A 72,089-nucleotide genomic window follows, 5' to 3' on the forward strand; every position below is an offset into this window, starting at 1 on the left:
AGGATAGAAAGACCTGGATGTGACAGGAGTGCCACCAGAAGAACAATATAGCCAACTAACCTGAACCCAGACTATCCTAAAGACACTGTAGCACCCACCAAGGACCATGTATAGACTGGACCTAGACCCCACACACAGATGTAGCTGATAGGCAACTCAGGCTTCATGTGGATTCCCTAGTAAGGAAAGCAGAGGCTGTCTCTCACATGCACTCTGTTGCCTGTTTTTTGATCACTCCCTTGTAGCAAGGTTGCCTTGCCAGGCAGTAGAGGAAGAGGACGGACTTAGTCCTGGTATGACTTGATGAGATGGGGTTGGGAGTGGGGGGTTCCCCTTTTCTGAGGAATAGAAGAAGGAGGATGGGGCAAGAGGGAGGGAGGAAGAATAATATAAGAAGAAGAGGGAAGGGGTTCTATTGAGTTGTAAAATGAATAAATTAAATAATTTAGAAAAAAATTACTATTTGGAGCAACTATATAAATTTTAGCCAATTTCTCACTGTATGTTTTCTTCTAATAACTACATACATATGTATAAACATGCATACATACATACACATTTATAACAAAATTAAAACTTTTATAATGAAATATTTCATAAAATGAATAATACAAGAAAGGTATTCATATATTTGAAATTAAACACACATGAAGGGATTAAACCAGCTAGGTTTTTAAAGCTATGGAAATAAAAAGAAATAAAGGTACAATACATTCATATGCAGGTATTCCTTTTCTCTGACTTTTCAATTTCTCATATATGTGAATATATATTTATTTACAAATATTTAATTTCAAAATGTATGTAACATTGCTTATTCAATGTATTTTCCTGATATTCTATATAAAAGTTTATTCAGTTTAAATTTGAAATTTAATAAGCTATAACAAGTCCATGTAGTAATCATACTAGTCTAGATATAAAAAACTTCTGTTGTGATTTTAGCCAATTTTAGTCTGTTCCCTCTTATTAAACACATGTAGTATTTTTGTGTTGTTGTAACACTCTGTAAAGAACAACCCTGGGAATCTGCCATTTCACTTGTCTTTTGGCCACTAAGCACACACTCAGATGGCCTACTCTGCTTCTCATTTCATATGCTGCTCAAGCTCTCTCCTCTCTCACCTGCTCTTTGCAAATGCATTTAAGACTTCAGGAAGCCTTCACTCTTCTAATGCAGCAAAGAGATTTGTATTGTCCATGTAGCAGTTTTAATATTGAGATTTAACTAGACACAACAATATCTCCCCCCCCCCCCGAAAAATACAGCTGTGCTATTCTGAATGGAAGAAACCACTAGACCGCTAACGTTTTTGAAAATTAGATAAATGCAAGCATCTTCCATGTAAGCACATGAGTGACAGCAAGAGCTCTTTATGGCTTGCACTATGCTGAGGCTTTGCAGCCATTGTTGGCCTAACAAAGCCTTGCCTAGGGGCCATGTCCTTTCTGAGAGGCCCAGCTTTTAGTCTTTAGTAATTGTGGGTCTATTTAAAAAAAATAGAAAACCCCCTTTTTCCTTAGAAGCTTCAAATTTTAGTATAAGTGATCATCTGTGCTTTTACTGCTACTATTATAATCAAATATATTTTTAAAAAGTTTATCTTCAATGGCTCAGCATAGTGGTATATGCTTGTAATGACAGCACTCAGGATGCTGTAACAGAATTATAGCAAAGCCACCCCATGTTACAGAGCTAGACCCTGTACCAAAAAAAAAAAAAAGTTTAAAAACTAAAGAAAGAACGAATGAAAGATTAATCTTCAAACAAGTGGGTGTGTTTCACCTATTCAGTGGAAATTTATGAATTTTTGTGAAAAAAGGCGGTGAGAATTCTGAGTTGTTTCTTGTTGCCATACCTAAAAAGCCTTGAAAAGTCCTATAACAATGATTATGGGTTGGGCATCTATCTTACTTGTAGAGGTTGGAGTATGATCAAAGCAATTGTATTACTGCACCTATTACAGTATTTTATGTCAGGAAGATAGTAAGATAAGTCTTCCATAATAGCACGTGACTTTGTATTCTAGCCTACTGGTAATGGAGTCTGTGTGCTTCAGGAGGCAAGAGAAGAAATCTGTGTCCTATTACTCCAGATTGTGAGTCCCCCCCCCCTTTTCAAAGGTAAATATATTCTGTCTGCATAAATAAAACTCTCTCTTTTTTGTTTTTCTTTTTTTAATACAGAGTTTCTCTGTGTAGCCCTGAATGTCTGGAAACTCATTCTGTAGATCAACTGGCCTCAAAATCAGAGATCTGCCAGCCTCTGCCTCCTCAGTGCTGGGATTAAAGTTTTGGGCCTCTACCACCAGCTAAAACTCTTTTTTTATTAGTTACATTTTATTAACTCTCTATTCCAACTGTATCCTTCTCCCCCATTCCCTCTCAAACCCTCCCTCCCTTCCTCATCTCCTCCCTGCCCCTTTCCAAGTACACTGATTGGGGAGGACCTCCTCCTCTTTCATCTGACCCTAGCTTATCAGGTCTCTTCAGGACTGGCTTCAAAGTCCTCCTCTGTGGCCTAGCAGGACTGCTCCTCCCTTGGGGGGTGGGGAGTCAAAGCAGATACTAAGACTCATAACCAAAGCTTCAGCAGAGTGCAAGGAATTAGATGAAAGAAGGAGTTTGTATGATGTGGAAAGGATAGCTTCATAAGGACCAAATATATATGCGCACAGGGGTCTTTTCTGAGATTGACACTCCATCAAGGACCGTGTATGGATATAACCTAGAACCTCTGCTGGGATGAAGCCTGTGGTAGCTCAGTAACCAATTGGTTTCCCATAGTAAGGGAAAATACTATAGTAATGTCCTTTCATTTTAATCCCAGGTGTAGTGATATGGGGCTGCATTGGTCTGTCTATAGGAGGCGACTATGTTTAGCCTCATGCTCCAAGCGTGTGGTTTTGCCAGCTGCAGATAATTTCTGTGGCTGTGTAATGTTTAGAATTCTGAGACCTTTTCAGAGGATGTATAGATGTTGGATCCATGAGGCCTGGGTGGGTGGTTCTTGGTCATGTGGGGTGGGTGGTTGTGGTTTATTGGTAGCCATGGTCAAAGAAGAAACAAAAGGAAAGAAGTTAGATTCAGAGATCCCTTTTTTTCTTTCTCTCCTTTTCTCTCTTTCTTTTCCCTTCTATTCTTAGTTCTCTCCTACCTACTGCTAGGAATGCAACTGGGAGAATAGAAGGTGGGGGAAGGCCCCACAAAATAGCAAAAACCAGCTACAGTACACTTCAGCCACTTCCCCTACATTTATGGTGAAAGTTCATTCTTAGTTACTTACTACAAATGTTTCTGAAGCAGTTTCCATCTTGGATTTCGACAGCATGTGTCTAGCATTATTCTTGGAGCTTGACAAAATAGTTAGATTCTTATATATCTGTTTTCTCAATGGGGTATTTGTTTCTGAGGTCATTGATAGTAACTTACTGATGGTTGTTATATAGCCCAAACAATGGATATATATCCTGGTATGGAGCACTTACTAGCAGTCTGCACAATTGATTTAAATTAAGTGGATTATAAATAATACCAAGGTATCTCACTAAGATATTAGGCAACTGTATCAGTATTTCCCTTCCAAGATTCAGAAAACATCAATAAATAGGAGACAGAATGTAAGGGCCAGAGGCCCTACCAGAGTCCCATAAAAGGTTCTATTCTAAACAAGACACACTGATCACTTTCTTGAAATACAGCATCTGTGGTTCCCTGCACAAGATCAAGGAAGACCCAGTTCCAATATAGATGAGAGATAATACCTCCAAAGCCCACTTTTTACACAGAAAATATTGTCAGTCAATTGTTACTTAGGAGGGAGGGTCATTCATTTTGGTGGATGTGATCACTGGTAGGATTTTCATGTTCTACTGGATGCTCATAAACCCCTGTATATATGAACAGCAATAACTTAGCTATAACACAATTTTCTGGGAAAGGCATAAAATTGGAAGGAAGATATGTGGAGGGGGGAATTGAGGAAAGTTAGAGGGCAGAGAATCGAGATTAGGTATGATCATATATTATATACATATATATAGCATTCATAAGAATAAAGAAAAACAAACTATCATTCCTTTGAGATAGCCACTCTGCATCTCTCACCAGTTTTTCCATGTGTCTACTCTTCAAATGGGATCTGACATTTCCTTACTTCTCCTGCCATTTACCTATCTCCAGACCTATTTTATACTACCTGTTTCTAAAGTGGTTTTCAAGTAGTCTTCATATAAACATTGAAATTATGATTCTACTCAGGCACTGAGCCCCAAATAGGACTCGGCTGCAACCTGCTTCCCAAGGCTCTCTTGCAGCTTCCTCACTCAAGCTGCTTCATGAAAGTGAATAAATTGCATGGTATATCTACTAGCCAGAATTTCTGCTCTCTCACCTTTTTTTCTGATAGAACTAAGGGTGATGACTGTCCTCTGGCTGACACTGAAGATTATATACATATATGGATTCAACAAATAAGCCATAGAAACAACAGGAAGACCATTACTGTTCAAGGGATGCCTGATGATAATGAAGAAAAGAAACTAGGGAAAGTGTTTAAGAAGAAACTACCTGCGGTGTACTGTAACCGAACATCAAAACTCCAGAGAAATAATTGAGCTGTGGAGTGAAAAACACAGGAACAAATGCCAGCAACTGACATAGACTGGACTGGGTAGGAACAGTCAGCTGGATGTTCATGGATCATTAGTTCTTATAGATCCCTGGCGTTTAACTAAGGGTTTCCTGGGAGTGAGCAGAATTTCCCTTCAGTTCTGTAGCACACGTTTGAAAACCTCCTAGTTAAATACTTAGGGGCGGTCCTCCTTTTAACTTCCGACTAGTGTAATTATTTCTTCTTCTACTACTACTTCTTCTTTTCTTCTTCTCCTTTTCCCCTCCTTCTACTCCTCCCCTTCCTCCTCCTCCTCCTTCTTTGTCTTCTGGAAAATAGAGACCACTCTTTTTGTTTGTCAGGGTGTCTGGGGCTGAAAGGACAGATGGACTGTCCAGAATGATAAAAGTGCCTTCATGAGATGTGAGCCTTGTTGAGTGCCTCATGCTTCAGGGGTGTGCGGTGCAGGTAGAAAGTGAAGTCTACACAGTGGTTAAGCAAACAGCTGAGTGAGGCCATGTAGAGGTAGGAGAAGCACATGGGGAGCCTGGAGAAGTAGGTAGGGTTGTGGAAGATGCTCCCTAACTGAGCATCTGTTAGGGAGGGCCTTTGTGATCTATCTCAGTTCTTGCTGCTCCTTCATCCCAGGAACCAGCACCTGCCATGACTCTGCATCCTGACAAGTCTGCATGCTCTCTAGCAGCCCAGTGAGAGCCTGCTGCCGGGCCAATGAGTGCATGTGCTGTCCTGTGTTGATGATGCATAGCCCATGCTCCAACTCAGGGATGATGCACCAGCCATGCCCCAGCAAGACATTGCTTAGGTCACTGTAGAGGTGGTCACCAAAGCAGAGAATGTGTGGCCCTCACCATTCTGTGAGAAGAAGGGAATCAAATGGGCTTCCCTGATGATAGATCTTGCCCTTTTTCTAGGTAAGTTGTATGGTACCAATGGAGGGAACCCTTTTGAAGCTTTTGAAAAGGTTTGTGCCAGTTGTTGAAAATGTGGGGCTTGTTTGCCTGGACGATGAGTACATCGAAGAGTTGCTACCAATCCAGAGCCTACCATGTTCTTCTTGCCTTTGTCCACTAGCAGAAAGGACTTTTGGTGTTAAGACATAGTTGTTTTCCATAAGCCTCCAAGTGACTCAGGATGGCAAATATTTCATCCTCTCTCAGAATTTACTTACCCATGTCTTGTTCAACCCACTAGTACATGAGGACCTTCACATGCACATCTCAGATGGCATCTGTCATATCCTTGCAGAGGTGTACTTGCTCAGACTTTAGACTATGGCCCAAAAAGTAGTCCACCACACTGAACAGCACTGTCATCTCTGGGAGCAAGATGTCCATTAAATGTGTGATAGAAATCTCTCATCTGGTGTAGTGGGATGTGCTGGGTACCACCATATAGGTCAGTCATTTTATCATCTTACAGAGGGTGGAGCCACTGTAGGCTGTTTCCATTTTTTTATTAATTACAGTTTATTCAAGTTGTAGCCCTCCTGTAGCTCCCTCTCTCTTCCCCGCTCAGTCTCACCCTCCCTCCCCCTTCTCCATCCATGCCACTCCCTCAGTCCACTGGTAGCGGAAGTCCTCCACCCTTTCCCTCTGACACCAGCCTATCAATCTCATCAGGAATGTCTCCATTGTCTTCTTCTGTGGTCTGGTAAGGCTGTTCCCCACTCAGGGCTTGGTGATCAAAGAGCCAGCTACTGAGTTCGTGTCAGAGACAGTCCCTACTGCTATTACTAGGGAACCCACTTGGACACTGAGCTGCCATAGGCTACATCTGTGCAGGGGTTTTAGGTTTTAGGTCCTTTGTTGGAGTATCAGTCTCAGAAAAGACCCCTGGGTTTAAATTTTTGAATTTGTTGCTCTCCTTGTGGAGCTCCTGTCCCCTCCACATCTTTCTATCTTCCCCTTATTTCATAAGATTCCCTGCACTCTGCCCAATGTTTGGCTATGAGTCTCAGCATCTACTTTGCTACCCTATTGGGTACAGACTTTCAGCATCCTTCTGTGGTTGGCTCCTGTCCTGTTCCCTGTTTTCTCTCTATTCCTATGTCCATCCCATTTGGATTTCTGAATGAGTATTGAGCATCTTACCCAGTGTCCTCCTTGTAGCTTAGCTTCTTTAGGGGGACAGATTTTAGTATGATTATTCTATATTCTAATATCTACTTATAAATGAGTATATACCATGTGTGTCTTTCTTCTTCTGGGATACTCACTCAGGATGATCTTTTCTAATTCCCACCATTTTCCTGCAAGTGTCATTATTTTCTTGTTTTTAATTGCTGAGTAGTATTCCATTGTGTAAGTGTACCACATTTTCTGTATCCAATCCTCGGCTGAGGGACATCTGGATTTTATCCAGCTTCTGGCTATTACAAATAAAGCTGCTAGGAACATGGTTGAGTAATGGAACAGGAGACAACTTCCTAAACAGAACACCAACAACAGAAGCTCAAAGATCAACATTCAATATACGGGTCCTCATGAAACTGAAATGCTTCTATAAAGCAAAGTACACTGTCATCAGAACAAAACAACAGCCTACAGATTGGGAAAGGATCTTCTCTAACCCTGTATCTGACAGAGGGCTAATATCCAGAATATATAAAAAAACTCAAGAAGTTAAACAGCAACAAATCAAGTAATCCAATTAAAAAATGCTGTACATAAGATTCCCTGCACTCTGCCCAAAATTTGGTTATGAGTTTCACCATCTGCTTTGATACACTATTGGGCAGAATCAGATAGTAAGACCTGGAGAGGACAAGAGCTCCCTAATGAGAGCAACAGAACCAAAATATATGGGCACAGGGGTATTTTCTGAGACTGATACTACAACCAAGGACCATTCATGGAAAAAAACCTAGAACCCCGGCTCAGATATAGCCTATGGCAGCTCAGTATCCAAGTGGATTTCCTACTAAGGGGAACAGGGACTGTCTCTGACAAGAACTCAGTGGCTAGCTCTTTGATCACCTTCCCCTGATGGGGTAACAGCATTTCCAGGTCAAGGAGGAAGATAATGCAGGCAGTCCGAATGAGAACTGAAAGGCTAGGATCAGATGGAAGGGGAGGAAGACCTCTCCTACCAGTGGTCTTGGAGATTGGAATGGGAGGAAATGAGGGAGGGAGGGTAGGATTGGGAGGGAATGAGGGAGGGTGCTACACCTGAGATACAAAGTGAATAAAGTGTAATTAATGTAAAAAAATAAAAATTTAACAAAAAAATGAGGTACAGAGCTAAACAGAATTCTCAATAGAGGAATAAAGAATGGCAGAAAAACACTTAAAGAAATGCTCAACATTCTTAGCTATCAGGGAAATGCAAATCAAAATGACCCTGAGATTTCACCTTACACCTATCAGAATGGCTATGATTAAAAACTCGTGACAACACATGCTGGAGAAGATGTGGAAAAATGGGAAACCTCCTTTATTGCTGGTGGGAATTAAACTTGTACAATCACTTTGGAACTCAATCTGGCCCTTTCTCTGACAATTAGGAGCAGCCCTGCTAGGCCACACAGGAGGACTTTGCGGCCAAGCCTGAAGATACCTGATAAGCTAGGATCAGATGAAAAGGGAGGATGTCTTCCCCTATCAGTGGACTTGAAAGGGGCAGGGAAAGAGGGTGGGATAGGGCGGGAATGAGGGAGCAGAATACAGCTGGGATACAAAGTTAGTAAAATGTAACTATTATTAAAAAAAAAAAAAAAAAAGAAAGAAATAGTGCTACTCCAAGATCTTACTATACCTCTCCTAGGCATATATCCAAAAGATGCTCACGTAGACCAGTGTTTTTTTAACCTGTGGGCTACAACCCCTTTGGGGGTCAAAGAACCCTTTAACAGGGGTTGCTTAAGACCATAAGCAGATCTGATATTTACATTATGATGTATAAAAGTAGCAAAATAACAGTTATGAAGTAGGAAACAACTTTTTTTTTTTCCTGGAGTGTGTACCATACCTTGAGAGACTCTATGAAAGGGTCACAGCATTTGAATGGTTAAGAACCACTATTATGCATCAATATGGATTCATAATAGGCTGCATCCATATTTGTTGACTATTTGAGTAAAATACTCTTTACTTTGTAAAAAAACAAAAAACAAAAAACAAAAAACAAAAAAAACCTTCTTTTCTTTCTTTCTTAAACGTTCAATATGTTTTGTGGTTTTCCATAGAGTCCTAATCTCCTTTTTTTTTCATGCCTCTGAAATTTTAATGACAATATTTACATATTCTTTAAAATGATTCTTTTCTGAGACCTGTTATTATCATATGTGTGTGTGTGTGTGTGATATATATATATATCATAAGATTGAGTTTTGAAAAATATTGAGTCCTAATCTCTTAAGGTACTATTCACTACTTTTTCCTGTTTCCTTGGTCTTGTAGCCCCCTACTACTTACTATGCATTATTTATTAGGATAAACAATACCAACATAGCTTACACAGCAGTGTTTTTTTTTTTCCTCTTAGTTCTGAAGGCTGTATATGTGAAAGCCAGATGTGGGGAATTTTCAGATTTGTTGAGGCTTTTTCTCATGGTTTATAGGTGTAAAGCTTGGTTTTTCTTTTTCTCTTTTCAAAAGCATCTTGGTGTCCTTTCATGTACTCAGTTTTCCTCTTTTAGAGGGAACAACCTAAATGGAGCAGTGCATAATCTCATGGCCTCATTTTATCTGACTATTGTCCTTTAAAGAATCTATCTGTAAGTGCATTCACATTTTGGAGTTCCATTTTGCTATCTAATCTACACATTTTGGAGAATTACAATTAAAGTCCTTAACAGTGACTTTAACATTAATTTTCTGTCAGAGTTGGCACAATGCTGGTCACTGGGGGCTTAACTGTGGGAAAGCACTGATTCCCTAAAGGAATGTGACCTAGTTTGTTGGTATGATAATTACTTAATCATTTCTATCTCATTGTGATAGAAATGAAGCAAATATAGTGAAAGAGGTTGGATTGCACCTGCAAAATTAAACTATATGGAAAGAAATTCTTTCATATTATTTTTTAATTGTTAGGTTATCTCAGGTGGAAATTCTCCTTATCGGAAGTATCACTGGATGTTTTAGTTTCATTGATTTTTTTAGTAACATATTTCCTACTTTTAGACAAATTTCTAAGTGGAGTTTTTAAAATTAAGTACATACAAGTTTTTCATGTTCTCCTTTGACGTGTTTGGTATAATTTGTAATCACTGTGGATATAAGTGGACAATTTAGAAGCAGCTGAGGTCTGGGGCAATTACAAATCAACTATAGTCATTTTGACAAAATTAGCTATAAGAAGAGTCATAGAGGCACGTCTTTTCCTTATAATCATTAGATGGAGATTCAAACCTATGTTTTACATCTCAATGTCAATTATCATTTGAGGACAATTAACAAAAGTTATTAATTGTCTTTTCAGGTAAAGAAAACAGAATCGCCCTAGCATTCCAAGCTATCCAAAACATAATAATCTATCCAGATGACCCTGCCAATCACATGTATAAGGGCCAACCACTCAAAAGGGGGAGCAAGTTTTCTACCTTGTGTGCTGAGCTATCTTCTCAGAGAGCTTAAACAGCCTGTGACAAGTTGCCATTATCATGCAAATTACAATTATCATCTTCCCTCTTCACCAAGGTTGTGCATTTTATTGTTATAATAAGCCATAGGTCACTCTTTGAACTCTAATGTGTTCTTGATCCTATGTCTTCAGCTTCTGCTCTTTTTTTTCCCCCAACTGTTTTTTTCACAATAATTTTGCAAGGCTTTGTGTACGGTATGCCTGACCTTACTCTGCTTTGCCTCCTTGTCTCAGCACCATTCTGAAGAGTAATGTGAAATTATGTGCTCTTTCTGTTCCATCCTATGTGAGGCAGATCATCCCATTTTCTAGAACATCCATGTTGTGTTTTCTACTGGCCTACAAGTTACTTAACAGCCGTTTGCATTCTTAGATTGACAGCTATAACACTGTAGTGTTTTGCAAAATTCTCTTGCTTTGTAGCCCAAAGGTATAGCATAAAACATACCTTATTCACTCTGCTTGATCTCTTCTTAAAAGGCTCCATCTTCTCCTTTCTTCACAAAATGTGAGTACAATACAATAAAATAAGGTGCTTAAAAATGTTATATTTTATACTATGCCTAATTTACAAATTAAACGTAATTGTTAGTATGTGCATATACAGACATCCACCTAGTACAGAGAAAGGGATTCTAAAGTGTCCATTGTGCACTTGAACCACTCAGGCAAAAATATTATTTTTGGAAGTAATGTAATTTAATTTTTGTTTTCTTAAAAGAAATATGATTACACTCTGGAGGCAAACACAGGCGGATCTCTGAGTTTGAGCCCAGCCTGGTCTATCTAAAGAATAACTTGATGCCTGCCTGGTCTACAGAGTGCATTCCAGGACAGCCAAGGCTAGGCAGAGAAACCTGTCTTGAAAATTTTAAGCAAAACAAAACAGAAAACAAAGAAGAGAAAGAAAAATAATATAGCTATTGAGATTTTGATCTTAAATAAGTTTGACAGGAAACATTTATCAAGAAATCCATTTGTATCATTTCAACTCTAAAATTTATTATTATGAACTTGTTCATAATATCTTGTTAAAATTATTTAAGCTTTAGTTTGAAGAATATGACAAGTAAATTACAAGGAAATTATATCACATTATGTTCACAGATCTAGACTTCTTATAAAAATATGAATTATTCCTAAAATATACTGGTGGATTAAATCTAATGACATTTAAAATTGATACTATATCACTATAAAGTGTGGTTTGTTCCAGGAGTACATTATATGAAGGGAATTTGTACTTTTGACTATCGTAGTTAGAAAGAAAATGGTGAACAATTAATGATCTAAGTCAGAGATGTTGACGAGCTATGGTGTCCTCAAATAAATGTCAACAAGCAGTTCTGAGGCAAGAGAGAAGACTCAGCCTAGAGACTGGTTAAACATGGAGGTTATTTGAGAAACTGCAGATATCCTTCTTTTCTGGATTACAGGGTTATTTGCTTCATGAAAACGTTTATAAGAAACAACTCACTTTGTGTGTCTTGTGAAATAAGTCACGTCTCAAAAATATATGATTATTTTTAGGACTTAATTTTAATTATTTTATTAATGTCCACATGTGTCTGGGTGTATGTCTCCAGTGTGTGGATGTTCAAAGAGAGCAGAAGAGGGCACCAGATCCCCTGGAGCTGGAGTTGTAGGTAATTGTGGGTGGAACTTTCACCCACCTTGACCTTAGAATGATAGAGAGGATCTACTGATTAATAAAAGAAAAAAGAAATTAAAACTAGAAAAGACAAAATAAAGTTAAAATTTGTATCAGAATTAATACCTTAAGAACTAAATACAGTGTGACTCTTTTATAACTTAATTATATTTTAAAAGATGAATTATTAATATATGTCCCTATACTATTTACAAAAACAAAAGATAGTTGAAAGTACTTTGAGAAACATGCAAACTTACTAGAGTTTAATTTAGTACAATCTTTAATTGCTCATATTGTCTTTTATTATCATTTAATTATAAAGTAGTGAAAGTAGGCTAAATCAGATTGACTTATATTTATCTATCTTATTTCCTATAGGAGTGATTGAACTAATAATTCCTTTTCATTTTTAATGGACTGAGGAACACATTAGTTCTTTTTTTAAATTATGTTATAAATAGTGCCTAACACATGAATTGGCAAAGTCAGCAGTAAATGAAAAGTTTATATTTTTTTTGAGACAGGTTCTCATATATACTTAACATTGAGCTCACTATTAGTCAAGTATAACCTTGAACTCCTAACTCTCGTTCCTCCATCTCCTTTAGGTTGGGGTTACAGGTATCTACCACCATATTTGGCGTATGTGTTGCTGGAGATCAAACCCAGGGCTCTATGGATGCTGGTCAAGCTCCCTGTCAACTGATCTACATCTCTACCCAAAAGCCACACATTTGTGTTTGTACTTGATGATCATCTTTATCTTTGAAACTGATAGTAATAAACATATAGTGGTAGTAGAATTAATGATACTATAAACGTAAGGAAGCAGGGAGAAAATTGTGTCCCTACAAATTCACTACTTCCAATCCTGCTCTTAGAGACTATACAAGCCAAACATGTTGAAGGTAAGATTATCATTAGCATTCCTACCTGATCTTCCTAACCCTTCCGCAGAGTTTGCTCATTTTAAACAGTTGTATTTGCAGTGTAGTCTGTACTGAGACAGGCAGTAACCACAGTAAATCAGGAGAATGATTCTCTCATTTTCCAACCTCAGGCTCTGTGCAATCAAAGAAACTATGAACATCTGCCTGCATTCTGATTGCCATGTTCGCTGATTCAGTACACCCAAATAAGCAACAATTAGTCTGTTCAGCATGTGTCGGAAGACCCGTCAAGTTAATTCAAATTAAGACAGAATAAATTGAATCCAGTTGGCATTGTGCATATTTGTATGCAAAGTTTAAGCAACCATCAACTGTGCTATGCTATCTCATGTTTACGAGGAAAACAAGAACATATTGTTACCCAATTCCAGAAATAACTATTCTCCATCCTGACCTTACTGATGTCATTGCCTAGATATATTTTTGGTGGGCTTACAATCCTTTAAGCATAATTGTCTTCTTTCTATCAATTAGCTCCTAGAAGCACAAATAAATTTCATATCTTGTGACTTAAGACTCTTAATAAATTATATTTCTCAAAAGTGAAACAATTTAGGTCAGTGATTGGCATTTAGTTTTTAAATGTTCAAAAAGTGGAAATGCCTTGAGCATCAACAGCTACATTTCCACAGCTACAATTGGATATAGTCTTGCTCTGTTAAAAAACTTTCTGGGCCTCTAAGCTTAGTAGGAAAATTAATTTTTAAAGAGATATTGACGCTATCAGGAATATGGCTTGCTCTTAGAAGAAGAATGGTTGAGTAGAGTGACATTAATTATACGTTCAGTATTCCACTTGTCATATGTAAACAAGGCCTCATGTTACATATCTATTGATGTCCACTTTGAGTCATGGGTGCAGATGAGGACAAAAACATGCTAAATGCTGGTGAATTTCTAAGAAAATGCTCCATAGTGCTCCTCTATTGCTTAGAAACAGCCCTAAGTAGTCACATACAGTCCCTATATATAAATTATTTACAACACATATAGGTATTTTACTATAGATTTTAGCTATAAAATTGGCATTTCTAATGGAAAAAAAACCATAAGGAAAAATAAGTAATATGAACTTCAAATGGTTAAATAAGTTCTCGGAGTGATTCTTTTGGAGGCTGATTTGTGATGATTTGCAGTAGGCATAATCTGAAGCAGAGCTCTCTGCCATTAGAGGCCTGGCGCAGAAGTTGGGCTACCAGAGCTGCAATGGACAGAGCTCTGCATTCCTTTGCAGAGTGGCCCCCATGCTACGGTTGTACCTGTGCCTCAGTATGTACACATGCTCATGTCCCCCTTTCAAGCGCAGCAATAAAACTTTAAAAACACTAAAACTCAGCTATTGTGAAATCTATCAGATACTCAGCCTAAAAAAAAAAAAAAATCTGTAATCGCTGTCATTTTTCAAGCTATAGGATCGCTTGTAAGTCACATCTATCTACTTTACAGAGGTTATAAAAAGTCATATTTGGATTGAACTCTCTGATAAAAAAAAATCACATTTCCAAGATGAAAAACATGTAATGCATTTATTTGCATAAAATCAGGTAAGTTTCAGCAGCTTCAGAGGTGACAGTAATTAAGATCCACACAAGGTTCTAATTAATGTTCCTATTGCTTAGGTAAAATTTTGATGTTAAAGAGTAGGGTCCCATAACCATATGTGTCTGAAAATAAGCTTCTGAATACAGCTACCACTCTTCTTTGAAGGCCACATTTAGAAAAATCTTTCTCTCTGTGAGAAAAAAAAAAAAAAAAAAAAAAAAAAACAAAACTTATGCAGAACAGATAGGCTGCACCTTTTATAGGGAAGGTGACAGGGATATTTTGCTTCCTGGTCATCCAAGTATTCTGGCTGACAGCTGAGTTTGTTCATTATTATTTCTCAAACTATTATCTAGCAGACACCGGATGCTTTCTTCAATTTCACCCTTGATGCCTCAGACATATTAATAAGTTTTGCAGATGCTGTGTTAATATTAAGAGATGAGGTGAGAGGAGAAAAAAAATCACTTGTTTCTTATACATTAAATTAAAATGCCCTGACATCCGATTTCTTATTTTATGTATTAAATTTAATTGTATCATCCTCTTGCTTGACATCTAGAGGGTGATAGTTCTTTAATGTCCAATCCTATGCCAGGTGAACAGAAAGAACAACTGAGGGGAAATACAATTCAAAGGCAAGTGGCACCATTCGGAAACATCTGGTTTCCAAGACGTTGATTTGGTTACTAAGATGAATAAAGCCACATCTCATCTGTAAACCAGACATACTTTATCTTTCCTTTTGCTATTCTGATATTTCAGGAGTCCATGACTATGTTGGATAAGTTTTTTTTTTTTTTTACTTACAATTTGTTAACTCTGTGTCCCAGCTGTATCCCTCTCCCTCATTCCCTCCCCCTCCCCAACTCCCTCCCTGGTCTCCTCCCTGCCCCTTTCCAAGTCCACTGATAGGGGAGGACCTCCTCCCCTTTCATTTGACCCTGTTTTATCAGGTATCTTCAAGGCTGGCTGCAAAGTCCTCCTCTGTGGCCTAACAGGACTGCTCCTCCCATGGGGGTAGGGGGAGGACAAAGAGCCTGCCCTTGAGATTCTGTTAGAAATAGTCCTTGTTCCCCTTGCTTTGGAAAACTACTTGGTTACTGAGCTACCACGGGACACATCCCAGCAGAAGTTCTATGTTATATCCATAGATGGTCCTTGGTTGAGTGTCAGTCTCAGAAAAGATCCTGTGCCCGGATACATTTGGTACTTGTAGAGTTCCTATCCTTTCCATATCATACTAACTCCCCTTCTTTCATATGATTCCCTGCACTCTGCCATGGTTTGGTTATGAGTCTTAGTGTCTGCTTTGCAACACTGCTAGGTAGAGTCTTTCAGATGCCTTTTGCGGTAGACTCCTGTCATACATTCAATGCACATCCCATTTGTCTTTCTAAATGAGGATTGATCATCTTCACCCATGTCCACTTACTTGATTATCTTCTTTAGGTGTGTAGATTTCATTATGTTTATCATATCTTGTAGGTCTATATAAGCGAGTATATACCAAGTTTGTCTTTCTCCTTCTGGGACACTTCACTCAGAATGATCTTTTCTAGATCCCACCAGTTGCCAGCAAATTTCATGATTTCCTCCCTTTTGATTGCTGAGTAGTATTCCATTGTGTAAAAATACCACAATTTCTGTATCCATTCCTCTGTTGATGGACATCTGGGTTGTTTCCAAGTTCTGGCTATTACAAATAAAGCTGCTACAAACATGGTTGAACATATGTCCTTGTTGTGTACTTGAGCAAATTTTGGGTATATACCTAGCAGTGGTATAGCTGGGTTTTGAGGTAGCACTACTCCTAATTGTCTGAGAAAGTGCCAGATTGACTTCCAAAGTGGTTGTACCAGTTTACATTCCCACCAGCAATGGAGGAGGGTTCCTTTTTCTCCACAACCTCTCCAGCATGTGTTGTCACTTGAGTTTTTCATCTTGGCCATTCTGATGGGTGTAAGGTGAAATCTCAGGGTTGTTTTGACTTGCATTTCCCTAATGGCTAATGAGATTTGTTGGATAAGTTAAGGGTCATATTTGTCTTAGTTGACTAAGATTTATTACTTCCGTTTTTGTATTTATGTGTTCAGATGTTTTTCCAGGAGTTGTTGATTTGTGTACATGAGTACAGGTGCTGGCATGGTCCAGAAGAGGATGACTGATTCCTAGGAGCGAGGGGTACAGGTGCTAGTAAGCATCCTGACAGGAGTGCTGTCAGCAGAACTTAGATATTTGGAAGAGCAGCACGAGCTCTTTATTGCTGAGTGGTTGCTCCAATCCCATACCTGAGCATTCTAAAATAAGATATGAGGGCATTTATCTGTCTTCCGCTTAAGACCGTATTTGTACACATGAAAATATCCATTTCTTTATTTACTAAGTTTTTCTTTTGAGCATAAAAACAATAACCTTTTCAAGGCAAGCATAATTTGATATATTTGCCCAGATCGAAATGATCTTTTAATATGTATGTCATCATAGATATCTGGCAATATTTGCAGCATTAACTGTGTTAGGCATGCTGTCATTCTTAACAGAAAAAATAATGATTAAGATGTATAAATATATAAAATAAATAAGCAGATAGAAAACTTGGGTTTTCTGCCACAGCCCGAGAATCTTCCTTTAAATGTATACAAAATCTCTAAAATCAATATTGTTTACATTTCTAAAAGAGTTTTTTAATATCAGATTACTGGGGGAGGGAGGCCTAGTCCCTCATTTATCATTCTTTCCCCAGGCACTTCATAACCTTGGCAAGGGTAGATAGTCCAAAATATATTGATTCTATTCTCAATGCATAGTAACTTGTTTTAATTTTTAAGGTAATTTCAATGTATTATAACAACAATAAAACATAAATTATCTTTTTAGATTTATTAAAGATAACAGTATTCATATACTCTACCTATCTATCTATCTATCTATCTATCTATCTATCTATCTATCTATCTATCTATCTCTAGATTTCCCCTTTTTATCTTTTCTTTTGAGACCGAATGTCAATATGAAGCCGTAGCTTGGGTGGAATTCACTGTGTAGACCAGACTGGCTTCAAACTAAGAGATTCACCTGTGTCTGCCTCTGCCTCTGCCTCTGGGGTGCTGAGATTAAAGGCATGTGTGATCATAGCTAGACTTTACCATTCGTTCTCTCTATATATAGATATACCTTTTTACTTAAGAATAAGCTTCAGGGATAGTGATGGTTCAGAAACTTCTGCTTGTGTAGAAGACAGAGGTTGAGTTCTCAGCAAGCACATAGTGCCTGTGCTCAAAAATGCCTGTCACTGCTTCCATGGAGTCTGATGTCTTCCTTTGAGATTCCACAAATAGTAGCATTTACATGAATATACACAGACACGCAATATACATAAACATAAGGTGAATATATTGTCAGTTCTCTTAATTTGTTGCTGTGGATATGAGTTTCTATATAGCAGAATTTTTTCCTCAATATAATTTGTTCCCACCTGATACCTTCTTTTAAGTAATACTTTTATTCTTTTTTGAGATTATAATTTAATTACATTTCTGCCTTCCCTTCACCCCTTTCAAACCTCCCGTATACTTCTTCCTACTCTTTTGCAAATCTATTGCCCCTTTTATCACTAATTGTTATGTCATGACTATATGTAAGGATACATATAAATCCCTAAATATAACCTGTTCAGTCTATGTAATGTTACCTGTATGCGTGATTTCAGTGCTGACCATTGGCATTGGAGAAACAGTTTGTGTGCTCTGCTCTGGGGAAGACCTCTCCTCCTCCCAGCTTTCTTTTGTTCCCTTTAGTTCTTAGTAAAGAGAAGCAAGGCCTGGTACTGGAAACCTCGCTAACTGCTGTATGCTAGTGAAGTCACGGACATTTGAGGAGAATATACAACCACTAAATATATACTAAATCTCTAACAACAATCTAACATTTGGCTCATACCCATAGATAATATGTAATTCTTACCCATCTTCAAGAAAACTTCTTTATGCAACTGTCATAACCACTACAGAAAGTTGCAGCCAATCAGAGTGCAGAGTTATGGAGCCCAGTTCCAGTGGCTGTATCTGCAAATATTCACTCACAATGCAGAACAATGGAAAAGAGTGGGCAGAAAGCTCTAAGAGACAGAGGAACAGAGTTTGCTGTGAGATTGTGTCTCCTAGGAATGTCAGAAGCTACACCTCAAGTCTCACTAACAAGACTGCCAAAACTTGAGTCGAACAAGGATGATACCAATAAACATACCAAACTGTGTGAAGAAAAGTCCGTAAGATTTAGCTTTATAGAAACTGGCTTTTTATTTTTTAAAGTCAAAGAGTAAGTTGCAAACATCTTTATTTTTACATACATGAGTCTAAAAATCACTAGTCAATTAAAGATGTTACTACTATATAATTTATGGACCTTATCAAAATACCAAAAATTATTTCAGTAACTAATCCCTTATCAGTATTGCTTTCCTGATTTGTTGGTTTATTATCGTTTAACCTGGAAGAGTGCTCCTCCATTTCACTATATGCTTTTGAAGAGTTTAATTAAATGATTTTGTATTTGCAGGATTTTAATTTGATTCTCTTCACAATTAGATTCAGGGTAGGAATGTTGGTCAAGAGGTGCATGGAGTGTCACTATGCCTTTCAACTACATGTCTCAATATACACTGATAATTTGCTCCAATAGAGGTAGTTTTAAATGTGATAGGTGTGGAAAATTGAAGAGTACCACAATACTATACTGTAAGTTTTTTTTTTCAGTTATTTTTATTAATTTATATTTTTATTTACTAAAATTTATTCACTTTGTATTTCAGTTGTAGCCCCCTCCATCCTTCCCTCCCAATCCCACACTCCCTCTCTCTTCTTCTCCTATGCCCCTCCCCCAGCCCACTCATAGGGGAGGTCCTCCTTCCCTTCCCTCTGATCCTAGCCTATCAGGTTTCATCAGGACTGGCTGCATTGTCTTCCTCTGCTGCCTGGTAAGGCTCTTCCCCCTCAGGGGTTGGTGATCAAAGGGCCAGCCTCTGAGTTCATGTCAGAGACAGTCCCTATTCCCTTACTAAGGCACCCACTTGGAGACTGAGATGCCATGGGCTACATCTGAGCAGGGGTTCTAGGTTATATCCATATATGGTCCTTGGTTGGAATATTGGTATCAATCCTCATTTAGAAAGGCAAATTGAACGGGCATTGGACAAAAAAGAAAATAGGGAACAGGACAGCAGCCTATCACAGAAGGCCTCTGAAAAACTCTACACAACAGGGTATGGAAGCAGATGCTGAGACTCATAGCCAAACTTTGAGCAGAGTGCAGGGAATCTTATGTATTTTTTTTTTCACACAGTAGTATCTGTGAGAAGACACTTTAAGATAATACAAATATTCTGGTGTTTATTACACTCTTTTCCACTAAGTTAGAATTCATTGATGATTCTCATGTGAATATTTACTGCTCTAATAATTTCAAAACAATGACATTTTTATCATTCATATCCATCATAGAAAAGAGGTATAGAGAATGGATCAAAAAACCAAAAAAAAAAAAACAAAAAAAACAAAAAAACAAAAAAAAAAAAAAAAAACAAAGAAATCCAAGTTTGTGGCTATCAGTCTATATATACATGGTTCTTATACTTGTCATACGCCTCTTTGCAGACATGGCCCTGGCTTACTACCAACCACACATGGGGCAGAGAGGCACCTGCTCTTCTTATAACATGTTCAATTACAGTCTTTGCAGTTGCTGGAGTCTGTGCTAGAACAATATCCTTGGATAGTGCAGGAACAGTTGTGGTCCCAAAGAGTTCAAGTAGGTGCTGCAGTCATAGGCCAAGAGAAGACATGGCACTCAGGATTTCCTCCTATTTCTATCATTCTTTCTACCAGAAAATTTTCTGTCTCCAGTATTTTCATGGTAAGAAAATGTTATACACACTAATTTTATCCCACAGACTGGTTCAGAGTTCCTTACATCGCACCACCACAACTGTCCTGTGCTTTTATCCATTGATTTTTATTTATGTATTTTATGTATATTGCAAAAGAGTGCTCTATTTGCAAGTATGCCTCTATGACAGAAGAGAGCATCAGATCCCATTAGAGATGGTTGTAAGCCACCATAAAGTTGCTGGTAATTGAACTCAGGACTTCTGGAAAAGCAGCCAGTGCTTTTAACCAGTGAGACACCTCTCTAGACTTTATTAATTTTTTTTAACACCGTGTTTGTTGCTTTATATATTTTTATACTTGGTTTATAAACATATGACCTATCTGAATCATGTGCAATTAGACAATGCTTACTCCAGTTTTCTGTTTTTGTTTTTAATGTTTGCAATTCTGTCATATAAGGCAAAGAATACTAGCTCTTATATTTCCAATGTATTTATTTACTTTCTTATAAGGTACTTTAAAACATAGTTTAATATTTTTTATTTTCCTTTGGCAAAACTGTCCATAATTCAGGAAGGATACTATTAATTCATGTTTTAAAACCTGAATAATTTACGAGGAAGTTATATGGAATTTACCATCACTCATTCTTCTCAACAAGTTGTCAACCTAAGATACTCTAAATAATAATAGTTATAAAATAATTTTTAAGGATTTTTCTTTTCTTTTTTGTTATTACAGTTTATTGACTTTGTATCCCACCTGTACCTCCCTCCCTCCTCCCCTCCCAAACCTACCCTTCCTCCCCTTGCCTGATACCCCAACCAAGGACCATTCATGGAGATAACCTAGAATCCCTGCACAGATGTAGCCCATGGAAGCTCAGTGTCCAAGTGGGTCCCATAGTAATGGGGACAGGGACTGCCTCTGACATGAACTATTTGGCCTGTTCTTTGATCACCTCCCCCTCCAGGGGGTGCAGCCTTACCAGACCACAAAGGAAGACAATTTTTAAGGTTTTTAAACATTTTTTTTTTACTCTTAAATTTAGGGACTGTCTGACATGAACTCAGTGGTTAGCTCTTTGACCACCTCCCCCTAATGGGGGAACAGTTCTGCCAGGCCACAGAGGAGGAAAATGGAGCTAGTTCTGATAAGACTTGATAAGCTAGGGTCAGATGGAAGGTGAGGAGGATCTCCCCTATCTGTAGACTTGGAGAGGGGCATAGGAGGAAAGGAGAGGGGGTGAAATTGGGAGGGGCTGAGGGAGGGGACTACAGTTGGTATACAAAGTGAATAAACTGCAATTAATATAAAAATAGAAATTAAAAAATATGTATGTAGTTTTTTTTTTTTTTTTAATCTAAAATTGTCCAACAACATAATTGGCTATTGAGTAGTTCTTTCATGCTTTGAAACTCAGCAATCCCATTATGGTTTACATGAGCAAAGCACACACACACACACACACACACACACACACACACACACTCCTAGATATAGATCCCTCTCATTTTGGATCAGGCTGTTTCAGTCTCTCCCTTGTGTAAACTCTTGTCTTACTTCATTAAATAAACATCTGATTGAAGGGTATGTGTGTCTATTGGATCTTCTTTTCTTTGCAAAAGGTCAAAGGAGAAAACTTTACATGCTAAACAGAAAGGAGGTTAATAAAATGCATTAATATTTTTCTGTAATTCTCTTCCTTGTCAGAGTTATTTTACATTTTACAGCTTTCATAAAACTTTAATAATCCTTCTAGCAAATTCTTAGCTTATCTCAGATACCTGCTAAATAGTAGCAAGTATATTACTTTTAATTTCCTTTCCCACTGATAGAAAAACCACCGTCTAACCCTTGTGTTTTCTTGTAGATAGTGAAGATAAACTTCTAAAGAAAAAAAACAAAATGTTTGACCTAAGGCAAAATCATGTTCTATGTGTGAATATTTTTTAATTTATAGTATGATTTTTACTAAATTTGATAAATACCATATGACTTATTTCCAATTCAGTTTATTCCAGATACCAAAGTATTTGTTAATAGTCAAAATAATTTAGAGAATGTTCTATTATCTGCCTTGTATATTTTTTAAAAAAAAATGAGGATTTAAACTGAACTCAAAGTACTTCCAATACAAATAAAGAATATATGTATTTCTTTACCTCAGCACAAGCTGTAAGAAATTAAATATGTGCCACAGATTTTTTTTTTTAAATCTATTCAGGAGTCTGCCAGGTTGTCCTCTGAGAGATGCTACCCAGCAGTGCCTCAAAAGAGATGCTGAGACACACACACCCAAACATTAGCTTTAGGATTAGAGATAGGGCATAAGGAGTCTCACAGAAAAGTGGGAGGAAAGAGAAAATGACCCGGAGGTGACAGAAGCCCCAAAAGAAGACCAACAGAGCCAACTAATCATGGCCCAGAGGGTCTTGCTGAAACTGAAACATTAACCAAGGACAATGCAAGAAATGGACCTAGACACCCAACAAAGATGTAGCAGATGGGCAGCTTAGGCTTCATGTGGATTCTCTAGTAAGGGAAGTGAGGACTGTATCAGACGTGGACTGACTGGATAGCTTTTATAACACTTCCTTCTGGCAGGACTGCTTGTGCCAGGCCACAAGGTGAGCCAGGTGGATGGGAAAGGAAGTTCATTTTTTCTGAGGAATAGGAGAGGGAGGAGAAGAAGTGGGGAGGGTAGAACTGAGAGTGGAGGAGGGATGTGGCTACAACCAGGATGTAAAGTGGATAAAAAATAAAATAATTAAATATATATTAAATAACTTCAGGTAATATACTGAAATAAAATAATGTGTTATGGGCATGAGTTCCATTTATAGAAAATGGATTCAGTGAATGTTTAAGAGTGTCACCAGAGGGGGGGCGGAGCCAAGATGGCAACTAGCACACACAGTTTCTGAGCTGTGGAATTGCTAACCATCTGAGTTGGTGCGTGGAAGGACCTCTAACACACGAAAACAACGGTGAGGCTTCCTAAACAACAGGGAACATCGCAGGAGGTGAAAACTTTGGTCTCAGGTCACCCAGAGACTTGTTTGGGGAAGATGAGAAACGACCCTTTGATCTCGGGGCACTCCCCTCCCCCAGACTGCCTTCCTCCTTGGCACAGCGGAATCATCTTTCTCTGCACAGACATAACTGCCTGGGGTCTGCAGCAGCTGAGGCGGAGCTCCAAGCCCTTTAGCGGAAAGTGCCAGCAGTACCCCTCTTGGAGTCCCAGATCCGCGCAGCAGCTGCACCGTTCTCCCAGGGCCCGAGTCTGCTAGACGCCATACTAGCTCCACAGATTCCTGATCACTGACAGTACGGCCCGCCCAATCCCACAGTGACAGAAAATACGCTATATACTCACCAAAACCAGACAGAAACGCCACACTAGCTAGGCACACCAGGCGCTGGGAGAGCACAGTGAAGAGACCCCAGGACTTCCCAGAAAACATCTGGACCAGCAACCCTATCTCCAGGTACAACGGGACTTTCTAACCTGGCAGCTGAGCAGCACTGAGCTGGCGGGGCACAACAGCCCTGCAGTTTAAGACTAACCAGGGCCAAACCAGAGAACAGAAAGGCTGGTTACCCCGATTCCTACTGATGTGACCACCTTGAAATCTCCAGCTGCAGCAAGACCTCATAACCTGGCAGTGACAGCAGCACGGAGCTGGCGGAGCACATCAAAGAAGCAGGGCCAAACCAGAGAGCAGAGAGCTCAGAGACCCTGATCTCTGCCAAGTGACCTGCCTGTAAGTGAGTGCACCTTTGAGAATCTGCAAATCCCCAGATCCTGGGTCCTTCTAAAACAGAAGCCAGGCATCGAACCCCCTCCCACCCATATACCCACTTTGGGAAACGGAGGGGCACTTGGGACATTGAAGTTCCTGCTCTGTGGGTCTAATTAAGGAGTTAAGGCAGTTAATGCCAGAAATTGCGCTGCGATCATCACTAGCGCCTGCGACATATACAGTGCAGAGCCTCTCCCACACACTCAAGGGTTCGACATTAGCCATCACTCTGTCCCTTGAGATACACATCCATGCACAGCTACACACACACACACACACACACACACACACACACACACACACACACTTGCATTTGCCCCGTCTGTGCCTGCGTACTTTTTTCCCACAGGTACAGCTAGTCCTCAGCACACACTAAGGACACGGACCGCTCTCAGCTTGCTGAAGAACTCTATAGACGCCAGAGAGAGACAGTACCAGTCTGATTTGCAGAATCCAAAAACAAACAGGGAAGGTTTCAGATAAGCCAATGGCCAGGGTTAGGCGAAAGAACACCTCCAACATAAATCAGGACATCATGACTTCACCAGCAAACGCCAAAATAGATGGCTACTCCAATTCATCAGAAGCACAGGAAAATGACCTTAAAGCCATGCTTACCCAATTATTTGAGGCTCATAAGGAGGAAATGAACAAATCTTTCAAAGAGTTGGCCAGTCAATTAGAGGTAAAGAAAGAAGAAATAGACAAAAGCCTTAAAGAAACACAGGCAAACATAGCCAAACAAATAGAGGCACAAGTAGAGATAAAATTAGTGACATATAAAAAGGAAATGAACAAGGAAATAGAGACCATCGTAGAGAGACAGGAATCCAAATTCAAACAGCTGAAAGAAATGGTGCAAGGCATGAAAACGGAATTAGAATCAATAAAGAAAACACAAAATGAGAAAACCCTTGAGCTGGAGAACTTGGAGAAAAGATCAGGAACCACAAAAGTAAGCATCACCAACAGAATACAAGAGATGGAAGAGAGAATCTCTGGAGCTGAAGACACACTTGCAGAAATTGATACTTCTCTCAAAGAAAAAGTAAAATCAGAAAAGTTCCAATCACAAATTACTCAAGAAATCAAGGACACTATGAAAAGACAAAATCTAAGAATAATAGGAATTGATGAAAAAGAAGACTCCAGGCTCCAAGGTCCAGAAAATATTTTCAAGAAAATCATAGAGGAAAATTTTCCCAACTTAAAGAAAGAGATATCCATAAATATACAAGAGGCCTACAGAACTCCAAATAGACTAGACCAGAAAAGAAACACATCACATCACATCATAGTCAAAACACTAAATCTACAGAACAAAGAAAAGATATTAAAAGCAGCCAGGGAAAAAGGCCAAGTAACATATGAAGGTAGACCTATCAGAATCACACCGGACTTCTCATCAGAAACTATGAAAGCCAGAAGGGCCTCGGTAAGTATCATGAAGACTCTAAGAGATCACAAATGTCAACCCAGACTACTATACCCTGCAAAGCTTTCAATCAACATAGATGGAGAAAACAAAATATTCCATGACAAAACTAAATTTACACAATATCTACACAGCAAACCAGCCCTACAGAAGATACTAGAAGGAAAACTCCAATCCAACGAAAACAACTTCACCCAAGAAAACAGGGCATACAGATAATATCCCAACAAAAACGAAAGGAAAACAAGCAATGAAACAGGGTAAGATCACTGACTCCATTACAAAAGGAGTTAACATGCATTGGTCACTATTATCTATCAATATCAATGGACTCAACTCACCAATAAAAAGACACAGGCTAACACAATGGTTGCAGAAACAGGATCCAACATTCTGTTGCATCCAAGAAACACACTTATGCAACAAAGATAAACACCACCTCAAAGTAAAGGGCTGGAAAAATGTTTTTCAAGCAAATGGTTCCAGAAAACAAGCTGGAGTAGCCATCCTAATATCTAATAAAATAGACATCCGTCCAAAGTTAATCAAAAAAATAAGGAGGGCCAGTATATTCTCATCAAAGGAAAAATCCACCAAGAGGACATCACAATCTTGAATATCTATGCCCCAAATAAAAGAGCACCTACATTCATAAATGAAACATTATTAAAGCTTATATCATACATTGATCCTAATATCTTAATAGTGGGAGACTTCAACACCCCACTCTCATCAAGGGACAGATCAACCAGACAGACACCAAATAGGGAAATAAAAGCACTCACAGAATCCCTAAATCAAATGGACCTAATAGACGTCTACAGATCTTTTCACCCAAACTCAAAAGAGTACACCTTCTTTTCAGCACCACATGGAACCTTCTCCAAAATAGACCATATAGTGGGTCACAAAGCAAGCCTCAACAGATACAAAAGGATTGAAATTATCCCTTGTATACTATCCGACCACCATGGACTAAAGCTGGACATCAACAACAACAGAAACAACAAAAAGCCGACATGCACATGGAAACTGAACAACTTACTACTCAATGACAGCTGGGTCAAGGAAGAAATAAAGAAAGAAATTAAACACTTCCTAGAATTCAATGAAAATAAAGGCACAACATACCCAAATTTATGGGACACATTGAAAGCAGTGCTCAGAGGAAAATTTATAGCACTAAATGCCTGCAAGAAGAAATTCGAAACATCACATACAAACAACTTAATGGCCCAACTGAAAACCCTAGAAAAAAAAGAAGCAGATACACCCAAGAGGAGTAGATGGATGGAAATATTCAAACTCAGGGCTGAAATCAATCAATTAGAAACAAATAAAACTATCCAAAAATCAATGAAACAAAAAGCTGGTTCTTTGAGAAAATCAACAAGATACACAAACCCCTAGCAAAACTAACTAAAAAGCAGAGAGAAACTATCCAAATCAGCAAAATCAGAAATGAAAATGGGGACATAACTACAGATACTGTGGAAATCCAAACAATTATTAGGTCATACTACAAAAACCTATATGGCACAAAATTTGAAAATCTAAATGAAATGGATAATTTTCTTGACAGATTCCATCTACCAAAATTAAGCCAAGATCAGGTAGAAAGACTGAATAGCCCTATATCTCCCAAGGAAATTGAAGCAGTCATTAACAATCTCCCCTCCAGAAAAAGCCCTGGACCACATGGCTTCAGTCCAGAATTCTACAAGACCTTCAAAGAAGTGCTAACACCAATTCTCCTCAAACTCTTCCTCAAAATAGAAACAGAAGGAACACAACCAAACTCATTCTATGAAGCCACAGTCACCTTGATACCTAAACCACACAAAGATCCAACAAAAAAAGAGAACTTCAGACCTATATCTCTTATGAACATTGATGCAAAAATACTCAATAAAATACTTGCAAACCGAATCCAAGAACACATCAAAGATATCATCCACCATGACCAAGTAGGCTTCATCTCAGGCATGCAAGGGTGGTTCAACATACGGAAATCCATCAATGTAATCCACCACATAAACAAAATGAAGGAGAAAAACCTCATGATCATCTTCTTAGATGCCGAAAAAGCATTTGACAAAGTCCAACACCCATTCATGTTTAAAGTCTTGGAGAGATCAGGGATACAAGGCACATACCTAAAGATAGTAAAGGCAATATACAGCAAGCCTATAGCCAACATCAAACTCAATGGAGAGAAACTTAAAGCAATCCCACTGAAATCAGGGACAAGACAAGGCTGCCCACTGTCTCCATATCTCTTCAACATAGTACTTGAAGTCCTAGCCAGAGCAATAAGACAACTAAAGGAGATTAAGGGGATACAAATCAGACAGGAAGAGGTCAAAGTGTCACTATTTGCAGATGATATGATAGTATACATGAGCGACCCTAAAAATTCAACCATAGAACTCCTTCAGCTGATAAACACCTTCAGCAAAGTGGCAGAATACAAAATCAACTCAAAAAATCAGAAGCCCTCTTGTATACCAAAGACAAAAAGGCTGAGAAAGAAATTAGGGAAACAACACCCTTCACAATAGCCACTAATAACATTAAGTACTTTGGGGTGACTCTAACCAAGGAAGTGAAAGACCTGTTTGAGAAAAACTTCAAATCTCTGAAGAAAGAAATCGAGGAAGATCTCAGAAGATGGAAAGATCTCCCGTGCTCATGGATTGGTAGGATTAATATTGTGAAAATGGCCATCCTGCCAAAAGCAATCTACAGATTCAATGCAATACCCATCAAAATACCAACTCAATTCTTTACAGACCTTGAAAAAAAGATTCTCAGCTTCATATGGAGAAACCAAAAACCCAGAATCTCCAAAACGATCCTGTAGAACAACAGATCATCTGGAGGTATCTGGATCCGAGATCTCAAACTGTACTACAGGGCAACAGTAATAAAAACTGCATGGTATTGGCATAGAAACAGAAAGGAGGATCAAGGGAACCGCATAGAAGACCCAGAAATAAACCCACACACCTATGAATACTCGGTATTTGACAAAGCAGCCAAATCCATTCAATGGAAAAAAGACAGCATCTTCAACAAATGGTGCTGGTCCAACTGGATGTCTACAGGCAGAAAAATGAAAATAGATCCATATTTATCACCCTGCACAAAACTAAATTCATAGTGGATCAAGAAGCTCAACATAAAACCAGATACTCTAAATCTGTTGGGAAAAAAAGTGGGGAACAGCTTAGAACTCATTGGCACAGGAGACAACTTCCTGAACAGAACACCAACAGCACAGGCTCTAAGAGCAACAATCAATAAATGGGACCTCATGAAACTGAAAAGCTTCTGTAAAGCAAAAGACACAGTCATCAAAACAAAACGACTGCCTACAGATTGGGAAAGAATCTTCACCAACCCTTTATCTGACAGAAGGCTAATATCCAGTATATATAAAGAACTAAAGAAGCAGAAAAGCAACAAACCAAGTAATCCCATTAAAAAATGGGAACTGGAGCTAAACAGAGAATTCTTGAAAGAGGAACATCAAATGGCAGAGAAACACTTAAAGAAATGCTCAACCTCATTAGCCATTAGGGAAATGCAAGTCAAAACAACTCTGAGATTTCACCTTACACCCATCAGAATGGCCAAGATGAAAAACTCAAGTGACAACGCATGCTGGAGAGGTTGTGGAGAAAAAAGGAACCCTCCTCTATTGCTGGTGGGAATGTAAACTGGTACAACCACTTTGGAAGTCAATCTGGTGCTTTCTCAGACAATTAGGAGTAGTGCTACCTCAAGACCCAGCTATACCACTGCTAGGTATATACCCAAAATTTGCTCAAGTACACAACAAGGACATTTGTTCAACCATGTTTGTAGCAGCTTTATTTGTAATAGCCAGAACTTGGAAACAACCCAGATGTCCATCAACAGAGGAATGGATACAGAAATTGTGGTATTTTTACACAATGGAATACTACTCAGCAATCAAAAGGGAGGAAGTCATGAAATTTGCTGGCAAATGGTGGAATCTAGAAAAGATCATTCTGAGTGAAGTGTCCCAGAAGGAGAAAGACAAACTTGGTATATACTTGCTTATATAGACCTACAAGATATGATAAACATAATGAAATCTACACACCTAAAGAAGATAATCAAGTAAGTGGACATGGGTGAAGATGATCAATCCTCATTTAGAAAGACAAATGGGATGTGCATTGAATGTATGACAGGAGTCTACCGCAAAAGGCATCTGAAAGACTCTACCTAGCAGTGTTTCAAAGCAGACACTAAGACTCAACCAAACCATGGCAGAGTGCAGGGAATCATATGAAAGAAGGGGAGTTAGTATGATATAGAAAGGATAGGAGCTCTACAAGGACCAAATGTATCCGGGCACAGGGTCTTTTCTGAGACTGACACTCAACCAAGGACCATCTATGGATATAACATAGAACTTCTGCTGGGATGTGTCCCGTGGTAGCTCAGTAACCAAGTAGTTTTCCAAAGCAAGGGGAACAAGGACTATTTCTAACAGAATCTTAAGGGCAGGCTCTTTGTCCTCCCTCTACCCCCAGGGGAGGAGCAGTCCTGTTAGGCCACAGAGGAGGACTTTGCAGCCAGCCTTGAAGATACCTGATAAAACAGGGTCAAATGAAAGGGGAGGAGGTCCTCCCCTATCAGTGGACTTGGAAAGGGGCAGGGAGGAGACCAGGGAGGGAGTTGGGGAGGGGGAGGGAATGAGGGAGAGGGATACAGCTGGGACACAGAGTTAACAAATTGTAACTAAAAAGAAAAATAAAAAGAAAAAAGAAAAAAAAAAAAGAGTGTCACCATTCCCATTAGCAATGGAGGAGGCTTCACCTTTCTCCACATTCTCTCCAGCAAGTATTGTCACTTGAGTTTTTGATCTTAGCCATTCCAATGGGTGTAAGGTGAAATCTCAGGGTCTTTTTGATTTGAATCTCCCTGAAGACTAAGGACATTGAGAATTTCTTTAAGTGTTTCTCTGCCATTCTATATTCATCTACAGAGAATTCTCTGTTTATCTCTGTACCCCATTTTTTAATTGGATTATTTGATTTGTTACTTTTTAACTTCTTAAGTTTTTTTTTTGTTTTGTTTTGTTTGTTTGTTTTTTTTTTTATGTTGTGGATATTTGCCCTCTGTAACACATAGGGTTGGTGAAAATCCTCTTCTAGCCTGTAGGCTGTCGTTTTTGTTCTGACAATGATGTGCTTTACTTTATCAGAAGCTTTTCATTTCTTGAGGTCCAATTTATTGATTGTTGATCTTAGAGACTGTGCTGATGGTGTTCTGCTCAAGAAGTTATCTCCTATTCCAATGTGTTCTAGGCTCTTCCCCACTTTTTCTTCTAACCAATTTAGTGTGTCTGGTTTTATGTTGAGATCTTTGATCCACTTAGACTTTAGTTTTGTGCAGAGTGATAAAAATGGGTCTATTTTCATTTTTCTGCATGTAGACATCAGTTAGACCAGCACCACTTGTTGAAGGTGCTGTCTTTTTGCCTTTGTATGGTTTTGGCTTCTTTGTCAAAAATCAAGTATTTGTAGTTGTGTGGATTTTTTTCTACTACTGCTTTGGAAATCAATCTGGTGCTTTTTCAGACAATTAGGAATAGTGCTTCCTCAAGATCCAGCTATAGTACTCCTAGGCATATATCTAAAATATGCTCAAGTACATAATAAGGACATTTGTTCAACCATGTTGGTAGCAGCTTTATTTGTAATAGTCAGAACCTGGAAAAAAACCCAGATGTCCCTCAGCTGAGGAATGGATACAGAAATTGTAGTACTTGTATACAATGGAATACTACTCAGCAATTAAAAAGAAGGAAATCATGAAATTTGCAGACAAATGGTGGGATCTAGAAAAGATCATCCTGAGTGAGGTATCCCAGAAGCAGAAAGACACACACAATATATACTCACTTATAAGTGGATACTAGACCCATAATTTAGGTTAAACATACTGAAAACTATACACCTAAAGAATCTAAGCAAGAAGGCGGTCCCTGGGTAAAGACACATGGGATGGTCATTGGAAGAAGGAGAAAACAGGAAACAAGACAGGAGCCAACCACAAAGGGCCTCTGAAAGACTCTACCCAGCAGTGTATCAAAGCAGATACTGAAACTCTTAACCAAACTTTGGGCAGAGTTCAGGGAATCTTATGAAAGAAAGGGGAGATAGTGGGACCTGGACAGGACAGGAACTCCACAAGGAAAGCAACAGAACCAAAATATCTGGGCACAGGGGTATTTTCTGAGACTGGTACTCCAACCAAGGACCATTCATAGATATAACCTAGAACCCCTGCTCAGAGGTAGCCCATGGCATCTCAGTTTCCAAGTGGCTTCCCTAGTAAGGGGAACAGGGACAGTCTCTGACATGATCTCAGTGGCTGGCTCTTTGACCACCCCCTCTCTGAGGGGAGAGCAGCTTTGCCAGGCCACAGAGGAAGACAATGCAGCCAATCCTGATGCTATCTGATAAGCGAGGGTCAGATGGAAGGGGAGGAGAACCTCCCTTATCAGTGGACTAGGAGAAAGGAATGGGAGGAAATATGAGGGGGTGGGATTTGGAAGGAATAAGGAAGGGGGCTATAGCTGCGATACAAAGTGAATAAACTGTGATTAATGTAAAAAAATAAAAATTTAATATAAAACAAGTGTCATCATAACCAAAACAATATAAATATATAGTTCTTTTTAAAAAAGCACAAGACTATTACTAATAGTCATAATTGCCTAGCAAACTCCTGAACCCATAAAGTTTCCAAAATTCCAAAATGACTTTCAAAGTTTGAGTTGAACATGAACAACCCTAATAGACATGCCAAAGTGTAAGGGAAAGTTCATGAGACCCCAGCTCTACACAAAGACCTATACACAATGAAAGAAAGCTGGGAGTCAGAGAGGTAGCCCTACCCAGGGAAAAATACACCAACTGGTTGTCCACTGCCAAACCATCAGCCCTGAAAAGCCACATAGAAGTGACTTTGTGCAGACCAAGCAGGTTACATATTTGTATATGAATGCATGCAATCACAATTAGGGGGGGGGGGGGGGACAAAAGAGGTCATGAATTTGAAGAAGAGCAGAAAATGGTAATAGGAAGAAGGCTTGGAGGGAGGAAAGGGAGAGGTGTCATAATTATATCATAATCTCAAAAGCAAAAACGAACTAGGAAAAAAAAAAAAAAAAAAGACTAACCTGGTTAGTGTCACCCAGTTTGCATTGCAGAGACAGTATCTGTTTTTCTCTGGTTTCAATTTGAAACTCCAGGACAGCCTTTCCTTTTTCAGCACATAGACACTGCATTTGTTGCAGGTGATCTATCTTCATTGAAAGCTTCACTCAAGTGCCTTCAGCGCTTAATGCTGTTAACAAGAATAGGGGCTGTCTTAATCCACTGACAAGAGAGATCCATGAGAAATGGCAAAGACGATGAGGAGAAAATACATAAACATAAAAGAGGCTCTGTGGAAATTAAAAACGCAAGCAATAAACACAACCTGACAAATAAACTTTGAAAGGAGGAACAAACTTGCAATTTCAAACAGAAGATTTCAGGGAGTTAGCCATAAAAGAATTACCACAGAAAGGTAGATAATGTTTTAAATCTTCCCTTTCCTTATTCGTGAAAGGACTATTGACCTAGAGTTCTGAGATATTGAGAGAATATAAAATGACTTTGCCTCAACACTTAGGGTGAAATAAATTAAACTTATTTGCTAAGTAAGCTTGGGGTTTATTGGCTATTTGTGACAGGCTGGTTTATTATTAGGTTGTTTTTAATAAATGGAGATAGGATAAATTGGGAAGGAAAATATTCCTGGTCATCTTAGCTCATTTAAGCATCCCCTGTGAATTACTCATTAATTCTGTTTTAACCTTCAGCCTAAAAATCTATGAGTTTATGAATCTTAATCTTTAAAATATGACAACAAACAGGCTTTGTTCTCCATCCTCTATGAAAAATGTTATTGCAGATTATTGTGTAGAATTACATTTTATACTGTAATTCTGGTTTTATTCTTAATATTAATAAATTACAAATATCATGGCAGGGATATTTGTAAAAGGGTTTGGGGAAAAGTAATCAACAAATTTTGATTTTAGTGAAGACCAGAGTTTAAATCTCCTGAGCTTTCAGATAACCTCCCCCCTAGAGGTGCAGCCTTCCCTGGCCACAGAGGAGGTCAATGCAACCAGTCCTGATAAGACCAGATAGGCTAGGGTAAGATGGAAGGGGAGGAGGACTAGGGGAGGGGCATGGGGGAAAAGAGGGAGGGAGCTTGGTATTGGGAGGAGACAAGGGAGGGGGCCACAGCTGAGATACAAATTAAATAAATTGTAATAAGTGATAATAATAAAAAAGATGTTCAATCATACAACAAGGACATTTGCTCAACCATGTTCACAGCAGCTATATTCATAATAACCAGAAACTGGAAACAACTCAGATGTCCCTCAAAGGAGGAATGGATGTAGAAATTGTGATAGATTTACACAATGGAATACTACTCAGCAATTAAAAACAAAGAAATCATGAAATTTACAGGCAAATGGTGGGAACTAGGAAAGATCATCTTGAGTGAGGTATCCCAGAAGCAGAAAGACACACATGGTATATACTCACTTATAAGTGAAAAATAGTCATATAATGTAAGATAAACAATGACAACAACAAATGGATATTTAGTTAGGTTTTGCAGTCTTGGCGCTTCCCTGGGGAGGTGCGAGGTGGAGACAAGAAACTCCCAGAAAGTTCAATGTCTAGTTATCCTGGCATAAGCAAGATAAGAATATTGAAGGGCTCCTGCTTCAAACAAGGCAAAGATAGGACCCGCCTGTGAAGATGTCCCCTGACTTCCATATGTATGCCATGGTTTGCAAGCACTCATATTCATACACAAGGATGCTTGTACATGAAGTCACACATTACAGAAACACACACACACAATGTTTCATTTAATTTTTAAAATTTTAGTATTAATTTCTTTCATAGTTTATTCATTATATAACCTGATTGAAGCCCCCTCCCTCAACTTCCCCCTTTTCCACTCTCCCTCCCACTATCACTCATCCTCTGCCCTTAGTCCTCTGAAAGGGGGAGTTCTCTACTATTGCTATCTGTCTATAGCTTATTAACTCTCTTTTTTTTTGTTATTTTTTTTATTATTTTTTTTCTTTTTAGTTACATTTTGTTAACTCTGTGTCCCAGCTGTATCCCGCTCCCTCATTCCCTCCCCAACCCCACACTCCCGCCCTGGTCTCCTCCCTGCCCCTTTCCAAGTCCACTGATAGGGGAGGACCTCCTCCCCTTTCATCTGACCCTGTTTTATCAGGTATCTTCAGGGCTGGCTGCAAAGTCCTCCTCTGTGGCCTAACAGACTGCTCCTCCCCTGGGGGGGGGGGGTCAAACAGCCTGCCCTTGAGATCCTGTTAGAAATAGTCCGTGTTCCCCTTACTTTGGAAAACTACTTGGTTACTGAGCTACCATGGGCCACATCCGAGCAGAAGTTCTAGGTTATATCCATAGATGGTCCTTGCTTATTAACTCTCATCAGGACTGCCTGGATCATCTTCCTCTGTGGCCTGGAAAGACCGCATCGCCAGGGGCAAGTGATCAAAGAGCAGGCAACTGAATTCATGATAGAGGCAACTGCTGCCCTCACTCAGAGATCCACATGGAGACAGAGCTGCCAATCAACCACATTTGAGCAGGTGGTCTAGGTCCTCTCCATGCATGGTCCCTTGGTTGGTGCATCAGCCTCTGCAGGCCCCCCTTGTCTCAGATTTTTAGTTTTGTTGGTCTCCTTGTGGGGATCCTGTCCCCTCCATGTCCCTCTATTTCTACCCTGCTCTTCTTCCATAAGACTTTGTGCTATGCCCAAAGTTTGGCTATGAATCTCAGCACCTGCTGAGGTCCCCTTTTGGGTAGATCCTTTCAGACTACCCTCTTATAGTAGGCTCTCATCCTGTTTCCTCTCTTCCACCATTTCTGGTATCTATCCTGTTTGCCATTCTGAATACGATTTAATCATCCTCCCTAGGGCCCTCCTTAGAGTTTAGCTTCTTTAGGCCTGTAGATGGCTATCCTATATTATACAGTTAATATCCGCTTATAAGTGAGTGTATAGCATGCCTGTCTTTCTGTTTCTGGGTTACCTCACTCAAGATGATCTCCCTCCCATGTCCAGCTTCCCTTCCCAACTTCACAGGGTCCTTTTCTTTGTTATATCATATTTGTTACTTATCTAAGAATAAATATATAAATATAACTGCTGGGTCCATTCAGTGTTGCTTGTCTGTATATTTCCAGAAAGTACCATTTGTTGTTGGATAAGAAATTAGAGGGCTCATTCCTGGGAAAGCTGATTCCCCCTTTCTAAGCTATTGTTAAATGCTTGTTGCTCTTCATCTAGGGGTAGGACTCTGTGGGATTTTCTCTACTTATATTGATTTAGAAATATTTATTTCTTTTTTTATTTTTATTAATTTTTATTTTTTTATTTCATTCCACTTTTATTGTTCACTGTCTCCAAATCATACAAGTGGTAGTTATAATGTTGCAAAATTTGGGTTCTACTTTTATATTAAGTTTTTATGATGTATATATCAACCAAAGAGTGATTATTATGAATTAACTGTGGTATTAGTTATGACTGATATAAAAATGTAATTCAGTATCCAAACATATAGACTGATTTCCTTGAGATGGTCATGGTTGAAATTTGCTTTCCACATTCTGTGGTAGATAATAGATAAGCAAGAATGCCACCTGTATGCAATGGAATCTTATTCGGTCTTGCAAAGGAAAGATATTAGAATATGAGTGAAACCTTGAAGGCATTTTCATTGGAAACTGTGGGAAGATGGTCCCATATGCCTGTATACTTGATTTGGTCCCCGGTTTGGGGAATTCCTTGGTAAGAATTAGGACATGTGGCCTTGGAGATGTGTCACAGAGGGCAGACTGTGAGGTTTCAAAATCCACACTATTTTCTCTGCCTCCTGCAAGATTCCACATGGAAGCCTTCAACTATATTACTAAATGCCATGCATGCTTACAGCTGCCATTCTCCCTACCAAGATGGTCATGAACTCCTGCCCTCTGGAGCCATGAGACCCAAAGTAAACATTTTCTTTTATGAGTTTCTTTGCTCATAGTATTTTATTACATAAACTGCAAAGTAAGTAAGACAGAAACCACGGGGAAAATATAGGGTACTGTCAACTAAAACCAGCAAAATTTAAGGACAATTTAAAATGTAACATACACAGAAGCTCTCCTTGTCTTCATCTGAAAAATTAAAAGAGAATGTTAGGTTATGACTAAGGGCAATAATATTAACAAAGGACCTTTAAAATTAATTATTCTAAAACTTTAATCACTCTAACAATTAAAAAAAATTAGCTCAGCAATATTAGGGATATTTCACAGCCATCTTCAGAACTCTCCTTCTTAAAAAATTGGAGGTCCACATACCCGCCAAACAGGAGCTCTGTATGATCTTGGTAACCACGATTCATTTTGTTTTTTGACATATTTGCTTCTATAACTAATTTAGTTTAGTGAAACCACAGTTTTTTCATTGTTTATTTCACATCCCATAATATATTCAAAGTAAACCTATATGTTAATGAATCAGGACATCTTTACATTGTACAGTTGAGTCTGACATTTAGAAAAACTGTTGAGTGACAATTAACCTCATCTCATATTATGTATACATTTATTTATGTATATATTTTATGTAGACATTTTCAGCAAACTATTTATGATTTAATAAGGCCATGTTAATTAGACATGATGACTGACATGGTGAAGGCATTATCCCCTTTGCTCCTTTTTAATGCTTATTGATGTCTTGTTGTTAAACTAGTTTTAAAACTGTTTCATACCTCAAGGTCCAAAGGCTCAAGTTCCTAAGTTGGAGGAGTTTCTTGCCAGACTTTCATCTTTGTTGAATATTTCCCAGTGGTTTCTGAAATGAGTCCCTCTGAGGATATTGTTGAAATATTGTGTGCACCGCTGCTCATTGAAGCCAAGAAATGCTGCAGAGCTGCTCACGTGAGCTGTTCTAATGGTTCCTGTTTAGTAGCAACTGAGGAATTCTTGCAGATGGGTTTATAATAACACTTTGTTAGCATTTCTTTTCTTTCTTTTTTTTTTTTTTTTTCTTTTTGTACAACTGCCTTTTCATCACAAGGAAACCCAGGAGAAAACTATAGCATTCAGGAACAGTGTTTGCATATTAATTAATATATGCCTGAAGTTTTAAGTGTTCCTTCTTAAAATGCTAAATGTGCCTACTGAAATTTGTTTATAAAATTTGCATTGTATAGACTGAACAGGTTGTATTTATGTAGTTAGAGAACACACACACATACAAACACATACAAAATACATATATTTGTGCTGTTTTTTTTTTGTTGTTGTTGTTGTTTTGTTGTTTTTTTGTTTTTTTCAAGACATGGTTTCTCTGTGCACTCCTGGCTGTCCTGGAATTGCTTTGTAGACCAGACTGGCCTTGAACTCACAGAGACTGCCTGCCTGTGCCTCTGCACATGCAGGGATTACAGACATGCGCCATGGAGCCTAGTAGTACATATATTTGTGAAAACATTTTTGAAAAGATGTAGGGACTTGAAAAAGAGCAAGGAATGTGATACACAGAGGGTTTTCAGGAAATCAAGGGAAGTGCAAAATCATATAATTATTCTATATCTCAAAGTAACATTATATATATTTAAGATAAAAACTAAAAAAAAAAAAATGTCTCCAAGTTGTACACAGTCTTAGTATCTGAGTTCTCCATGAGGTATTTTTATTCAACATTTTGTTTTCAAAGCCTTTTCTTTGATGGTTGCTAAAATATGAAGAATAAGAGTTTTTACATATTTGCTATTAAAATTAATATTTCTACTCAGTACCACTGGGGTAATTTTTTGTTATATGAAGGTAATTCAGAAAAAACATTTAAAAACTCTACCACTATAAAGTTTTACAATTGGATATACTTTATGGATTAAGATTTAAGATTATTTGCTTATTTGACTATGGTTACTATGAAGTACATCCTTTAGCAGAGATATCCTTGCACAATTTATTTTATAAACTAAAGTTAAAGTTACTACTTCTCCATGAGCAATATGTTAAATAGGATGTGATTTTTATACATTCCTCACAAATTTGGTAATTCATTATTGATTTCTAGTATCATATATATACATATATATAGATGTATATATAGAGATATGTATATCTATCTATCTATCTATCTATCTATCTATCTATCTATCTATCTATCTATCTATCTATATGATATGGTCCCATTTGTGGTGCCACGTGTTTCTCTGGCAATTCAGGTCTATTATCAGAACTCTTGGACTCAATAATAAAAGAATTTAAGAACAAAGTCAGAAGAAAGCATGTAGAAAATCTGATTATAGTTTAAAATGAAAACTGTAGGACAAGCCACATGGCCTTTCCCAGAAGACGAAGGTGGAGAAGATGAAGAAAAATAAGACCATGTTGTGCCATGCCGTTAGAATTAAGCCAGTATGTTCAAAAAGGGATGTCAGCTCAGCTACTTGGTAGCATAAAAGAGCGGAGAGAGCTTCAGAGAAAGAGGGAGGAAGCCTAAGAGTTAGGAAGATCATGATAAGAAAACAGGTAGAAAAGGGAAACAGAACATTATGTTTTTCTGAGTAGGTAAGAAAGCAAGCAGTTATAGCAAGTTTCTTTGCTGTGGGTCTGTTAGCAACTGCATAAAGGAAGAGTGTGGAAAGGAAAAGTGCCTGATATCAGGAACAGGAATTTGCTAGGTTAATCTGCCTTCATGAGGGGTGGTCCCTTAACGAGGTACTACACACCCCAAGCTGGATTAATCCTTAAGGGATAGGTCAGTGCCATGTCTCCACCTCGGGGTAGAGTTCTTTCTTTTGACTAATGGACATTCAATGGACATTCAATGCTACCATAATATCACCTTAAACTAGATTAAGACAAGTCTTATTCTCTAGTCAAATATGAGCACCATGTCCTGGGAATGTTCCTAATATAGTGATGAAAACATAAACTAAAATGAGGAAACCTCTGCTCTAAGTCTCACATGTTATCTGATGACATTCTTAACTAAGTTAATAGATTCCTAAGCATTTATGGTATAGTCATAGGATTTTACCTCATACACAGAGACGGACAAGAAACAGCTATTTTAGGAGATAATGATATTCCAATATGTAACATAATTAGGCTCTTAGCCTTCACCAGTTCAACCTGTTCACAACCATTGACATTCAATCAGTTAATCATCCTCTTAAAAGATTTGCTCAAGTTGTGGCTTCTTTCTGGGTCCTGCCTTCACATAAAGTTTCACATTTCAAGTCACCATTTAGTTTTCTTGAAATAGTGTTCTGCTTTCATCTGCATGTTTTATTGCATTCTGACTTTTAAGTTTATCTAACTTTTGGGAAACTAGTGAGAATAATTTTAATTTATAGTTGTGTGGACCTTCTAATTTCTTTGCTTTTCTCGGGTGTATTACAGCTGTCTTCTGTGTTTTATAACATTCGGGATATTAACAAACGAGTTACTTTAATATGAAAACTTATATAATTCTTTGTTATAATTCTTGCTTAGACAGAAAACGATTCATTCATGAACATATTTCCAGAAAGCCATATTACATTAAAAATTTAATTATTAATTTATTTATATCGGTGGTCTACTTTACATTTATTTTATTGGCAGTATTCTTGTATTCTTGCATTAAATGACAGGAGATTAGCACAAATGTATAGCAATGTTCTTTTGTAGAGCCTGCCCTTTGTATTTGTAATATGAAGTTAGAAAGTTATGTAAAGTTTAAAAAAATAAGAATAGTATTCCAACAACTACTTCTAATTTGTTGTGGTCCAAATTTAAAATAATCCTTATCCAGCAATGTAGATATCATAATTCATAAGAAATATTACAGTTTCTCTGAAATGCAAACCTGATGTCAATTACATTAAAAGTAATCAATGAAAACAGGAGTGAGGAAAGGAATACAATGAACCAACAATGCTTAGCTACAGTGTTCCAAAGGTTAACCTCCTGCCACTTTTAAAATGGTTATAACTGTCTCTGTTTATTGCTTAATGGAAACTGCTTGAGTTCAGGAAGTATCTTTGCTGTGCAGGACTGAGAGTAATAGTAAGTGCTGAAGGCACAGGATCTCATAATCCAGACACGAGGCACAAGCGGGTGGGTGCAGCAAACAGGGAAAACAGGGGAATGACAGGAATCTGCCCTCAGGCTTCTAAAAGTCTGCCAGTTTATTAAAACAGAACAAACCAAAACAACAACAAAAACAAAAAAACAAAACAAACAAACAAACAAACAAAAAAACAACTTGAATGACATTGCAAGAAAATTTAGTCTAGGATTTTATTCTTAAACCTTAACCTTATTCCCTCGAAAGTTTTGCCACTTTCAAACATTATTTCCATTTTAAAGATTTCTGGTTTTTTTTTTTTGGGGGGGGGAAGGCCATCGAATCATGTTTTTCCGAGTGCCTGTTACGTGCTAAGTACTGCTCAGGGGGCGTGGGGCACAGCAGAGACTAAAACAAGGAGCCCTGGCCTCGTGGTCCATACGCTGTATCGCGTATGACCATTTCTCCTGCTCACTGTGACTATGGACAGGCCACTGCACCTCTGTGCCCACGGGGCCACTGCACTGGGTGTTCTGCCCGTGCTGTTTCCCTTGTTTCATTTTTGGCTGTCTCGACAAGTGTTGTGGAAGGGGCCTCAGCTTGCAGCTTGGCCAAGATATACTCAAAACCCTTTGCTGTCTTGGTCACATTGCTTTTGAGCAGAGCAAGACCAAATTCCGGGTCAGTTCCGGAGAGGAGACCCAGACTTCCTCGTGGATTTTCATCTAGCCGCTATTGTCAGAGCTCACACAGTAAAACTCATCTATCCTCCACTGCCATCAGCCAGGCGTGCTTGGTGTTCCAGGTGAAGGTGGTCATGGTCTGATTCTGTGGGTCCTCAAGAGCGTCTCCCAAGATGTACACCAAGTGAGCAACGCTGGCAGGAAACTGGCTCTAGCCAACATAAGACCCTGTTGGTTTTGGTCAGGACAGAAGTTTCTGGTCAGTGTCAACTCTCGGTCGTTATATCTTTGGTTAAGACAAGTTTGCAATAGGGATTAGGGTGCCATTGCCAGAAGGGAGGGAACACTTGTCCGAAGATTTACAGAGCATGCTCTGGCCGAGGAAATATTTCACCATCATATAGATCTGAGAGGTCTCAGTACCTGTGCAGCATCAGGGTAAAAAGCCCGGCTATGGGCCCCTGGCTTGGCATATTGCAGACGCAGACGGAGCTCTCTGCTCTATCACGGCCATGTTGTGCCTAGGTCCTGACTGCCACCATGAGACAAGATTTGTATATTTTTTCCTTTTTAAAATTTTTTGTATTTATTACAATTTATTCACTTTGTATCCCAGCTGTAGCCCCTCCCCCCTCTCATTCCCTCCCAATCCCACCATCCCTCCCATGCCCCTCTCCAAGTCCACTGATAAGGGAGGTCTTCCTTCCCTCTCCCCAGACCCTAGCCTATCAGGTCTCATCAGGACTGGTTGCATTGTCTTCCACTGTGACCTGGTAAGGCTGTTCACTACTCAAGGGGTTGGTAATCAAAGAGCCAGCCACTGAGTTCATGTCAGAGACAGCCCTTGTTCCTCTTACTAGGAAACCCACTTGGACACTGAGCTGCTATGGGCTACATCTGAGCAGGAGTTCTAGGTTATCTCCATGAATGGTCCTTGGTTGTAGTATCAGTCTCAGAAAAGACCCCCTGTGCCCAGATTTTTTGGTTTTATTGTTCTCCTTGTGGAGCTCCTGTCCCCTCCAGGTCTTTCTATTCCTCTCTTCCATAAGATTCCCTACACTCAACCCAAAGTTTGGCTATGAGTCTTAGCATCTGCTTTGATACCCTGCTGAGTAGAGTCTTTCAGAGTCCCTCTGTGGTAGGCTCTTGTCCTGCTCCTTTTTCTCCCTCTTCTGATGTCTATCCTGTTTGCCTTTCTGAATGAGGTTTCAGCCTTTTCTCTATGGTCTTCCTTGTTGTGTTACTTATTTAGGCCTGAAGATTTTAGTTTGCTTATCCTTTATTATAAGGCTAATATCCACTTATAAGCGAGTATATACTATGTGTATATTTATGCTTTTGGGATACCTCACTCAGGATGTTCTTTATTTCTTGGAGTAAAGGGGCTCAATATAGACAGCTTGTGGATTTTGTTATATCTTACTATTAGAGCTTTGTCTTATACAGAGAAGAGCTTCTGATGCTCAGTTTCATTTTACAACTTCTCAAATCTCCTCAGATGAGACTGTGAGCTCCATCTTACTGTGTAATAATATGGTAGATAGAGAAGCATTATTGGTGTTAGACTCATTCAGAACTTCTTATTGTTTCCATAGGCCACTTGCTCCACTGCTCTCTGTTTTTTCTCCAGTATTATACTAGTTTCTTCAAGGAGAATTCTTTTTCTGTGGAAAGTTGGAAATATTTAAAAGTCTGGAAGTATATGTCTCTCTGGGTACCACTTAATCAGTGCTGGATACTGAGAGAATTTGAAAATGCAACTGTTGTGCATTGTGCAGGTCAAACAATGTGGTGTAATTTATATTGCTGAGTTCACTGAGGGATCAACCCGAAGCTGAGGTTTTCCTTTTCTTCTTCCATTTTCTGCTGTCCTCATACAGATATCTTTTGGGATCACTGCCTTAATAAATCACCTGCACACATGTCCTGTCACAGTGTCTGCTTCTCTGTGGTAGTATGACCTAAATCAACGAGATTTTCTATAGCTATTCAAACTATTTTAATAAAAGTTATTATCATATAGTGAGAAGATTTTATACAGGCGATTCAGAATGTTATGTGTGTATGTGTGTATGTACATATGTGTATGTGTGTATATACATTCAGGCATAGAAAGCAGACTGAGACAAGATGCATCAATATTTCAGACTTCTGGATTTACAAATGTGGTACACTGGAGCTAAGCAGAAATTTATGCCTTTGAATAAACATATAAGAAAAAATGAATTGTATATATTCGAATAGAAGAAATGTATATTGCATAAGAAGAAACTATAAAAGTTGTAACATGTCAGAAACGTTTGTGATGAGCCACCCATTGCTTCACCCAGTTTCATTTTTTTTCTCATTGTATGCTTGTAAACCAAACCCTGTGCCAATCCCTCACAAGCTAATGGTTTCGAGCACTTGGTTCCCAGTTGGTAGGACTACTTGGAAAGGTTGTGGAACATTTAGGTGAAGGGGTACAGTGGAGGGAAGTGGATCTTTGGCATCAGAATCTATGTATTTTAAGCTGGCTCTTGTTCTTCCAAAGCTGTCTGTGTTTCCTGGTCCCAATACAATAAACTGTATCCCCTCAAACATAAGAGTTAACCCAAAATCCAAGCACCCCCAAATTATTCCTTTATTCATTGATTTGTTCTCTCAGTTTTGGAACAAAGCAAAAACATATGTCATTCAAAAGGGCATAACAAGAAAAACTATAACCAACATACACACACACACGGACACACACACACACACACACACACACACACACACACAGAATCAGGAAGATACACAGATGAAGACAGACAGAAGCAAAAGGGAAATTTCCATGTAGCAGAAATGTGTATATCTTGACAACAAACATGAGAATTGAAGATTTTTTTGACAGTTCTTATTAGTTTCATGTAAAAAAAAACCATCAACTTAATCACCCTGAAAAAAAACTGGATTGCAACGATTCTAAATTTATCTAGTAGTGTGGTACAAAAAAAAATAAATAAATAAAATCAAGGAGGCTATCAAATAAAAAAAAAGTAATTGGCACATTTGAGAAACTGAAAGTAAATAGAAAGAGAGTAATTTGTTAAAAAATATTGTTACAGTTTGAGTTCCCTAAGAAACAAAAAACTACTTGGTCATAGAATAGCATATATTGACTTATTTGGGGAAAATCTTCAGTCAGTTCATGTGGAAGGAATAGGAAACATAATAAATCATTACGGAAAGATGATGCTTGACAGTGCTAAAAGACAACTCACTACATGGGAAGAAGCTTGAGTATATGAAGCTTGAGTAAACCTTCAAGTTGTGCTGGTTGGGTTAACAAGCTGAGCACCTACATTGTATGACAGACATGCCATTAACAATGTCCCAGAAGAAAATCATTTGGCATTAATCTCTCTTTAGCCACAATATCTAGATAGGAGCTTAATAGTGAAAGACTGTGCGAGCTTCTTTCCTTCTGGCTAAGACAGTAAACATTTTCCTTGTGAAGAAGGAAAATAACAGAGCGTCCTAGACAAACATGCTTCTTCAAACAATTCAAAGAAGTTTGAAACTAAGTTCCCAGAGTAAAGGAATTTCTTCAGAGTAATAAGTCAAATTGTATGTATGTAACCTATTCTGTTAGTTTTATCCTTAGGGTGCTAGGACAAGAAGCGTGGATTTTTAGGGTTATAAGTCATGCATGGCTACTCAGGCTATGCTTGGGATACTGAGGCTAGAGGATTGCCATGGGTTTGAGGGCAACAGAGGCTACATAGTGACTCCCAAAAGTTCTAGATTACAGAGACTCTGAACAAATAAAACAACAAGCAGACAGATAAACAAAACTAATCACAAAAAGTAACATTTAAAAGATTAAAAGGCATTAGACACTACCCTTAAGTGATAGGGTAATTATATTTGTTATATATAAACAACATATATTTATGATATATTTATATAATATATATAATGAATATAAAATAAATATATTTATGCAAATAGAGACATACTACTGCCAAAATCTATATAATAGATATAATATATAAATAAAATATGTAATTATATATGTGTGTGTATACACACACACATCATGCATCATTTATCCTTAAATCCTTTCAACACAGCCTATTTCACTACTTAAGTGCCAGTGGATTTCTGCTGGTTAAATTTTGGATTACCCTGGTATGTTTTACATTTCCAATATGCCATTTTAAAAGGTTCTGTCTTCTTGCTTTGGGTACCTAAATTTTGTATTGTTTCCTGTCCATTCTGATTTTTTTTTCCCTACGGTCTTCCCATCTCTGTGATTTGAATCCTGGGTAGTTGCTCTTATAGCTTAGACTTGCTTATATTTCTTCATCCAGTTTCATCTATATGCTAATAACTCTCCATCTCCTCTGTCAATATCTGTTGTCAATCCTGGCTTCAGCCTTGTTTAGTCAGTTGACACCTTATTACTTTTAATATTGTGTAGTCATCTCAAATTCAGAATAGATAAAATTAAATTTACTACTTTTCTTTCTCAAAGTTATTATTTCTACACAAAAATTAATAATTGGAGTATAAATTTTATCAAACTGATTGTAAATTAAATTATTAAGGTAAACTAATTGTAATAATTTATTTTGAAATTCAGTATATAACAGATCTGATATGAAGGAGATTTTTTGATGGAGGTGGAGAGAGACAGAGAGAGAGAGAGAGAGAGAGAGAGAGAGAGAGAGGTGGTGGGGGCCTCCAGGAAAGAAATCAAGGCAGAGAGAATGCAAGAGGAGAGAGAGCTAAGAAGGGTCAGTCCTTATATCCAGGACCCCTGCCAGCTACAGCCAGTGCTGAAATCACAGGTGTCTAAGTGAGCCAGGAGTGGGCAAGTGCATGACTTATGAACTAACACTAATCTAAGTATGCGTGCATGTATCCATTACACTTTCAATGTCAAGAAACAAAGTTAAACAGTCAGCCTCTACTTATATAAATTTTAAATGGAACATGATCACTCATATGAAGACATTACTTTAACATAGGCCACTTCTGCTTTTTGAAATCAAATAAGATAAAACATAATTTGGTGTACTTATTAGTTTTGATTGTCAGCACTCAGGGAATTTTGGATTGGATATAAATAAAGGAGAGTCTAAGTCTCTTTTTTTCGCATGCTATACAAATGATGTATGTGATCTCAGATGACTTCCCTATCTTCACTTTCTTTTTAATTTAATTTAATATTTATTAGTGTTCTCCCTACATATATATTTGCCTGTGTGAGCCTGGTGCTTTTGTATGCCAGAAGAGCATGTTGGATGTACCCATAACAGTCATTCCAGATGATTATGAGCATCCTTGTGAGTGCTGGGAACCAAACCTGGGTCCTCTGAAAGAACAGAAAGTGCTTGTAACCAATAACTCATCTCTCCAAACCCTGGCTACGTTTTCTTGCATTTATAAGCAAAAGAATTGGTAAGTGTTGCTAGCAATTGGTTCTAAAAAGACAATCTTTTTCCCCTTATGAATATAAAGATGGGGAGGTACTGGGGCAACAGGCTTCACTTTCATGGATGGGAATTTCAGGAATGTAACACATCTACTGTTTCTCAGTGGTTTACACATGTAAGATTCTCTCCTCCTAGAAGAATGCTCACTGCATTCTCAAGTTGATGTGGATACTGAAAGACATTATCCCACCCTTGGTACCAACTGACCTTGGGAGAAATTGGCCTTTTTATAACTCTCTTTACCCAAGCTTTTTTGAGACTTGAGGCTTCATTAGACAGTTTTCTGGAAGGCTAATGCAATACCTCAATTACATCTCTCAACTAAAACTTAGTGACACACAAGTTTAAATTAAATTCAAGTTCAAAGTTTTTCATGGGCACTGAAATTGTATTTTTGAAATATTTTTCTCCATATCTACATAATCACACTTTAATTTTTCTTCTTATTATAATGAAGTTTATTGTGATATTATAAGTACCCTAAACAACATTTCTATGACTGAATTATTCCTTAAATATTATTTTTTAGGCTTTCATAATGTTTTATTAAAAATTAATTTTTTTTTAGTTGATAATAGGTCTTCTTGGAGAAACACACCTTTGAAGTAAACTCTCCCAGAATTTTAAGTAATGAAAAATAGTAACAGGCAAAGAGAATGAAGGTTACCAAACAAGTCTCATTGATGTATCTAGTCACAGTTTTAGGAGGTGACTCACTCTTTTTCCATGCATTCATGAAGTGTGAAAAAGCAATCAAATGTGTAACACGTGAAGATAAAAGGAATATTACATCAACAATAAATGAAGAGTTTTAAGGTTTTTCTTTAAGAAACAAGGTTTACAAAATCCAAATTATTAAGCTAATTTACAAGAAGAAACATAATAAGAAGCAAACAAAACTGGAGAGGAAGAATGAGAAAAAAATCTCAGAGCTAAGATTTCTTCACTCATATTTGTTTACTTCTCTGACAAGCCACGGACAATTTTAGGTTTGGAGAGCTAGTATGATGAGAAGTGTAACCTCCTGCCATTGTGAAAATATGCTTCTTCCCTTGAAAGCCACAGCGACAGGCATTCCCTTCAAATTCACTTAAGGATGTATAACCCTGTCCAAGTCTGAGTTCATTGATTTTGATCCTTCTTGAATTCTTGGAACATGAATTTCTGGCTCATAATCTGTGTTGGCTGCCTTGGGATCCATGTCAGCATCATCTCCTAACCTTGTAGAACACTGAGAAATTTCAACCTTGACAAATTGCCCAAATGGAATTTGAAAAGATTGAATGAACAAGGAAGCTAAATGTGTTGCTAAAACTATCTCTACTTCTCATGGGCATTGCTAGTTGCTGATTTTTTATTTATTAAATAGGTGCCTATCCCACTTTCTCACACCTCTGTTTACAAGCCATGTATAAGGCAATAGAACTGATGGCTTCTGGGAGGTTTTTAAGCTTCCTTTTTTGGTTAATGAAGCTCTTTTGGAAGAGCTAAAGTCACCTTGAGATCCAGCTCTATCCCTATTCCAGAACATCCAGTAGCTGATTAAATTGAAATGGATGCTTTCATTACACACCTCCCCAACCCTCCACTTCTAAATATATGCAATTCATAATTACATGCACATGCCCATAATGCATATATTAAAAGTCTTAGAGTTAGTGTATAAGGAGATGATAATGACCCTACTAGACACCAAACAACAAAATGTAAAAGACTGAGTACAAGCAATGAGCCACCTCTTTTGAAGTGGCAAGTCCCATAGAGCACCAAACACCACAGGCTTTGTCAGGGATTTTGTCATACCCTAGAACTGGAGAGTGAGAATCTATTGCTGAGCATAAATCGCACTTTAGTTATAGATCTTGGAGAAATCAAGCTTGTTCTGACCTTGGAGCTCCATCCTTCCTGGTTAGCTTTTACATGCTCAAAGGTGCTATGCAACTGTCAGTTTGTCAAGCTGTGAACCCTGTGAGATAATAATAATTGGCCTAGTAGGACATGTTCACTGGTGCACTAGTGATATCAAAATAATGGGAGCAAGCCATAACTTTCTGAGTGGATCTAAGTCCCCTTCCACAAGATGAAACTCACAGCTAGAACCATTATCAAGCCAAAACCTATGATTAGACAGGCATTAAGCCTTAAGGAGAACTTTCTATTATTGTTCTGTTAAACATTCATGGTATTAATTCTACTCCAATGATTTACCACTATCTTTATAGATTAATGTTCACCTAGTCATAATACCAATCCATTTTCTCCTCTTAAATCACATTGACATTTATAAAAATAAAAAAAACTTGAGTATATTTTTGTATTATCAAAACTATTCATTCCAATGCATAAGAGGTGTCAAAATTGTCAATTTTGTGAAGTTATGTTGTCTCACAAGATAGTTTCACAAAAAAGCAAGAAGGGGCAAAAATCAACGAGGGACAAATTGGAGGGTTTTGAAGAAGGAAATAAGAAACAGTGTAATGCTGTAATTGCAATAAAATAAAAGGAATAATTTAAAATATATTTTAGAGTAAAATGCTAGTTCTTATTTAGTTTTTGCTTGTATATTCTAATATCCTTAAAATACAATGAAGACATTGCTCCAGTTTCCTCCTCCTCCTACTCCTCCTCCTCCTTTTATTTTTGAGGCCAACTGGATTTATTTTACACTTTAATATTAAATGAGAAGTTTCAAATAAAACAGCAACCCATCTTATAACATGGTCATATGCCTTAAGCACAAAATGAAACCTACCAGGTTTTCTTTCTTTCTTCTCAAAATTTTATTTATTCATTTTTACATCCCAGTCATAGCCACCTCTTCCTCTCTTCCATGTCCCACTCTTTCTCCCTCTTTCTCCTATCCTCCTTCACCTACTACTCAGAGAAGGGAAGCCCCGCCCTTCTTTGCATTTCAACTTGCATCAGGACTGAGCTCATCCTTTTCCCCTGTGGCCTGGCAAAGTAGCCGCAGTAGGGTAAAGTGATCAAAAAGTAGGCAAGAGAATATATGTCAGAGTCAGCCACCATTCCTCCTACTACAGAATCTATACGAGGACTGAGCTAACCATTGGCTACATCTGGGTAGGGAGCCTAGATCCAGTCCATGCATGGTCCTTGGTTCTTGTTTCAGTCTCCATAGGACTCCCTGGACCTAGCTTAGTTGGTCTTGTTGGTCTTCTTGTGAAGCTCCTGTCCCCTCTGGGTCTTTCTATCCTTTCTGCCACTCTTCCACAAGGCTCCCTGCACTCCATTTAATGATTGGTGTGGGTCTCTGCATCTGTTTCCATCAGGTGCTGGTGGAGCCACTCAGGAGACAGCTTTGCTTAGCTCCCCCTGGCAAGCATAGTAAAGTATTATTAACCATGCCAGGGGTTGACTGTTTACCCTGGGTTGAGTTTTACCAGGATGAACTGGTCATTGATTAAACATTCCTGTAATTTCAGCTCTTCAGTCTCCAGGACTCCTGTTACTAATAGTCTCAGCTAGAGCCACCCTCATTTCCTTCCAGGAGCCTAACCTGTGGTAATCTTCCAGCTTTTCACAGTGAAGTCCTCACCCAAGTTTTCTCTTCTCTCTGCAAACCCTCTGTTTTCGCACTCCCACTCTCCCAAGGTCTGATATCAACCCTCATTTCTCTCCATGCTCCCTCTTTTATCTGTCCCCTCACTTCAGCCACTTCCAATGTCTGTTCTATTTCCACTTCTGAGTGGGAGTTAAGCATCCTCTTTTGTGTCCTCCTTGTACTTATCTTCTTTGGGTATGTGAGTTGTAGTATGTTACTCTGTAACATATTGTTAAAATCCACTTATAAGTAAGTACATACCATGTGTGTCTTTCTGGGCCTGGGTTACATCACTTAAAATAATCCATTCTAGCCACATACATTTTACTGCAAATTTCATGGTTTCCTTGTTTTTGATAACTGAGTATTATACTACTGTGTAAATATAGCACAATTTCTGTATCCATTCTTCAATTGAGAGACATCTAGGTTGTTTTCAGATTCTGATTATTACAAATAAAGCTGCTATGACCATAGCTGAGCTAGTATCCTCGTATGAAAATATCTTTTCGGTATATGCCAAGGAGTGGTATAGCTGTATCTTGGGGTATCTTCCTAATCTTCTGAGAAAGTGATTTCTCAGATTGATTTTCTGAGTGGTTGTGTAAGTTTCCACTCCTACCAACAATTGAGGGGATTCCCCTTTCTCCACAGCATGAGCTAACACTGGAGATTTTGATCTTAGTTATTCTGATGGGTGTAAGTTGGAATCTCAGAGTCATTTTGATTTGCATTTCCCTGATGATTAAGGAGGTTAAGAATTTTTTAAGAGAATGGGTGGGGAAAAAAAAGAATTTCTTTAAGTGCTTCTCGGCCATTTGATATTTCTCTGTCGATAATTATCTGTTAGGCTCTGTACCCCCTTTTCTAATTGGATTATTTTGTTTGCTGGTGTTTAATTTCTTGAGTTCTTTATATATTTTAGGTATTAGCTCTTTGTCAGTTGTAGGGTTGGTGAAGACCTTTTTCCAATCTCTAGGATGTCATTTTGTTCTGTTGGCAGTTTCTTTTGCCTCACAGAAGCTTTTCAATTTCATAAGGTCTCATTTATTAGTTGTTGCTCTAAGAGCTTGAGCTGTTGGTGTTCTGTTTAGGAAGTTGTCTCGTGTGCCAACGAGTTCAAGGCCTTTCCCCACTTTCTCTCTAAATTTCCTTAAGTAATGACTTCTTAGAGGTCAACAGTTTAAATTTAGAGTCTTATGGCAGCATGACTCAGGTCCTGGATAAAAGTTTAGACAAAGGACCAGATTAGTTAAGACTTGTCTGGCCTGCTGCAGAGAGTAATCGGACTTGACCACATTCCTTCCTTCACTTAAGAGATAGCATTTCCTGGCAACCCAGCCAGATGGCCCTCACTTTGTGTCCACTGAGTGTGCTAATTTCTCTTCCCCAGCAACACTTAATCAGCACATTCCAGTCATTACTCATGATCAAGGACTCTCCAGAAGGCTGGGGTGAAACCATTTTATGGTCTTGGCACTTGAAGTAGACCCCCTGTCTAAAGCGTGGAGCCCCCCCGCTTGCAGTTTTGCCTTTCAAAACCTTGTCCATTTCTACTGGCTGCCGCACTCCTCCTGTGTCAACAGGGAGGTTTCTGCGACCAGGGCCCAATCTTGTCTTGAATAAACCCTCCTGTGTTTGCACTGGAGTTGATTCCTGGTGGTCTTTGTGGGAGGGAGTCTCACAAACAAGGCATAACACTCCTGACTAAAAAGTCACTTCCCTTCCAAAAATTTAACAAGATGTAAAGAGAGGTAGTAGCAACATTTGCTAATAAGGATGACCTATATAAGTTCTATAAGTTCTTTTTTTTTTTTGTGCATCTTTCATTTTCCTTTTGACTTTGTATTACAACTAGTTATGAGTATTGTGCTACTTCATGATGGCACTCAATGTTTATTTTTTCAAATATTCAATTGAAAATTTTATGCTGCAAGTTAACATTTTTAGTTTTTATGCACTAAATGTGTTCGTTGTATAGTTGTGCTAATTTGTATTATATTACTTGCCATAGATCACTGTTTGGTGATTCACTTGGGCTGCATTTTTATGGCTGAGAATGTTCTTCATTTTACATTTTCCTAATACTTAACCATATTCAATACCTATTTGATTGTTCCAAATTTCGGATCTGAATATACAGACTTAAACAAATTGAGATGTTCTATTTATGAACTAAGCGGGTATTAGAAAACATGTAGTGGAAATTTTGGTTATGTTATGTAAATATGCTTTTGTTGTAATCCCAAGTGTGGGATGCAGGAATCCACAACTGATAGCAGCCTACTGAGAGGGAGGGTGGTGATCCTTGTCAGCAGGAAACTTCCTGATGCAGGGGGCATGGTTTTTGCCAGCTGAAAAACATCCTGATGCAGACTCTGAGAAGTTAAAAACAGCCGATCAGACAGAGAAAAAGAGAGAGAGAGAGCTTAGCTTTGGTGATCCCAGAGAAAAGCACTTCATATGGCTTCAAGGAGGTTGCTGCTTTTGATATTGCTGGATTGCTAGGGAAGAGCTTAAGGCAGCCTGACTATAACTCCATTTTGAAAGAAAGATCTTGACTGGGAACTGAATTCAGGTACCAGGAAATATCACAGAATGGTACACCTGGCAGAAAACAAAGTTAACTCTCCTAGCAACAGCCTCCAGGAAATATAACAGAATAAAAGCTTCATAGAAAATAGAGACAAACTCCCTGGCAATAATCAATGGGAATCGGTTGAGAATCGGGTGGGAAAATTCTCCCCAATGTTTCAGATATGGTTTAGAAAAATAGCCATTGTGATTATATACCTTAGCCATTGTGATTATGTGCCCCAGAAAAGGTCACCCCGCCCTGCTAAACTTCACCCAATTCTGTAACGCCAAGGCTTGTGCCCCTCCCCCCTGCTCGCTGCCATGGAAACCCCCGGCTCACAGACTTTCTCTTTAAAACTCCGTTCACTCAGAGCTCTGGGTCCCACTTCTCTACTGCTGCACCAGTAAGACTTGGGTCCCGAGTTCGATCGCTCTCGTAATAAAGCTCTCTTGCAATTGCATCGAGTCGTCTCCTGGTGGTCTCTGAGGGTCCTGTGAACCTGGCATAACACTAGTTTGCTGCATAGCTAGATTTCTGGATAGCTAGATTGCTGGTTTGCTGATTCGCTGGTTTGCTGTATATTCTCATGATGAAGAGTGGAATTGCCAAAGAAACTACATCTAAAGTGATTCATATCCACTGTTTCTACTAATCTTCTTTCTCTTCTACCTAGTGTTCGGGGGCTGAAAGGGAGTCAAGGAATCACAAATAAAGTAGGTTTAAAAAAATTCAAAGCCCACAACAACATTTCAGATTTAAATAATTTTATAAATCTTGGTTTCCTGCAGTGAGGTAAGATTTCATTGCATATAGGGAAAATGACAATCACCCCATGTGCAGGTGCTACTCAGGGAAAGAACTCAGTTTATTAGCAATGAGCCTTCTGCGTTTCTTGTATCCACATGACTTCACAGTGTAGGAACATGAGTCTGAGTTAAAAGACAAAAGAGACATAAGTTATAATGTTTGCAGTCTTTTCTATCATTATTAGAAAGAATTATTTTAACCCTTAGTATTTCATCTTTGCCTGTTTTGCACATTTCCATCAGCTATGCCAGAAATAACTCCTTAATTGCCATCTCAAAAATACACATACATTTTTTTACAAGGTAAAAATTGTGAACTATATCACTTTTTTTTTTAGATTTTTAACTGAGTGTTAAAAAGAAAAAGGAATCACATCACTGATGATTTTCTTTTTCTTTTTCTATTTTTTAATTATCATTTATTACAGTTTATTCTATTTGTATCCTGCCTGTGGTGCCCTCCCTCATCTCCTCCCAATCCAAGAGAGACCTTCCCTCTCTCTTCTTCCCCTATGCCCCTTCCCTTGTTCACTGATAGGGGAGGTCCCCCTTCCCTTCTATTTGAATGGAGCCTTTCAGGTATCATCAGGACCAGTTGCATTGTCTTTCTCTGTGGCCTGACAAGGCTGAACCCCCTTCCGGGGGGAAGTGATCAGAGAGCCTGCCACTGAATTCATGCCAGAGAAAGCCTCTACTCCACTTACTAGGGAACCCACTCGGAGACTGAGTGTATGGGCTGCATCTGAGCCTGGTTTTAGGTCCTCTTCCATGCATTGTCCTTCGTTGGGGTATCATTCTCTTCATGGTCCCCAGGGCTCAGTTTTGTTTGTTGGCTCTGTTGCTCTCCTTGTGGAGCTCCTGTCTCCTCCAGGTCTTTCTATCCCCTCTTTCCTAAAATTCCCTGCACTCTGTCCAAAGTTTGGCTATGAGTCTCAGCTTCTATTACAATACCTCGATTTGTAGAGTCCTTCAGAGGCTGTCTGTGGTAGGCTCCAGACCCCCCGTGTATGATTTTTCTATATAATCTGTTAGGTTGAAATTGAATTTGATAGTAAGAAATATCTGTAATATCTATCATATTTTGATATTTTTCAAAACCATTATTCAACATTTATCCTATTATTAGTGTTGGTATAATGTTGTTTTGGAAGGCATACACTTTACCCTTCTTCATTCAAATGTTGATTTCTTTCCCCCACTCTCTGGTTTCAATCTGAACATTGCATTATGATACTTATTCTAAGCATCACCTGTCTCAACTTTGTATAAACATGCCAAAATAAAGCAATGAGCCGCAATGTTGAGCAAGGGAAAGGAAGTAGGAAGAGAGGGAGAAGCCAGAGGACAGGAAGCAGTGGGAGACAGAAAGCTGGGAGAACAGAGGCAGGAGCAGAGATCTTGGAAGGACATGGAGAGATGGACTGGACTTAATATATCACTAAAAGCAAGTATGATGGGGGAAATCTAAATGTTAGGAAACTATGAGAGCTTGGAGGTTTAAGAGGGAGTAATTATTGCCCAACATTGTGTTCTAGGTTAGATAAATAAACCTAGATAATAACCTAAATAAATTCTGTGTGGTGATTTGGTTATACAGCTGTTTAGGACTAATAGCAGCTTTACCAGAAGATATATCAATAGTAAATATTAATCGATACTTACAAATTGAATTTGATAGTAAGAAATATCTGTAATATCTGTCATATCTTGATATTTTTCAAAACCTATTATTAGCATGCAAAGAAGAACCAAATTTACTTTTAACCTATGCAAAAGGATGAATTATCAAAGTTAAGGGGCTGTTGTTCTCTGATATCTCATACCAGCTTCTTCACAAGCCGGTCGTCTCAATTTACTGCAATTGAAAGTCTCAAGGTTGACAGAAGTGCAGACACATCTCTCTGGTCTTATTTATGATAATGCTTACAAAAGTACTATGTACTGACAAACACAAAGCAGCAATGCTTTTAAGTTGATGATGTTTCAATGGTTTGGGTGATTGTCATAATGACTGTGCTGAAGATAACAGCAGAGATAAAGTCTTTTTTAAACAACATTTCTTTTTTTTTTCCCCAAAGCCTATCAGTAGTTAATGATGGCTTATTGTGAAATTACAACAACCATCTTCCATATAGTCTTTCCTCCACTATTTGTAAAGAGACTTGAAAATCTGTTGCTCGGTATCGATAATCATTTGTACAGACAATATACATGACAGTCATTGCTTTTTTGTGGGTGATTGCAATGATTTCCTGGAACAAAAGCCTGATAAGAATGATGCTCTTGATTAAAAGATATAGACGATTTGACATATTGGCAAACCTCTCTTTTCCACTTCAGATCTTGATAGATACTTATAACCTGGTCTCCTGGTTATACTTGAATTTTAAAGAAGATTAAGTTTTATCTTTAAAAGCTTTAAGTGTCAGATGCAATATCAATTTCTGAGATAATTCAATCATCACCTATTTATATGGAATGCAAGAACATAAAAAAGTCTTTTCAATAATATACCCATTGTCTACATATCATTCTAGTGAGTCTTTACATTTGGCCTAAGAATGCTCATGGTCACATTTTTGCATCTTTAATTAGAAAGCAGAAATGTTTTAAATATATGAACAAGCTGAAAACTTAGTTTAAAAATTGTTTTTGAGAATACTACCTGTATCTCATCCTACTAAAGTGGCCAAGGGTCAGCCAAACTTGGTTCAAATAAAGAAACTATAGATTTTAATCAATTAAACTTTCTCTGTGGTTAATTTATACTTTCCCTACACCCATTCAATTTTCTGTCCATGAATAGTTATATCAGAGCACTGCAGATTTAGAATCTGTCCTGGAATCCAGGTCTGCCTTTTTTATGAATTTTTCTTTCTTTCTTTCTTCTTATTGTTTTTTTTTTTTTTTTTCAAACTCTTTAATTCAATTTGCCAAAGGATTTTCTTTTAAGAATGGTTAATAGTCAGAACTTGAAAACAACCTAGATGTCTCTCAATTGAGGAGTGGGTACAGAAATTGTGGTACAATTACACAATGGAATACTACTCAGCAATTAAAAAGAAGGAAATCATGAAATTTGCAGGCAAATGGTAGCGCCTAGAAAAGATCATCCTGAGTGAGGTATCCCAGGAGCAGAAAGATGCACACGGTATATATTTACTTATAAGTGGATATTAGACATATAATATAGGATAAATATACTAAAATCTGTACACCTAAAGAAGCTAAGGAAGAAGGAGGACCCTGGGTGAGATGATAAATCCTTGATCAGAAAGACAAACAGGATGGACATTGGAAGAAGGAGAAAATAGGAAACAGGACAGAAGCCTACCACAGAGGGCCTTTGAAAGACTCTACCCAGCAGTGTATCAAAACAGATGCTGAGACTCATAACAAAACTTTGGGCAGAGTGCAGGGAATCTTATGAAAGAAGGGGAAGATAGTAAGACCTGGAGGAGACTGGAGCTCCACAAGGAGCTCAATGGAACCAAAAAATGTGGGCCCAGTGTCTTTTCTGAGACTGATTATCCAATCAAGGACCATTCATTGGTATAATGTAGAACCCCTGCTCAGATGTAGCCCATGGCAGCTCATTATCCAAGTGGGTGTCCCTAGTAAGGAGAACAGGGACTGTCTCTGACATGAACTCAGTGGCTGGCTCTTTAACTTCCCTCCTCCAAGGGGGGAGCAGCCTTGCCAGGCCACAAAGGAGGACAATACAGCTAGTCCTGATGAGACCTGATTAGCTAGGGTCAGATAGAAGGGGAGGAGGACCTCTCCTATGAGTAGACTTGGAGAAGGGAATGGGAAGAGATGAGGGAGGCAGGGTGGGCTTGGGAGGGAATAAGGAAGGGGGCTATAGTTGTGATACAATGTGAATAAACTGTAATTAGGATAAAAATATAAATTAAAAAAGAGTGATAAAAATGTTTATTTCCAACTATTTCTTTCATTACTCTAATTTGAATAAATTCTGGATTAACTATAATGAAGTAGGGCTTCATTCCTTGACTACACTGATTACTCCCTATCACATTTTACATTTCTATTTTCAAAACTTAATTGTAGGACAGAATTTAATTCCAACAATTCCTTTACCAAAAACAATGAGATTTTCAAAGAGAGACTATGAATACTGTAATTGAAAGTCCCTTTCTTTGACAGGTAAAATATCTTTAACCCAACAGTGTTGTTCCTTTAAACACACTAATTCATAAGAGCAAAAATGCAAGAGCAGGTGAGAGTCTTTAAATTAAAATGCTTTTATTTTTTCACAATGGATTCTCTAATTAACTCTTATTGCTAAATACTGGGATTGCATACATAGCATTATTAGCAAGAGGAACAAAGTTTAATCTGTTTTATAAGAATATCAGATGTTGCCAAACACTCTGTCCTAATCAACTTTAACCTAAAGTTAGAACCTGCAAGTTTTGTCCAGGAAATAGAAGTCTATTCCGGCTTTAAGAAAGTAACTTTAAAAGCCCTCAAATTTAAATAGCTCAGTGGTTAAGAACACGGATTACCTTTCCAGGCACATGGGTTTGATGCCTAGAACCAACATAAATAGTTTATAACTTCGGGGAATCTGATACTCTCTTTGGGCCTGAACAGGTACTTCAAGCATGCAGACAAAACAGTCATAGACATAAAATAATAAAATAATTTTATATTATGAATATTAGCTTTCATACCATATAAAATTTGTTTTTTTCTTGAAGTTTAATACTGAGAGTAATCAACTGGCAGTTGCTTGCATTCTCTACTCTCTGGCCTGATTTTATTGTCTTTACACAACCTGTGTACTTTTATCACAACATGGGCTAATGTCTTTTAATAATGATTATAACTAATATAGTGATATGAATGCTGGAAAAATTCAATTTGATTTCTTTCACTTGTGATCTTCTGCTTTCCTACTGCATAAAATTGAAAACATTTTTCTCCTTGAATATGGCCCTGAATGAAGCCTCAGTGTATGCAAGAACATTTTCATGTTTCAAGAACTTCTTTAGCAGCTATTCCAGGTCATCCTATAATTCAATTCAGTTCTGAAGTATTCTAATCTAATTCTGCATTGCATGTCAGGTGACATAGGTTAAGATCTCAATTCTATAAGACCTCAGTAGGAACAGATGTCAATCACAGTAGTGAGTGTTATCTAATTCTTTTGTACTTACAAGCTGTAAATGAAGATTCTTGTCACCCTTCTCTTTACTTAATGTCACAGAAGCACTCACAATACTAAGGAGAACTCACACATGGTCTTTCTCAGTTGGTTACATGGAGATAATATAATGAAAAATTATGGATATACAGTCACATAAACACCTCCACCCGCAGGTGAAAATCAGAGGGGTCCTCAGTATAATAACTGCTGTTTTCATGAATTTGAGGTGATACCCTTCTACGCTATAGAATGGTGTTCATTAACCTGAAAGCTGCATACACCCTGTATTTCTGAGAGAATTTTACTAACACTTTATTTTTCAGGGCTGTACTAGTCTATGAATGCTTTCCCTGTGGCCCTGATGCATGGCAAAGGGGCATAGTTCCTTCTCAAAACCAGGCACATGCTTGGCAGAGACAGGAAAGCCTGGGGCCGGGCTGTGGAAGCTTTTCCCTAGGTTCCTGATGTATGGAGAAAGTGTAGCTTCTCACCTTTAAAACCAGGAACATGCTAGGCAGAGCCAATCATGGCCTGGGGCTAGGGCCTGAAGGACTGTGACTTTGAGCTGGCAACCCAACCGTCCCCACCTCAAGGGGCTAGGATCATCTCTCTCCGTGGTGTTGTGTGCTCAGTGTGTGAAACTGCATTGCTTCTGTGCAATATTGTTTGATCCAGCTTCCCACTGACACTGTTGAATTGTAGGATAGTTTTTGTTGACATTATCCCATTTCTCCTTTCAGGAAAACCATATACAAGATGCCATCCTTCTTCATAAATTTGCTGGCATAAATAATAGCTTGTACAAGATCTCTCAAACTTAACATTTATTTTCTCTTTCTTTTATAGTCTCCATTCTTCCCTCTTTTTCATCTCCTGGCAAACTCCCTCTTAGGACCTTGTCACCGAACCTGCTAGTCCTGTTCTTTTCATTACACAGATGTTATTAATGATTAACCTATTTCAGACTGTCTTCCTCCCCAGAGGATGGAAGGTAGAGCTAAAGTCTGAAATATTACATCTAGTTCAGCCTTTCTTATGAGCAGGCTCTGTCTAGGAATACATAGAACGGTGCTTTATGGCTGGAGAGGTAGTTCTGTGGTAGAATGTTTGCTTAGGGTGAGAGGCCCTTGGATTCAATTTTCAGATCAAAAGACAAACAAACAAACAAAAAACAACAAGCAAACAAATAAAACCAACAAAATAAAGCATAAATACCTGCTTCATTAGAATGTGTGACTTTTATTTTTACTTGAAAATTAAAAAAAAAAAATTTGAAAAACTTTCTGTTGGTTGCTCCTATCATTCAGTCAATTGTTGGCTTGTGAGCCATATGTGAAGATGGTGTTGTCAAGGATCTGATATTTGAGGAATTGTTATCTTGGCTCAGGATCAAATCCTATTCTTGTTCTAAAGTTGCTACAATGTGAAGGTTGCATGTTACCTTCCAGAAAGTACATGCTTTTACTTGAAACTTCTATGTTATGATGAGAATTGAGCTTAGGACCTTGTGCATGCTAGGCTAGTGTTCTACCATTGTGCTGTATCTCCAGCTCATTCATATGATTTAATGGAATTTAAAGTGCAACACAGTAACATACTTTTAGGCCTTGACCACTTTACCAGAGTATTTCATTGCTACTCATTCATTTCCCTTGCCTTTGTCCTCTTATCCCTGAAACTGCTTAGTAAGGTTTGTGTCTTTCTGATGTGATTGTTTACTTGCTGTAGTTACAAACTGAAGCCTCCCCTTTATATCTCCTTGTATAATTACACTTGCACAGCTTATCCTCAGTTTGTGTATTCTCTGCTTCTTTATTCACAGGTTTAAACAAGCTCTTGATTTTTATTTTTACCTACTCAATTTTATGTTCTAATCTGAGCACATGAGGCCTCTGGTGTCTGATGCTGTGCATAGATGCAAGATTGATAGAAATTAGAATTATTTTGCAAATTCCCACCAACTAATGAAAATTGTTCATGAGCTCCATAGCTTAATAAAGTAAAAGGCTATTTTAAAAACATATTTATAGATGGATTAAAAATATAGTGGAGAGAGGATAAATATGTCTTAAATTGGTTGGAAATATAAATAGTTATTTTCCATAAATTTATGTGCATAAAACAACATGCAAAATATGGAGTTTTGCACCACATGTGACTTATTTGCTTCATGAATAATTTTCACACTCAGATTTCCAAAAAGAGTCCTAATAAGTAGCATTAAGATTATTAAGAAATATGTATAAATGTGACATCCAGCTCAAAGGAAGTGTTTCTCATGCTTTCATAGACATATATGAAAAAAATTGAAAAATCAAATTGTCATCCTTATAGGTCATACTATAATGATCTATCCTGATACCAAAAAACACATGGAAACTTGCCCAGTGTTTTTCTAAACAAATTGTGTAATTTTCTTGTGTTATTTTCCAAACATGCAGGTGTAAGAAAATTTGTGTTTCTTAAAGGCTTATAAAATTATTGATTTTTTTTTTCTGAGAGCTAAGTAGAATGTATAACATAATCATGCTCTTTAACCATGCCTGATGATTTTCAGCTATCATAGACCTATTTGTTCATGAAAATGTTCTGAAATGTGGTTGAAGATGATTGAAGTTAAACAGACTGAGTGGGTTTCATAAAAACAATACAACAGCAAAAATAAAAATCATGAATGTAGTAAAGATGCTTGTAGAAAGGATAGGTCATATCCATGAATGGTCCTTGGTTGGATAATCAGTCTCAGAAAAGACCCCTGTGCCCAGATATATTTGGCCCTTGTAAAGCTCCTGGTGTTTCATGTCTTATATATTTCCTTTGTCGAAGGAGGTGTGAAATAAACACAGTGTGATTTTTCCATTGTATGGTTTTGGTGCCTTTGTCAAAAATCAAGTATCCTTACGTGTATGAGTTTATTTCTGGGTCTTCTATTCGAGTCTATTGATCTATTGATCCACCATTCTGTTTCTGTGCCAGTACCATGTAATTTTTATTACTATTGCTCTGTAGAAAAGCTTGAGACCAGGGATGGAGATACCTTCAGATGATCTGTGGTCGTACAGGATCATTTTAGCAATTCTGGGTTCGTTGTTTTAAATATGAACTTGATATTCGTTCCTTCAAGGTCTGTAAAGAATTGTGTTGGTATTTTGATGGGAATTGCATTGAATCTGTAGATTGCTTTTGGTGGGATGGCCATTTTTACTATGTTAATCCCACTGGTCCATGAGCAAGGGAGATCTTTCCATCTTCTGATATCTTCTTCAATTTCTTTCTTTAGAGACTTGAAGAAAGACTTTTATCAAATAGGTGTTTCACTTGCTTGGTTAGAATCACATCAAGGTACTTTGTGTTATTAGTGGCTATTGTGAAGGGTATAGTTTTCCTAATTTCTTTCTCAGCCCTTTTGTCTTTCTTATATAAGAGGGCTACTAATTTTTTTGAGTTGATTTTGTATCCAGCCACTTTGCTGCAGGTATTTATCATCTTAAGAAGTTCTCTGGTAGAATTTATGGGGGCACACATGTAAACTATCATATCATCTGTAAATAGTGATACTTTGACTTCTTCTTTTTGTATTGAAATTGCCATAATCTCCTTTAGTTGTCTTGTTGCTCTAGCTAGGACTTCATGTACTATGTTGAGGAGACACCAAAAGAGTGGGTAGCCTTGCCTTGTCCCTGGTTTCAGTGGGATTGATTTCAGTTTATTTTATTTTAGTTTGATGTTGGCTATGTTAATTACAGTATATTTACTTTGTATCCCAGCTATAGCCTCCTCGCTCATTCCCTCCCAATCCCACCCTCTCTCTGTCATCTTCTCCCATAACCCTCTCTAAGTCCACTGATAGGGGAGGTCCTCCCCTTCCATCTGACCCTAGTTTATCAGGTCTTATCAGGACTGGCTGCACTGTCCTCCTCTGTGGCCTGGCAAGTGGGCTATAGGCTTGCTGTATGTTGTCTTTACTATGTTTAGGTATGTGCCTTGTATCCCTGATCTCTCCAAAAAATAAAACATGAACAGGTGTTGAATTTGGTCAAATACTTTTTCGGCAGCTAAGGAAATGATCATGTGGTTTTTTTTTTTTTTTTTTTTGTTTTGTTTTTCAGTTTGTTTATATGGTCAATTACATTTATGGATTTCTGTATATCGAACCACCCCTGCATGCCTGGTATGAAGCCTACTTGGTCATAGTGGATGATATCTTTGATGTATTTTTGGATTCGCTTTGTCAGTATTTTATTGAGTAATTTTGCATTTTGCAAAATTTTGCATCAATGTTCGGAAGAGAGATAGGTCTGAAGTTCTCTTTTGTGTTGGGTATTTGTGTGGTTTAGGTATCAAGGTGACTGTGGCCTCATAGAATCAGTTTGGTAATATTCCTACTGTTTCTATTTTGTGAAATAGTTTGAAGAGTATTAGAGTTAGCTCTGTTTTGAAGAACTGGTAGAATTTTGCACTGAAACCATCTAGCCCTGGGCCCTTTTGGAAGGGAGACTTTTATGATATCAGAAGATGGAAAGATCTCCTATTCTCATGGATTGGTAGTATTAATATGGTGAAAATAGCCACCCTACCAAAATCAATCTACAGATTTAATGCTATTCCCATCAAAATATGAACACAATTCTTTACAGAACTTCAAAGAACAATTTTCAATCTCATATAGAAAACAACAACCAAAAACAAACAAACAAACAAACAAACAAAAAAACAAACCCAGAATTGATAAAACAACCCCTTATAATAAATGATCTTTTGGAGGTATTTACATACCTAATTCAAGCTGTACTATAGACCACCAATAATAAAAATGGCATGATACTGACCCAGAAACAGACTGGTGGATCAATGAAATCAAATCAAAGACCCAAAAATAAACCCACGTACCTATGGAAGCTTGATTTTTGACATAAAAAAAAAAAGCCAAAACCATAGAAAGGAAAAATGGTACTGTTCTAACTGGATGTCTACAAGTAAATAGATCCATATTTATCACCCTGCAAAAACTAAAGTCCAAGTGGGTCAAAGACCTCAACATAAAACCAGTTGCACTAAACCTGATAGAAGAAAAACTGAGGAAGAGCCTAGAACTCCTTGGCACAGGAGACAACTTCCTGAACAGAACACCAACAGCACAGTCTCTAGGATCAACAATCAATAAATGGAACCTCATGAAACTGAAAAGCTCCTGTAAATCAAAGGACATTATTGTAAGAACAAAACGCCAGCCTACAGTTTGGAAAGGATCTTCACCAATGCTATATCTGACAGAGGGCTAATATCCTAAATATATGAAGAACTTAAAAAGCTAAACACCAGCAAATCAAGTAATGCAATTTAAAAAATGAGGTACAGAGCTAAACAGAGAATTCTCTACAGAGGAATATTGAATGGCAGAGAAACACTTAAAGAAATGTTCAATGTCCTTAGTCATCAGGGAAATGCAAATCAAAATAACCCTGAGGATTCACCTAACACCCACCAGAAAGGCTAAGATCAAAAACTCAAGTGACAGCACATGGGAGAGGATATGGAAAAAGGAGAACCCACCTTCATTGCTGGTCAGAATGTAAACTTGTACAACCATTTTGGAAATCAATCTCGTGCTTTCTCAGAAAATTAGGAACAGTGCTTCCTCAAGATCCTGCTATAGCACTCCTAGGCATATATCAAAAAGATGCTCAAGTATAAAACAAGGACATTTGCTCAACCATATTCGTAGCAGCTTTATTTTTAATAGCCAGGATCTGGAAACAACCCAGATGTTCTTCAATGGAGGAACAGATACAGAAATTGTGGTACATTTATACAACTGAATACTACTCAGCTATTAAAAAAAGGGAAATCATGAAATATGCAGACAGTAGTGGGAACTACAAAAGATCATCCTGAGTGATGTAACCCAGAAGCAGAAAGACACACATGGTATATACTCACTTATAAGTGGATAATAGACATATAATATAGGATAAAAATACTAAAATCTGTACATCTAAAGAAGTTAAGCAAGAAGGAGGACCCTGGGTAAGATAATCATTCCTCTTTCAGAAAGGTAAATCGGATGGACATTTGAAGAGGGAGAAAACAGGGAACAGGATAGGAACCTACCACAGAGGACCCTTGAAGGACTCTACCCAGCAAGGCATCAAAACAAATGCTGAAGACTCATAGCCAAACTTTGAGCAGAGTGCAGGGAATCTCATGAAAGAGGGGGTGGAGGGAAAGATCTGGAAGGGACAGCAGCTCCACAAGGAAAGCAACAGAACCAAAAATTCTGGGCCCAGGGGCCTTTTCTGAGATTGATACTCCAACCAAAGACCTTGCATGGATATAACCTAGAACTCCTGCTCAGATATAGCCCATGGCAGCTCAGTATCCAAGTAAGTTCCATTTTAATGGGAATAGGGACTGTCTGTGACATGAACTCAGTGGTTGACTCTTTGATCATCTTCCCCCTGATGGGGAGGAAGCAGCCTTACCAGGCTACATAGGAAGACAATGCAGTCAGTCCTGATGTGATCTGTTAGGCTAGGGTCAGATAGAAGGGAGGAGAACCTCCCTTATCAGTGGAATTGGGGAGGGTCATGTGAGGATATGAGGGAGAGATGGTGGGATTGGGAGGGGAGGAAGGAAAGGGATAGAGCTGGGATACAAAATGAATAACCTATAATTAATGAAATAAAAAAATTAAAAATATAAATAAACATGGTGTGAAGAGAGAAACTACTCTCAAGGAAAGCAAACAAAAATGAATTCAGACTGCCAAGAGTAAAATTCTTCCACTATTGTTTTCAGTTGAAGGTTAAGGTCATTGTTTTAACCTCTATATTAATGACAGAAACTGTGAGTGGGCAAGTAGTTCTCCTGCTGGTGGTAATCCTGAGCTCTTGACCAACCAAAGCATACAGGTTGGATTGCCGGACTAGAGGATTCTACTTGAAACCCTAATAGCTAGGGGTCTATTGCACGAGAGAAAGGAGTGTTCTATTCATGGGACTCTAACCTGGACTGAAAGCTAGAAGCTCTGGGAATCAGTTTCTGGTGGCCACAGCACTTGGTAGCTATTATAAACATTTACTTTCAATACTAATATAGTACCATGTAGAATTACAAATGAGTTGTAAAAGGGCCTGAGGTATCTGGTGGGATCTTTGTCTTCACAGTGGATGGTACTATTCTCTAAGACAGCTAATATTATTGCTCTTCAACCTAAAATGTTGGGATGATTTATTTAGTGATGTAATTTATGGGTCTAGAGTTTATGAGACCCTTGGCATTTATGGTAGATAAGCAGTTTAAAGTTTCCCAGTTCTCAGGGCTCAAGGTTTCTCTGGCTCATTACAGTCCATTATTCCTCTTAATCTTCAACTTCCTTTCCCTCCTGCATTCCCGTTGCTTCTACTGTTCCCTTCATCTGCATTGCATCTGCTCTCTGTCCTTTCTGCCCTGATTATTATTAGCAACCCTTCAGCGACCCTTCTGTTGCTAAGCTACTGCTACTGTACCACCGCAGTTTCTACCATCTCTTTTTTTTTTTTACAATTGGCCTCTGATAACTCATATAAAGTAAAAATAAGCCATAAGAGGCTACTTGCAATAAAAACCTATCATTAACATAAATGGTGTTTAACAATGTTCTAATTATGTTTAAAATCCTGTCCTAGTTTCCCATGAAGAGCTGGGTCACTTAAATTCAATGCAACAACTAAACAACTATCTAGAGTTCAAGAACAAATCACTCAATTTTTATATCTGATCAACTAAATAATCATTAAAGTAATATTCTCTGAGTAGGAGGAGATATCTACTTTTTTATATAGCTTTTAATGAATAATTTGCAAATTTCTGTTGGCTTACCTTTTGTTACATACAAAAATATGTAACAAAAACTCAGTAGCTTTTAAAAAAATAACAAAATTGTGTATGTATAAGTTTGTGTGTGCATGTGTGTGTAAGTCCATGTCTTGATACAAGCGTAGAGATCAGAGCTGAACTTTCAGAATCAGTTCTTTCCTTCTACCTCATGAGTTTCAAGCACTGAACTCAGCCAATCAGACTTGGTTGAAAAGCACTTGTACTCAGGAGAATATTTCACAAACTTTAAAAACAAGACTTGGATACAGAAATTGTGGTACTTTTACACAATGGGATGCTACTCAATAATTAAAAACAAGGTAATCTTGAAATTTACAGGCAACTGGTGAGAACTAGAAAAGATCATCCTGTATGAGTTATCCTAGAAGCAGAAAGACACACATGGAATATACTCACTTGTAAATGGATATTAGACATATATTATAGAACAAACATATTAAAATCTGTACACCTAAAGAAGCTAAGCAAGGAGGACGACCCTGGGTAAAATGATCAATCCTCATGCAGAAAGGCAAAGGGGATGGACATCAGAAGAGGAAGAAAACAGGCAACAGAACAGGAGCCCGCCACTGAGGGCTGTTGAAAGACTTTAGCCAGCAAGGTATCAAAGGAGATGCTAAGACTCATAGCCAAATTTTGAGCAGAGTGCAGGGAACCTTAAGAAAAGGGGGGGGGGGAGATAGGAAGACCTGAAGGGAACAGGAACAGGAGCTCGACAAGGAGAACAACAGGTCCAAAAATCTGGGCACAGTAGTCTTTTCTGAGATTGATACTCCAACCAAGGACCATGCATGGAGATAACCTAGAACCCCTAGAACCCCTGCACAGATGTAGCCCATGGGAGTTCAATCTCTAAGTGGATTCACTAGTAATGGGAACAGGAACTGTCTCTGATATGAACTCAGACGCTGGCTCTTTGATCACCATGCTCTGATGGGGGAGCAGCCTTACCAGGCCACAGAGAAAAACAAAGCAGCCAGGCCTGATGAGACTTGATGGGCTAGTGTCAGAGGGAAGGGGTGGAGGACCTCCCCTATCAGTGGACTTTGGGTAGAGTATGCGAGGAGATGAGGGAGAGAGGGTGTTATTGGGAGGGGATGAAGAAGGAGGGGGCTACAGCTGGGATAAAAAGTGAGTAAACTGTAATTTATAAAAATATAAATAAATTTAAAAAAACAAGACCTTTTTCTTCATGATATCTGAATTTGGAAGAGAAACATTGATGTTCAGTTTTGCATTTTGCTACATTCTTCACAGAGAACTTGGTTTGAATATAAAATAAAATGATCAGTTGCCTGTAGCTGTGAAGATTTTCCTTATGCACGTTGCTAATTAAAATTTGGGTCTGATAGGCTCTGGTTCAAAGGACAATCCCTGGATTTACTTCCAACTATCTGTGTGACACTGAGCAACTGAACTCCATGTTGAAGACATCAGCTTCTAGCATATAAAACACATATATTTACTTTGATGATTATAATGTGTATTCAAAATTTCATAACTATTTCTCCTGACCAAAGGTTGTTATATGTAAATAAGGAAGAATCCACAAAGGATTTATGAAAGGACATTGAAGTCTATATGAAATATAAAGATCATGTTAACCAAAAGAACGAACTTTTCAACGTTATTTATATAAACACTTAACCCAGATTAGCATAGTTCAATGAAATATGTATTTGCACATACATCTAAGAAAAGGGAATCATAAAGAAAGGTATTTTTCTTTTCCTTCAACAGTATGCTGTATTAAGGTATATTAGCTACAATGTACACCATAGGTTCTTAGAAGCTGTTCTGTATTTCAACTCATCCCATGGAACAAGAGAGAACATATCTGTGTAGTGACAAAGGGTAGGAGGAGGCCAAGTACATAGTCCTTCATAATTCAGAGAAAGGACCATAGGTCAGGCAAGGCTTTCTGTATGGTTTTAGTGATGACATTGAGAATTAGGTAATCTGAAAAAAAAATTAAAAAGAATAAAGTAATCTGAAAGAAAGACTTCTAAGTTATTTGCCATTTGTAGACAAAAAGAACATTTATTTTGTTTATTTTTTTCTATAATTTATTCACTTTATATCCAGATTGTAACCCCCTCCTTTGTTTCCTCCCACTCTCACCTTTTCTCCCTCTTCTCTCCTATCCCTCTCCCCTAGACCACAGAAAGGGGGAGCCTTCTTCCCCTACCATCTGACCCTAGCCTATCAAGTCTCATCAGGACTGCCTGGATCATCTTCCTCCATGGCCTGACAAGATGCCCTGCCTTTGATTTGGTTCCATTGATCCTCCAGTCTGTTTCTAACTCAGTACCATACAGTTTTTATTACTGTTGCTCCACAGTACATCTTGAGATCAGGTATGGGGATACCTCCAGAAGATCTTTTACTGTACAGGATTATTTTAGCTATTCTGGGTTTTTGTTCTTTCATATGGATTTGAGAATTATTCATTTAAGGTCTGTAAAGAATTGTGTTGATATTTTTTATGGGAATTGCATTGAATCTGCAGGTTACTTTTTGACAGGATTGTCATATTTACTGTCAATCCTACTGATCCATGAGCATGGAAGATCTTTCCATCTTCTGACATCTTATCAATTTCTTTCTTTAGAGACTTGAAGCACATTTCATACAAGTCTTTTACTTGCTTGATCAGAGTTAAATCAATATATTTTATTTTATTTTACTTTATTTTATTTTATTGTAGTTATTATGAAGGATGTTGTTTCCCTAATTTCTTTCTCAGCTCATTTGTCCTTTGTACACAGGAAGGCTATTGTTTTTTTTTTTTTTTTTTTTTTTTTTAGTTAATTTTGTATACAGCCACTTTGTTGAAGGTGTTATCAGCTGAAGGAGTTCCCTGGTAGAATTTTTGAGATCACTATGTATACTATATATCATCTGCAAATAGTGATACTTTGACTTCTTCCTTTCCTATTTGTATCCCCTTGACCTCCTTTAGTTGTCTTATTGCTCTAGCTAGGACTTCCAGTACTATGTTGAAGAGACAGAGAGACTGGGAATCCTAGTATTGTCTCTGATTTTGTGGAATTAATTTAAGTTTCTGATGGAAGTTGTTGTAATGCTAATTGCTGGCACTCAAGATCTGGTTCCTGCCCATTGGACATACCCATCCTTGTTTGTGTAAACCTGCCTAAAACATTATACCTGATTGGTTCATTAAATGGCCTATTCCTCGGAGGGGCAGAATGGGGTCGTCGTCTCTAAAGTTCCTGAGCTTTGGAAACGAAAAATCATGAGAATCTCAGGACAGAAGGACATGAAGAGAGGAAGAAGGAGGAAGCCAAGATGGGTTAACCCGGAAAAGAAACCATGTGGGGACAGGAAGAAGGACTCCAATAGTTTCATGAAAAGGCATAGATAAAGAATAAAAATATGTGTTTATAAGATGATGAATGGAAAATAGGATGGTTAAAAAGGATGGGATTGGATAGGGGCTGGGGATGGACGGTGAAGATATCCAGACAGCTTAGGTAGGAATATCTGCCCAGCCCAAGGTAAATAAGGCAATTAAAAAATCTAACAGGTGTCTATGTCTTAGTGTTTGTCATAGTGGGTAAGGTAATACCAGCGTGATAATCTTAGAGCTAATAATAAATAATATATAGCCCAACACTCATCATTTTTAAATTTGCTACAACAAGTTACTTTTTGTTTACTTTGATGTTTGCTACAGGCTTGCTGTATAATGCCTTTACTATGCTTATGTATGTGCCAAGATTTTGAACATGAATATGTGTTGGATTTTTTTCAAATGCTTTTTCAGAATCTAAGGAGATTATTATGTGTTTTTTTTTCTTTCAGTTTGTTTATATGATGGATTACATGGATGGATATCCATATATTAAACCAACTCTGCATGTCTGGGTGAAGCCTACTTGGTCATGGTAGATGATGTGTTCTTGCATTTGGTTTGTGAATGTTTTATTAATTTTGTGTCAATATTCATAAGGGAAATCTGTCTGAAATTTTCTTTCTTTGTTGGGTCTTTGTATGGTATCTGGGTGACTATGGCTTCATAGATTGAGTTTGGTAATGTTCCATTTGTTTCTATTTTGTGGAATCGTTTGAAGAGTATTAGTATTAGCTCTTTTTTGAAGGTCTGGTAAAAATCTGCACTGAAGCCCTCTGGCCATTGACCATTTTGGATGGAAAACTTTTGATGGCTGCTTCTGTTTCCTTAGGAGATATAGGACTATTTAACTTGTTTAACTGATCTTTTTATTTATTTATTTTTATTGTTAGTTACATTTTATTAACTCTGTATCCCAGCTATATCTTGTTCCCTCATTCCCTCCCAATCCCACCCTCCCTCTCTCATCTCCTCCCTACCCCTTTCCAAGTCCACTGCCTGGGGAGGACCTCCTTCCCTTTCATCTGACCCTGTTTTATGAGGCATCTTCAGGACTGGCTACAAAGCCCTCCTCTGTGACCTAGAAGGACTGTTCCTCCCTTGGGGGTGGGGAGGTCAAAGAATCTGCCATTGAGTTCCTGTCAGAAATAGTCCCTGTTCCCCTTACTTTGAGGAACCATTTGATTACTGAGCTACCACGGGCTACATCCAAGCAGTGGTTCTAGGTTATATCCATACATGGTCCTTGGTGGAGTATCAGTCTCAGAAAAGACCCCTGTGCCCATATATATTTGGTACTTGTGGAGCTCCTATCCTCTCTAGGTCATACTAACTCCCCCTTCTTTCATATGATTTCCTACACTCTGTCGAAGGTTTGGTTATGAGTTTTAGTATCTGCTTTGATACACTGCTAGGTAGAGTCTTTCTAAGTGAGGATTGATCACCTTACCCCGGGTCCTCTTTCTTGTTCACCTTCTTTAGGTGTATAGATTTCATTATGGTTATCATATCTTATAGGTCTATATAAGTGAGTATATACCATGTGTGTCTTTCTCAACTTTGGTAGGTGGAATCTATCAAGAAAATTTTCCATTTCATTTAGATTTTCAAATTTTGTGGCATGTAGGCTTTTGAAGTAAGTCCTAATGATTCTTTGGATTTCCTCAGTGCCTGTCAGTATGTCCCCTTTTAATATCTGATTTTGATTTGAGAAAAGAACATTTTTTATTTTAATTTTTTATATTAATCACAGGTTATTTACTTTGTAACCCAGCTATAGCCCTCTCCCTCATTTCCTCCCATTCCCCCCCTCCCTCCCTCATCTCCTCCCTGTTCCTTTCCAAGTCCATTGCTAAGG

General features: G+C 38.1%; 2 pseudogenes; both read right to left on the bottom strand.

Annotated features, from left to right (window-relative positions):
- Positions 1-5,026: 5,026 nt before the first annotated feature.
- LOC129691866 (5'-nucleotidase domain-containing protein 2-like) lies at positions 5,027-41,175 on the bottom strand (annotated as a pseudogene).
- An 18-nt stretch (positions 41,176-41,193) lies between these two features.
- LOC129691867 (PRELI domain-containing protein 1, mitochondrial-like) lies at positions 41,194-41,793 on the bottom strand (annotated as a pseudogene).
- Between the last annotated feature and the right edge of the window lie 30,296 nt (positions 41,794-72,089).

Source organism: Psammomys obesus, unplaced genomic scaffold (genome assembly GCF_907164565.1).
Source record: "Psammomys obesus unplaced genomic scaffold, mPsaObe1.curated_primary_1811, whole genome shotgun sequence".
NCBI lineage: Eukaryota > Metazoa > Chordata > Mammalia > Rodentia > Muridae > Psammomys > Psammomys obesus.